The following is a 72,089-nucleotide window of genomic DNA, read 5'->3' on the forward strand; positions in this document are numbered from 1 at the left end:
CATCCAGGGAGCGCACGCACACACACACACACACACACACACACACACACACACACACAGAGGGAATGTGGTGTTTGTTTAATATTGTTTTAGGACTATGAAAATGGACAAAAGGATTAGCCTATGGATTATGAAAACAACAAAATGAAATGTGAAAATGGGAGGAGAAATGACTAGAGACAGTGTTGTTTAACTCACTGACCATGACCCATGAGTTCTTCTTACCTTTGTTCAGTAGAAAAGTCTCCCTCTCTAAACTTTGGAGGAGGACTCATAGACCGGTCACTCTCACAGCTGGATACAGGGGAGGCTGGTCTCTCCTCCTTGATTTGGCTTCAACACAACAGAGACAAACATTACATCTCTCATCTACTCTGAGCTCAGATGGGGAAACATAAGAAGAGTTTATTTCCAAAATGCTATATATCACTTTTCAGAAATGTTGGTAAATTACCTTTAATTGTTTAAAGAAATTCTGAAAGAGATTGGTGTGTTTTTCACGAATCATATCATGGGATTGTTCAATAACAGACTTGTATTTGTTTAAATCTTTCACTTTATGGTTTCATTTCAGAGAGACAAATAATCCGTTTTTTTTGCTAAATGCTATATATCTGCCTCACTCTCAAATGTGACCTAATGACTCAATTCTGTCTTATGTAGCAAAATAAATTTGAAATTGTGTTTTTTACATTGGATTAAAGTAGAGACTCAGAGATAGAAAATGTCACCTTTTTTTAACCAGGTAGGCCAGTTGAGAACAAGTTCTCATTTATAACTGTGACCTGGCCAAGATAAAGCAAAGCAGTGTGAAACAAACAATACCACAGAGTTACACATGGAGTAAACAGACATACAGTCAATAACACAATAGAAAAGTCTATATACAGTGTGTGCAAATGGCTTGAGGAGGTAAGGCAACAAATATGCCATGGTAGCGAAGTAATTACAATTTAGCAAATTAACACTGGAGTGATAGATGTGCAGATGATGATGTGCAAGTAGAAATACTGGTGTGCAAAAGATCAAAAAAGTAAATAAAAACAATATGGGGATGAGGTAGGTTGATTGGATGGGCTATTTACAGATGGGCTGTGTACAGCTGCAGCGATCGGTAAGCTGCCCAGATAGGTGATGCTTAAAGGTAATGAGGTAGATATAAGTCTCCAACTTCAGCGATTTTTGCAATTCGTTCCAGTCATTGGAAGCAGAGAACTGGAAGGAAAGGCGGCCAAAGAGGTGTTGGCTTTGGGGATGACCAGAGATATATACCTGCTGGAGCGCGTGCTACTGTTTGGTGTTGTTATGCTGACCAGTGAGCTGAGATAAGGCGGAGCTTTACCTAGCAAAGACTTATAGATGACCTGGAGCCAGTGGGTCTGGCGACGAATATGTAGCGAGGGCCAGCCAACGAGAGCATACAGGTCACAGTGGTGGGTGGTATATGGGGCTTGATGCCGACTATGCTAAAGCTATTTAGAGTTGTTAAACGGGTGTGAGGAGTGTGTTGATATAACGGTAATATTGTCAAATTTCTGCTTGTAAGAACGATCAGAATTGGTTAAAACAATATGCATTCCATTATATTAGGCAATAATTAAGAGTAGGCAAAGTGGTCGTGTCATGTGAAAATTCTATCAAATGTGTTACATTGCAACGAGTACAGTCAGGGTGCCGTGGAGCCCCTGCAGTACCTCCACAGACCCCGGATTGAGAACCCCTGATTTAGCAGATGCTCTTATCCAGAGAGATTTAAAGTAAGTGCATTCATCTAAAGATATCTAGGTGAGACAATCACATATCACAGTCAAATATACAGAATACGAACATTCCATTCCTGCTAAACAATGGATATATTGCACATCTAAAAATTATGAATTAAAAATCTGAGAACGGTAATATTGAAGGTACCCATAAGCAGCCATTTATGATTAAAAAAACAAATGGCATTTTTGAAAAAAACTCTTAATAATTCTTAAAGAAAATTGTCATCTCACCTCTTGGCTTTGTTGTCATGTTCCCCAGAGAGACTCATTTTAGAGGCAGGTCCCTCCTCTCTCTCCCCAGAGAGACTCATTTTAGAGCACTGACCCCTAAACAGAGATCCAGCATGTTGGTTGTGGTTAACACAGTGACAACTAAACAGAGATCCAGCATGTTGGTTGTGGTTAACACAGTGACAACTAAACAGAGATCCAGCATGTTGGTTGTGGTTAACACAGTGACAACTAAACAGAGATCCAGCATGTTGGTTGTGGTTAACACAGTGACAACTAAACAGAGATCCAGCATGTTGGTTGTGGTCAACACAGTGACAACTAAACAGAGATCCAGCATGTTGGTTGTGGTTAACACAGTAACAACTAAACAGAGATCCAGCATGTTGGTTGTGGTTAACACAGTGACAACTAAACAGAGATCCAGCATGTTGGTTGTGGTTAACACAGTGACAACTAAACAGAGATCCAGCATGTTGGTTGTGGTTAACACAGTGACAACTAAACAGAGATCCAGCATGTTGGTTGTGGTTAACACAGTAACAACTAAACAGAGATCCAGCATGTTGGTTGTGGTTAACACAGTGACAACTAAACAGAGATCCAGCATGTTGGTTGTGGTTAACACAGTGACAACTAAACAGAGATCCAGCATGTTGGTTGTGGTTAACACAGTGACAACTAAACAGAGATCCAGCATGTTGGTTGTGGTTAACACAGTGACAACTAAACAGAGATCCAGCATGTTGGTTGTGGTTAACACAGTAACAACTAAACAGAGATCCAGCATGTTGGTTGTGGTTAACACAGTGACAACTAAACAGAGATCCAACATGTTGGTTGTGGTTAACACAGTGACAACTAAACAGAGATCCAGCATGTTGGTTGTGGTTAACACAGTGACAACTAAACAGAGATCCAGCATGTTGGTTGTGGTTAACACAGTGACAACTAAACAGAGATCCAGCATGTTGGTTGTGGTTAACACAGTGACAACTAAACAGAGATCCAACATGTTGGTTGTGGTCAACACAGTAATTCTTGAATGTCAATTGTTATCATTTAATAATTATCTCTTATAAAACATTTACTTAACAGACATATCGAAACAGTCAGGTGATTTAATGCAATCACATGAATATGTAGTTGTAAAATTTCATCTCCATGGTAACTGTCAATAATAATAAGTCACTGTTTGTTAAGGTAGTTATAGACAGAACAACAACAATAATAATAATAATAATAATAATAATAAGTCTCTGTTTGTTAAGGTAGTTATAGACAGTACAGCAACAATAATAATAATAATAATAATAATAAGTCTCTGTTTGTTAAGGTAGTTATAGACAGAACAACAACAATAACAATAACAATAATAATAATAATAATAATAATAATAAGTCACTGTTTGTTAAGGTAGTTATAGACAGTACAGCAACACAAGGCCATGTCTCACACGTATTTGTATTCACTAACAGTAGACTATTTATTGTCTTTCAATCTGTTCTTTTCTAAACGTATCTGAGAATGTAGACAGAAGGGCTAAAACGGACATGATTGATCCGAGGGGGAAATCATTATATTATGTAAAGTAGGCTAGGTTATAATGTATATTGGCGTTTTGTTAGTGATATGCAGATCAAGGTCTATACCTCGGCTATAGCCTACATATCATAGATGACCAGCCTAAACCTGTTCAGATCAACATAATGTTATAGTCCTACCAGTAGCAGGACAGAGAATGTACTGTATATAACCTACATATCATAGATGACCAGCCTAAACCTGTTCAGATCAACATAATGTTATAGTCCTACCAGTAGCAGGACAGAGAATGTACTGTATATAACCTACATATCATAGAGGACCAGCCTAAACCTGTTCAGATCAACATAATGTTATAGTCCTACCAGTAGCAGGACAGAGAATGTACTGTATATAACCTACATATCATAGATTACCAGTCTAAACCTGTTCAGATCAGTTCACATAATGTTATAGTCCTACCAGTAGCAGGACAGAGAATGTACTGTATATAACCTACATATCATAGATGGCCAGCCTAAACCTGTTCAGATTGACATAATGTTATAGTCCTACCAGTAGCAGGACAGAGAATGTACTGTATATAACCTACATATCATAGATGACCAGTCTAAACCTGTTCAGATCAACATAATGTTATAGTCCTACCAGTAGCAGGACAGAGAATGTACTGTATATAACGTACATATCATAGATGACCAGCCTAAACCTGTTCAGATCAAAATAATGTTATAGTCCTACCAGTAGCAGGACAGAGAATGTACTGTATATAACCTACATATCATAGATGACCAGTCTAAACCTGTTCAGATCAACATAATGTTATAGTCCTACCAGTAGCAGGACAGAGAATGTAGTCTAGGCCTGATATGTTTTTCTACATTTTCAACAGAGACCATCAGGTTGGTCGACATGATAAGCTGTGATGTATTTGTTTTTAGGTGAGGGAGCGCAAAAAAATATGTAAATGACGTCATCATGTCCTCAGTCAAAGTTTGTACCGACAGATGTAGCCTATTGAATAGCCAGCCGATCATTACAACCTACAAACAAACCTATCTCCAACCCTGTTCCTGGAGCACTACCCTCCGGTAGGGTCTCACTCCAACCCTGTTCCTGGAGCACTACCCTCCGGTAGTGTTACACTCCAACCCTGTTCCTGGAGCCCTACCCTCCGGTAGGGTTTCACTCCAACCCTGTTCCTGGAGCGCTACCCTCCAGTAGGGTTTCACTCCAACTCTGTTCCTGGAGCGCTACCCTCCGGTAGGGTTTCACTACAACCCTGTTCCTGGAGCGCTACCCTCCGGTAGGGGTTCACTCCAACCCTGTTCCTGGAGCGCTACCCTCCGGTAGGGTTACACTCCAACCCTGTTCCTGGAGCGCTACCCTCCGGTAGGGTCTCACTCCAACCCTGTTCCTGGAGCGCTACCCTCCGGTAGGGTTACACTACAACCCTGTTCCTGGAGCGTTACCCTCCGGTAGGGTCTCACTCCAACCCTGTTCCTGGAGCGCTACCCTCGGTAGGGTTACACTCCAACCCTGTTCCTGGAGCGCTACCCTCCGGTAGGGTCTCACTCCAACCCTGTTCCTGGAGCGCTACCCTCCGGTAGGGTTACACGCCAACCCTGTTCCTGGAGCGCTACCCTCCGGTAGGGTTACACTCCAACCCTGTTCCTGGAGCACTACCCTCCGGTAGGGTCTCACTCCAACCCTGTTCCTGGAGCGCTGCCCTCCGGTAGGGTTTCACTCCAACCCTGTTCCTGGAGCGCTACCCTCCGGTAGGGTTTCACTACAATCCTGTTCCTGGAGCACTACCCTCCGGTAGGGTTACACTCCAACCCTGTTCCTGGAGCGCTACCCTCCGGTAGGGTCTCACTCCAACCCTGTTCCTGGAGCGCTACCCTTCGGTAGAGCTTCACTCCAACCCTGTTCCTGGAGCGCTACCCTCCGGTAGGGTCTCACTCCAACCCCAGTTGTAACTAACCTGATTTATCTTATAAACCAACTAATTATCTTAATCAGGTGACTAGTTTTGAATAGGAATGAAAACCTACAGGATGGTATCTCTCCAGGAACAGGATCGGAGAGCCCTGTTTTAGAAGATGCATAAAATCCATCCTCCAATTTTTTCTGACTATTCAGCTTCAGCTAACCGTGCTAAAATCTTATTAGAAATCAGTTTTTTTTGTAACAGTAACGTTACCATTTACCTGGTAATTAAACATAATTTTTAGAATTGATCAGAATAATGTTTATTGTATTCTCAAATTGAAAGTGCTCCCTGGCGCTCCTCAGCACTACACCCATGGTGATAAGAGATCATAAATCAAACCTACTCTGGCTATTAAATATCTGACTACAACCTAACTTTATAATAGTGTGTAAGTAGCTTCTAGACTTACCAGTCTGCTCGTCTTTCCTTCAAATCAATACTTTTACCCGACTTCTAATGTTGTCGAGAAATATGCTCCACAGTTTCAACATCCCTTTTGTACGTCAGCCCACAAACTTCCTTTCAACCTCATGAGGAAATGACATAACAGAATTCCTAAACCCAGAGACCAACATCCCGAGTCTACCGGGACCGCTGGGGAAACAGACTGTAGGAAGTACACCCATGCTGTGATTTGGGGTTTGAGAAGTCAGAAGTGAAAAATTCCTCCTTAGTTGTACATTTTCTCTCAATCTAAAGGTAAAACCCAGATTCCAGCCAATGTCTTAAGTATTTGAACATGTTATTACTCCAACTTCGTGAAAGAGACAAACTGACACGTTATTATTTTAGTCAAAAACGACTTTATATCGAAGGAGTGTCTTTGGTTTGACGGCCTGCACATGCGCAGTTCTACATACTTTTGTATATCTTGTGTGTGTGTATATATATATATAAATACACACACACACACGCACACGCACACGCACACGCACACGCACACACACACACTAGATATGCAAAAGTATGTAGACACCCCTTCAAATTAGTGGATTCGACTATTTCAGCCACATCCGTTGCTGACAAGTGTATAAAATCGAGCACACAGCCATGCAATCTCCATAGACAAACATTAGCAGTAGAATGGCCTTACTGAAAAGCTCAGTGACTTTCAACGTGGCACCGTCATAGGATGCCACCTTTCCACAAAGTCAGTTCATCACATTTCTGTCCTGCTAGAGATTCCCTGGTCAACTGTAAATGCAGTTATTGTGAAGTGGAAACATCTTGGAGAAACAACGGCTCAAGCGTGAAGTGGTAGGCCACACAAGCTCACAGAACGGGGCAGCCAAGTGCTGAAGCGCATTTTCTGGAGTAATGAATCACGCTTCACCATCTGGCAGTCCGACTGTCACGTCTGGGATTGGCGGATGCCAGGAGAACACTACCTGCCCCAACGTATACTGCCAACTGTAAAGTTTGGTGGAGGAGGAATAATGGTCTGGGGCTGTTTTTCCATGGTTCGGGCTTGTCTCCTTAGTTCCAGTGAAGGGAAATCGTAACGCTACAACATACAATTACATTCTAGATGATTCTGTGCTGGCAACTGTGGCAACATTTTGGGGAAGGCCCATTCCTATTTCTGATTGACAATGTCCCTGTGCACAAAGCGAGGTCCATAGAGAAATTGTTTGTCGAGATTGGTGTGGAAGAAATTGACTGTCCTTCACAGAGCCCTGACCTCAACCCCGTTGAACACCTTTGGGATGAATTGGAACGTCAACTGCGAGCCAGGCCTAATCCCCCAACATCAGTGCCCGACCTCCCTAATGCTCTTGTGGCTGAATGGAAGCAAGTCCCCGCAGCAATGTTCCAACATCTAGTGGAAAGCCTTCCCAGAAGAGTGGCGGCTGTTATAGTAGCAAAGGGGGGACCAACTCCATATTAATGCCCTTGATTTTGGAATGAGATGGTCGGTGAGCAGGTGTTCACATACATTTGGTCATGTAGTGTATATTTGATGCTGTTTGTAAAAATCATGCCACCATTTTAGTTATAGTTATAACATACTGTAGTCTAAAACCATTTTAGTTACAGTATAACATACTGTAGTCTAAAACCTTTAACTGGTACATTTGGGAACATGACATAATGTCATATTTTCCAAATGGTTTCGTTATCAGAAATGACCAACTTCATGACATGACACTTACTTGGGTGACTTCCTCATGTCTCCTTTTCGTTAAATTCGTAATCTATGCTGGAGATCCCCCTTAACAAAGCCTTGCCTTAGTCTATCCAGTGGACAAGCCTTCTGCCATGCCTGGATATTTTCAGAAAAAAGTACCAACACTTCAAAATTAAATATCACTTGGGATAATCTTCCAAAGACATTGACTTTTATTCAAATAACAGATTGTACCTGTCCAGCTCCAGGTTCCCCAGAAGGACCAGACACCACCATCTCCTCAGACCAGGCTGAAGGACCAGACACCACCATCTCCTCAGACCAGGCTGAAGGACCAGACACCACCATCTCCTCAGACCAGGCTGAAGGACCAGACACCACCATCTCCTCAGACCAGGCTGAAGGACCAGACACCACCATCTCCTCAGACCAGGCTGAAGGACCAGACACCCCCATCTCCTCAGACCAGGCTGAAGGACCAGACACCACCATCTCCTCAGACCAGGCTGAAGGACCAGACACCCCCATCTCCTCAGACCAGGCTGAAGGACCAGACACCACCATCTCCTCAGACCAGGCTGAAGGACCAGACACCACCATCTCCTCAGACCAGGCTGAAGGACCACACACCCCCATCTCCTCAGACCAGGCTGAAGGACCACACACCACCATCTCCTCAGACCAGGCTGAAGGACCACACACCACCATCTCCTCAGACCAGGTATATCAGGCTGAAGGACGAGAACAGTCACAATGCATTTCCAATTACTCATTTTGAGCATCTGTAAATACTAAATTAATACCTTTTCTGCATTTGACATAATACCACTTACGATCGAGTAATCAAATGGAGTGTCTGTGGCAAAATATCATGTGTACTGGAAAGAAAACACATAATGAATAAAACACAATGTTAATTATTCATTATAAATGTATGTTAGTGAAACATATTGTAAAGGGTGCGTGTTGGTGGCAGGGAAGTCAGGCGCAGGAGAACGAACTTGGTATAAACGGAATCATTTAATAAGTGCTCACAAATTCTGAAAACCAACATATACAAAATAAAGGAAGTTGGTACAAAACCCGTCGCACACCAGAGCATAAATGCACCATTACATACAACAAACAATCACCGACAAGGACATGAGGGGAAGCAGAGGGTTAAATACACAACATGTAATTGATGGGATTGGAACCAGGTGTGATGGAAGACAAGACAAAACCAATGGAAAATGAAAAGTGGATCAGTGATGGCTAGAAGGGTGGTGACGTCGACCGCCGAACACCGCCCGAACAAGGAGAGGGACCGACTTCGGCGGAAGTCGTGACAATAATGAATAAACAATGTTAATTACTCATTATAAATGTAGGTTAGTAAAACATAATGTTAATTACTCATTATAAATGTAGGTTAGTAAAACATAATGTTAATTACTCATTATAAATGTATGTTAATAAAACAATGTTAATTACTCATTATAAATGTAGGTTAGTAAAACATAATGTTAATTACTCATAAATGTAGGTTAGTAAAACATAATGTTAATTACTCATTATAAATTTAGGTTAGTAAAACATAATGTTAATTACTCATTATAAATGTAGGTTAGTAAAACATAATGTTAATTACTAATTATAAATGTAGCTTAGTAAAACATAATGTTAATTACTCATTATAAATGTATGTTAATAAAACAATGTTAATTACTCATTATAAATGTAGGTTAGTAAAAAATGATGATACTAGAACAGTGAAATCTGACCATGAGCATGAAGACACCACAATCACTGCTTTATGGTTCCAGGAAGTCCCTGTTTCAAGAGTTAACAGTTGCAGTTACAAAATATGCAACAAAATATTTGAAATCAAATAATAACATTGAATGCAAAAAACACTCAATGCTAAATATTACCTTTAATAAAGTTCAGGTCAGTTGTTTCAGTCCATGTCCCAGTGACAAGCTGTTTCGCCAGTTCACTGAGAAACCAAGAGACCAAAAGTCATGTTATTAAATATAATCATATAAAAACTGTAGCCTCTATGAAGAACACAATGTCCAACACAGATGGGGGCATGGTGGCAGGTAGCCTAGTGTTTAGAGTGTTGGGCCAGTAACCGAAAGGTTGCTAAATTGAATCCCCAAGCAGACAAGGTAAAAATCTGTTGTTATGCCCCTGAACAAGGCAGTTAACCCACTGTTCCTAGGCCGTCATTGTAAATAAGAATTTGTTCTTAACTGACTTGCCTTGTTAAATAAAGGTACAATTATTATTTTTTACATCAACAGAGCATGTGATTCTGCAGAGAGTAGACATCATCTGTAACAAACATGCAGAGAACACTATAAACAAGTTTAATGTCACATGACCAGAAACAATAAATAGATTAGATCCTGCAACCATGGAGAGGTAAATACTAGTCTATTTATGGGAAAAATGCCCTGATTAACTCCTTAGTCTTATCTCAGTTTATGCCCCTGCTACTCCTGATGATTTGTTTTTCAAATCCAATGAGCAAAAAAATATTTTCTTTATCTGGGATGCTAAACCAGACAAAATAAAGCGTGACTATCTATATAATGAATATGATTTGGGTGGGTTGAGATTATTAAATATAAAAGCACTAAACCTCTCTCTAAAAGCTTCACTTATTCAACAGTTTTACTTGAACCCTAAATGGTTCTCCAGTAGATTACTAAGAAAAGCTCATCCAATGTTTAAAAATGGCCTTTTTGCCTTTGTGCAGATTGCCATGTCTCATTTTCAAGTAATTGAGAATTATACTTTTTTCAAAGTATCTCTTTTTCAAACAAGCATTACAGAGCTGGCTACAATTTCAATTTCATCCCCCCTGAAAAGATAAAACAAATATTACACCACTCAAATGTGCTGGTTGATAAAATACCTGTATTTATTGGAAAGATGTTTGAAAAGGGTATTCTGTTTTTAAATTATATTGTAAATTGGAATGGTAGAGTTATGTCCTTCATAGAGATATCAGAATTGTTTGGGAAGGTCTGTTCAATCCAAGATTACAACCAATTGATTACAGCATTACCCCAAAAATGGAGGAGGCAGGTGGCAGCGGGAGGATGTAGGGAACTGGTCTGTCTGACCAATATAAAGGATCAAAACTGGCGGAGGAATAAAAATGGCATAAATAGGAAAGTATACCAGTTTCATTTGAGGAGCAGGATGTTGACAGCTGTGCCATACAGATTGCAAAATAGTTGGGAAGAGATTTTTGATCTACCGATTCCATGGTACAAGGTGTATGAGTTGATATATAAAACGACGCAAGATTCAAGACTTCGTGGTTTGAGCTGAAATTATTATTTAGAATTCTTGCTACCAACAAAATGTTGAATATTTGGGGCATATCATCAAATCAATCATCAAAGCTCTGCAGATTTTGTTGTGAGACTACATATTCAATAGACCATTTATTTTGGTATTGCCCTCACGTAGCCTGTTTCTGGTCTCAGGTTCAGGAATGGCTGAAAATGCATAGCATTGATCTAAAATTGACCCTAGAAATAGTACTGTTAGGAGATCTGGAGAGACCGGGTCAGTCAATTACTAATACTCCTCGTAAAAGTATTTATCTTCAATACGCATTCTGTAGATTATATTCCATAGAAATGGTATGTTTGTAACGGCTGTCTGAAGTAGTAGACCAAGGTGCAGCGTGGAATTTGTTCATCTTTTATTTTAGATGAAAAAGGCACTTCACAAAGAAAAACAGACGACAGCCAAACAGTCCTGTCAGATATCCTAACACACTAAACAGAAAACATCTACCCACAAAACCCAAAGGAAACACATGCTGCCTAAGTATGACTCCCAATCAGCAACAACGATGTACAGCTGTTCCTGATTGGGAGCCATACCCTGCCGAAACAAAGCAATCCCCAACATAGAAATACAGACATAGAATGCCCACCCAAATCACACCCTGACCAAACCTAAATAGAGACATAAAAAGGCTCTCTCAGGTCAGGGCGTGACAATGTTAAACATCACAACATCATTGAAAGATATATGTTGCGTAGAAATCGGAAGAGGCTGGCCTGCAGAGATAGGTGGGATGCGCTGAGGGAAGCTGGGACAAGTGGGAGTGGAGTTGCAGGGTACGGGATAGAATGACGGTTAAAGATAAAAGTATAAAAAATAAAGTCAAAATAAACATAACAAAAAGCCAGTTTGAATGACACTGAGGGGCAGTGTTGTTACAGCTAATGTTGGTTTGTCTGAGGCTGATGCAGGTGTTTGTACACATGTATATACACACACTCTCATTCAAATGCACACATGTGCACATACACAGACACACACACACACATGTAAATAGTGCCATACATGCACAACATATTCAGTTTGCCTTGCTGTTATGATTTTTGTTGTCCTGGATGTCTTTTGTTTTTTGGATGGTTGTTTTCTGTTTTCCTTTGTCTTTCTCTTTTTTCTCTTTTGTTCATTTTGTTGGTTGTTGGTGAATGAGGGGGTGGAGATCTTGGGGTGGGGAATGGAATATATATGGAATATATATATATAGTATTTTCTTTTTCTTTGGGGGGGCTGTGGGTGGGTCTTGGATGGTTGAGGGGCAGCTCTTGGGGAACTGTGGGGGGGATCTTGGAGGGCTGGTGGCCTGGCGGTTGGGAGCTTGGGCCAGTTGCTAATGGATCGCTGGTTCGGGTCCCCGTTTTTGACCCTGTGGGAGATCTGTCAACGTGCCCTTGAGCAGGGCGTTGACCCTGGTTGCCTCTGTGTGTCGCTCTGGATGGGAGTCTGTTAGATGACCAATATGATGTAGTTGTTGAGCGGCTTCACTGCAAGTATATTGTGTTAAAAAAAACTCAATATACTTATGAATATAAAAAAGGTTTAAAAGAATACTGGATCCAATGCAATTCAGGCCTGCTTCTCCACAAAGTCTTCAGACTTTGTTCCTCTGCTGTGTTGATCCTGAAAATCCCACACAGCTGATCTCCACTTCTCCCTGAGCTTTGAAGGCAGCTTGGAGACAATGGTTCTGAGAAGGTCTGGATTATCTCCTCCATGTGCTTAATGTCCTGCACTGGTTAGAGCATTGGGCCAGTAACCGAAAGGTTGGTGGATTGAATCCCCGAGCTGACAAGGTAAACATCTGTCATTCTGCCCCTGAACAAGGCAGTTAACCCACTGTTCCAAGGCCGTCATTGTAAATAAGAATTTGGTCTTTTAACTGACTTGCCTAGTTCACTGACTTGTCTAGTTTAAATAAAGGTTCAATTAAAAAAAATGCTTAGACCTGTCAATTTGATTGATCTGAGTTAACTTATAGCTAGATACCTCAAGATGACAAATGTATAGCTAGCAACTTCTAGATGACCAACTACCTAGAGGGTTAATGGGTTTTGAAAAATGGTTGTTCATAGCTAAATCCTTCCAGTCATGTAATAGAAGCGAACTGGTGCCTTCCTTGAATAGTGAATTTCTGACCCCTACGAATGTTGTGCTTCTTGTCGAGATCATTGGTGCCTTCATAGTACTTTGCCTGGTTGGAAAGATCAAATAACATCTCCTCGAGAGATGCCATTTAAGTGCAAGCTAACGTTACATACAAAATGAAAGCTACAAAAACAATTAGCTAGCTAGCTAATGTTGGCTAAACATAACTGTCTGGCTAGCTGACTAGGCAGGCTGATGTAAGCCTTCTAAAATATTATTAAATAGGAATAAATAATTTAAGCTGTTTTTGGATTTAGATTGCTAGCTAACGTTACTTACATTGAGTTGATTAGATTCAAATCTGGCTGTTTTCCTGCCTTTTGTTATAACTAGCAAAGTGCAAAGAAGTCTTCATTCAGGTTGGGCGTGAGTTTCTGCTTGAATTTGGTTAAAAGGACAGTGAATTTGTTCAAACTTTGAGAACTTGCTACCAAGCTCGTGTGTATCAGACACACATCGTGTTTTCTCTTAGAGACTATTCTGAACTGAAGACATGTGTTACCACACTGCTTAAGCCTATTGGTGATAGTCATATACTCTGTGTAATTCTGTAATGTATAATGTATTTAATGTACAGTACACTGTAATTGTTTGAGTGTCAATTCTTTCATCCAATTAAGTTAAATAGATCAATTGCATTCCTCATTTTACAGAGTAATTATTTGATTGACCAAATGCTCATAATTTAGAAGGTCTATTGGTAGTTGTTATTTACACTATACAGTACACATACTGTAGCATATTCTTGGATGCCACCTTGACATCTCTGATCTGCTTGCCTCAGTTAATTAATGCTAGAACATTGGTTGCCAGGATTAGCTCTTTGTATCTAGTCTCTTAATAATTGCATAATGGTGCAAGTCATAAATGTTCATTATATTCATACTTAGTCGGTGATGCAATGATTCGCTATCTTGCTAGATTCACCAGAGGGCCTGTTGCATTTATTTTTACAGAAAACCACGGCAATATAGGTCTCTCTCAGGAAAAAAGGTGCTCTCTAGAACCTAAAAGGATTCTTCCGCTGTCCCCATAGAAGAACCCTTTTTGATTCCAGGTAGAACCCCTTTTCGGGGCCTCGGAGATCTTTTTTGTGTTCCATTCCACAGATGGTTCTACATGGAACCCAAAAAGGTTGTTACTCGAACAAAAATGGGTTCTTTAAAGGGTTCTCCTATGGGGACTGCCGTATAACCCTTTGGAACCGCTTTTTCCTAAGAGTGTACTCAGCAAGTTTAACTTCTTCAATTTACACCATTTCATTCTCTACTCCAACATCTGCCTGGTATTCAAAATAAAATGCAATATAGCAGCACCACCTTTGAAGGTTTTCGTCAACCTCTGCTCAGACTTAAATAGCAGTGTCCCAAAAACCTCCTCCAGGGGTGAATGTAGCATCATCAAATGGTCCACCACCATCTACCAAACTGCCTTCTCATACAAAGCAATAAAGACATGGAATGGCCTCACCTGTACATGGATCAAGTCAAATCAGACGTGCGCACACTGATTTTGATCTAATAGGCAACAGTGACATTTTTTATGTAACAGAATACACACTAAAAACACATTACATTTCAATCGGTGCAATAATTTAGCTTGGATTACTTTGATTAGATTGGGTTTGTGTCTTTTACAAGTCAAATGTACACTAGCCTACTCCCCAATCGACACAGTAAATAATATTGCCTACGTGCTTTCGACAATACGTTATCAACTCGTGATCAACGAAAAATTATTATTTTCAAAATTAACCTAATTTGACTTATAAACATAGTAGGCCTAAATATTTCCTAACGATATCACAACTTAAATATAGCCTACTTACTCCTCAATACTGACAGTTGTGGCTGCTTTGTGTGATGTATTGTTGTCTCTACCTTCTTGACCTTTGTGCTGTTGATTGTGCCCAATAATGTTTGTACCATGTTTTGTGCTGCTAACATGTTGTGTTGCTACCATGCTGTTGTTATGTTGTGTTGTCATGTGTTGCTGCCTTGCTATGTTATTGTCTTAGGTCTCTCATTATGTAGTGTTGTGTTGTCTCTCTTGTTGTGAAGTGTGTTTTGTCCTATATTTATATTGTATTTATTGAATTTTTTAAATCCCAGGCCCCTGTCCCCACAGGAGCCTTTTGCCTTTTGGTAGGCCGTCATTGTAAATAACACTTTGTTCTTAACTGACTTGCCTAAAATAAAGGTTAAATAATAAATAATAAAAATGTAAATTGGATCAAGGACATCTTGGTAGTTATTTTCATCATCTGGGGCAGACACTTGAAAATCGCTTCTGTCGCTTGTAAAAAAAATGTAATGAATGTCTATCACCGCCAAGCTCTTAAATACCGTGCCAGTCTCTCACTCTATGAACGGTCACCGCTATCCGGATTCCTTGGGACGTGCTTACCCTAAACCCTAAACTAACACTAAACTCAACCAATTTACATTTATACTTGATAGAGGTAGGAACAGCCCAAGGATCCCGAATAGCACCTGTGAACTCTGAAACTCTTATTGCTTGTCTGATGTGGAACTGGTAACACAGTCTGTGATTGGCTAACAACATTTAGATCTGTGTATAGCGAGATAAGATAACATGATACCATGCCATGAGGTGTTGAGGGAAAGACATGTTACCTATAGATTGGACATCATCTTTTCTAGGCCATTAGCGATAACAGGAAATATACAAGCCGTAGGCCGAAAAATGGTACGTTTCTAACATTTATGTTTGAGATTTAATTTATATAAATATAAACTATGCACAATATGAGTTTCATTAACACGCGACGCAGGCGTCCCGCAGACGTTAGTAAGGCGTTGGTGTCATGTCAGGTGGTACGGTTGCCTAGGCTTATATATGTCTCTTATCACCCCCCATTAGTAAGGCGTTGGTGTCATGTCAGGTGGTACGGTTGCCTAGGCTTATATATGTCTCTTATCACCCCCCATACAGGAACGCCGCGAATTCCGGGCTCCAGTTGCACACTATTGTATTCCAACGGCTCGGGTTATCGCACCACACCCACCTAGCTACTAGTCTTCCCTGTGGCTCAGTTGGTAGAGCATGGTGTTTGCAACGCCAGCTTGGTGTTTGCAACGCCAGGGTTGTGGGTTCCATTCCCACGGGCAGCCAGTACGGGGGAGGGGAAACAATAAAAATGCATGAAATGAAATGTATGCAAATGACTAGAATGTAAATGATGGACACCTCGCTACTGTTGGAACTTCTTCTCTTTTTAATGAATTCTTCTTAGTAATTCACACTGAGAAATTATCTGGATAAGAGCGTCTGCCAAATGACTAGAATGTAAATGATGGACACCTCGCTACTGTTGGAACTTCTTCTTCTCTTTTTAATGAATTCTTCTTAGTAATTCACACTGAGAAATTATCCGGCCCTAAATATGCTGGATGTTTGTTTCGTTTTAGTCGTCTAGCAGACGCTCTTATCCAGAGTGACGTACAGTAGTGAATGCATACATTTCATTTCATGCATTTTTTATTTATTTCCCGTACTGGCCACCCATGGGAATGGAACCCACAACCCTGGCGTTGCAAACACCATGCTCTACCAACTGAGCCACAGGGAAGGCCAGTATGTATAACACACCATGCTGGTGTTGTAAACACCATGCTCTACCAACTGAGCCACAGGGAAGGCCAGTATGTATAACACACCATGCTGGTGTTGTAAACACCATGCTCTACCAACTGAGCCACGGGGGAGGCCAGTATGTATAACACACCATGCTGGTGTTGTAAACACCATGCTCTACCAACTGAGCCACAGGGAAGGCCAGTATGTATAACACACCATGCTGGTGTTGTAAACACCATGCTCTACCAACTGAGCCACGGGGGAGGCCAGTATGTATAACACACCATGCTGGCGTTGTACACACCATGCTCTACCAACTGAGCCACAGGGAAGGCCAGTATGTATAACACACCATGCTGGCGTTGTAAACACCATGCTCTACCAACTGAGCCACGGGGAAGCCGATGTGTTTGTTAAGTTTTTTTACTTTAGTGAGCGAGTGCGTGCCGTGGGAAAATGTGACACAACTATAATTTGATCAGGAATTGAAATGTTAATTAGACCTTGAGGTAGAGGAAATGTGAATACTGCCTATGTAAGAGAGCTTTTGGGGAAAGAAATTGCATGGCGACAGTCTGGGGTTGAGAGGAAAGTAGGTGTTGCTGTAACAGGAAATAAGCAGCATCCTATTTGTCAGCAGTTAGGGGAATACTGAGGAAATGTGTTTTGTATACTTTGAAAAACAGTGAATGTTGGAAAAGGAACAGTATTTTCTACCCAGAGAACTAGTATCTGCACACTTAAAATACATCAAATAGAATATAAAAAGCCAAACAATGAGCCATCTGGAACTCTGTACTGTTGGGGCCTTTGTAGAGATTGTTTGCTTACAGTCCTACTGTGCTCTGATACTAAGATAAACATCTGCCAGGATGGGAGGGGTTCTCTTTCCTTTTCATTCTCACTCTAGGATAGGGGTTCTCATTCTCTTTGACTGACTGACTGACTGACTGACTGACTGACTGACTGACTGACTGACTGACTGACTGACTGACTGACTGACTGACTGACTGACTGACTGACTGACTCACTCACTCACTCACTCACTCACTCACTCACTCACTCACTCACTCACTCACTCACTCACTCACTCACTCACTATCTCACTCACTATCTCACTCACTATCTCACTCACTATAACATGTATTTGTATGTTTTATTTAACCTTTGTTTAACTAGGCAAGTCAGTTAAGAACAAATTCTAATTTGCAATGACAACCTACACCAGCCAAACTCGGACGACATGACTGTGACGCCGCAGTAAATGTCCATTACCAGAAAGATAAGGATCTTCTTTCAATAATTACAATATATTATGTTTGTTTTGGAATAACTTCTGAAATAAATCTTTGTTGAACCAAATATTTAGGTGCTACTGACATGGTGGAACAGAAAGTCAAGTGTTATTGACAATTTATCAAACTCGAATGGATTTGAAATACATAAAAGAGTAAAATATATTTGTAACTGTTTTCTAGGTAACAGAAATTGTCTTTAATTTGGTAAGGTTCAGTACACATTTGGCGTTTTAGACATTTGGACTTCTGAAGAATACAAAAATATGTTTTCATGAGTTCAGTCATGTTCCGTAGATTGAGACTTGAGAGAAAGAGATGGGGAGCAATTGCTCCAAAGGGAGGAGAGAGGAGAGGGACATTACCGCTTTCTCCAAAAAGATAAGTTTGTCTTTGGGAAGAAAAAAGGAGTACACTGAAGGGAGGATAGCAGAGGGCAACAGTGGAGAAACGCTCTTTCAACAAAGGTGAGACCAATTTCCCTGAAATGGTTCAAGTCAGTTTTGCCTTGTGTTGTAGTACCAGGTTGAGGGCATAGAGGCCAGTGTTACCTCTATCTCTCTCTGTCTCTCCTAGTCTTCCTGGCCTACAATCCCCAGTCCCCCCAGTCTCCCCAGCCTACAATCCCCAGTCTCCCCAGTCTACAATCCCCAGTCTCCCCAGCCTACAATCCCCAGTCCCCGCAGCCTACAATCCCCAGTCCCCCCAGTCTACAATCCCCAGTCTCCCCAGCCTACAATCCCCAGTCCCCGCAGCCTATAATCCCCAGTCCCCCCGGCCTATAATCCCCAGTCCCCCCGGCCTACAATCCCCAGTGCCTCCCAGGTTGCACAATGCAGTGCCACGCTAAAAGGGTAAGTTGTCAAACGTTTTACTTTGTGCACGTGTGATGTGGTGTGGGTGTAAATTAATAGTTTTTTTGGTTAAACCATCTCTTTTTCCACAGTGAGTTGCGTGGTGGTCTGTCTCCAGTATCCAGAGAGACCCAGAGCGCATCAAGGAACACACACTACCACCACAATATGAAGATAAAGACAAAACAAAGAAGACAAAATACATAATGAATGATAAATACATATACTTAATGCATTATTATGATGCATGACATAGGAGCTAATAGGTTATTTTGCATTGCGTATTATGCAGATGAATGCACATATAATGCATTATGAAGAGGGTATTCATAGGAGGTGTTACCATAGGAGGTGTTACCATAGGAGGTGTTACCATAGCCATAGGAGGTGTTACCATAGGAGGTGTTACCATAGGAGGTGTTACTATAGGAGGTGTTACCATAGGAGGTGTTACCATAGGAGGTGTTACCATAGGAGGTGTTACCATAGTGGGTGTTACCATAGGAGATGTTACCATAGCCATAGGAGGTGTTACCATAGCCATAGGAGGTGTTACCATAGGAGGTGTTACCATAGGAGGTGTTACCATAGGAGATGTTACCATAGCCATAGGAGGTGTTACCATAGGAGGTGTTACCATAGGAGGTGTTACCATAGGAGATGTTACCATAGGAGGTGTTACCATAGGAGGTGTTACCATAGGAGGTGTTACCATAGGAGGTGTTACCATAGGAGATGTTACCATAGGAGGTGTTACCATAGGAGGTGTTACCATAGGAGGTGTTACCATAGGTGGTGTTACCATAGGTGTTACCATAGGAGGTGTTACCATAGGAGATGTTACCATAGGAGGTGTTGCCATAGGAGGTGTTACCATAGGTGGTGTTACCATAGGAGGTGTTACCATAGGAGGTGTTACCATAGCCATAGGAGGTGTTACCATAGGAGGTGTTACCATAGGAGGTGTTACCATAGGAGATGTTACCATAGGAGGTGTTACCATAGGAGGTGTTACCATAGGAGGTGTTACCATAGCCATAGGAGGTGTTACCATAGGAGGTGTTACCGTAGGAGGTGTTACTGTAGGAGGTGTTACCGTAGGAGGTGTTACCATAGGAGGTGTTACCATAGGAGGTGTTACCATAGCCATAGGAGGTGTTACCATAGGAGGTGTTACCATTGGAGGTGTTACCATTGGAGGTGTTACCATTGGAGGTGTTACCATAGGAGGTGTTACCATAGGAGGTGTTACCATAGGAGGTGTTACCATAGGAGGTGTTACCATAGCCATAGGAGGTGTTACCATAGGAGGTGTTACCGTAGGAGGTGTTACCGTAGGAGGTGTTACCGTAGGAGGTGTTACCGTAGGAGGTGTTACCATAGGAGGTGTTACCATAGGAGGTGTTACCATAGGAGGTGTTACTATAGGAGGTGTTACAATAGGAGGTGTTACCATACGCATACGACACAATTAATCTTCTCCTTTCCCCCTTCTGATAACCAAGTAGCGAATCGCATCTCTGCATGTCTGGCAGACATATCAGTGTGGATGACGGATCACCACCTCAAGCTGAACCTCAGCAATACGGAGCTGCTCTTCCTCCCGGGGAAGGACTGCCCGTTCTATGATCTCGCCATCACGGTGGACAACTCCATTGTGTCCTCCTCCCAGAGTGCTAAGAGCCTTGGCGTGACCCTGGACAACACCCTGTCGTTCTCCGCTAACATCAAGGCGGTGACCCGATCCTATAGGTTCATGCTCTACAACATTCGCAGAGTACGACCCTGCCTTACACAGGAAGCGGCGCAGGTCCTAATCCAGGCACTTGTCATCTCCCGTCTGGGTTACTGCAACTCGCTGTTGGCTGGGCTCCCTGCCTGTGTCATTAAACCCCTACAACTCATCCAGAACGCCGCAGCCCGTCTGGTGTTCAACCTTCCCAAGTTCTCTCACGTCACCCCGCTCCTCTGCACACTCCACTGGCTTCCAGTTGAAGCTCACATCTGCTACAAGACCATGGTGCTTGCCTACGGAGCTGTGAGGGGAACGGCACCTCCGTACCTTCAGGCTCTGATCAGTCCCTACACCCAAACAAGGGCACTGCGTTCATCCACCTCTGGCCTGCTGGCCCCCCTACCTCTGCGGAAGCACAGTTCCCGCTCAGCCCAGTCAAAACTGTTCGCTGCTCTGGCACCCCAATGGAGGAACAAGCTCCCTCACGACGCCAGGACAGCGGAGTCAATCACCACCTTCCGGAGACACCTGAAACCCCACCTCTTTAAGGAATACCTGGGATAGGATAAAGTAATCCTTCTAACCCCCCCCCAAAAAAAAGTGATGACGCTGTTCTCAGAGTGACATACAAAGGAATCAAAAGAAAAGGCAGCGCCAGCCATGACTTTGGCATTGGAAGCAATGACAAGTCCTGGTGTATACAGCACAAAATGCATTTTCATCATAATGGCCCTGTTATTAAATTCCCCCCCTTTAGGGACCCCTCCAAGCACAGAATAGGAGTGTATCTGGACTGGCCCGCCAGCACCCTGTCCTTCTACACGGTCTTCTCTGACACATTGACCCACATGTACACATTCCACACCACATTCACTGAGCCCCTCTATCCAGCTTTTGGACTAGCTGGCTGTTACCCTTTGCTCAGTGTCTTTGTGCCAGGTAGAGTAGCCTTCTCCTGGAGGAACACCTGGGTCTCCATGACAACAGTCACACACACACACCCTTCGGTTCCAACACGACCGTGTGACTTGATGGCTTTGACAGTGGTCATGACTTCAGATATGGACATTAATAAATCAGTTGTTGTGAGGAGATGACTTTATTATATTCCCGTGACTGTACATCCATGTTCTGTTATGTTAGTGCAGTTCTGTAAAATGCCTTTGAGTTTGAATAGGATGCATATTATTGTTAAGTGTGATCAAATCATTTGTAAATATTTGTTTGTTAAACATGTGTTGCATCATACAGTAAACACAACACACACGTCTCTGTCTGTGTACAGTAGGCCAGAGTTTCTCAAGAAAAATAAAGCTTTGGTTTAGACACTCATTTAATTTTAGTATTGACTGATATTGGTCAATGTTGGTGGTGAATATTGAAGTGAATTTGGTGGATTGCCAGATAAAGGTATAAACACACAATCTTCTAGACCAGATAGAGGTATAAACACACAACCTTCTAGACCAGATAGAGGTATAAACACACAACCTTCTAGACCAGATAAAGGTATAAACACACAACCTTCTAGACCAGATAGAGGCACAAACACACAACCTTCTAGACCAGATAGAGGTATAAACACACAACCTTCTAGACCAGATAGAGGTATAAACACACAACCTTCTAGACCAGATAAAGGTATAAACACACAACCTTCTAGACCAGATAGAGGTATAAACACACAACCTTCTAGACCAGATAGAGGTATAAACACACAACCTTCTAGACCAGATAGAGGTATAAACACACAACCTTCTAGACCAGATAAAGGTATAAACACACAACCTTCTAGACCAGATAAAGGTATAAACACACAACCGTCTAGACCAGATAGAGGTATAAACACACAACCTTCTAGACCAGATAGAGGTATAAACACACAACCTTCTAGACCAGATAAAGGTATAAACACACAACCTTCTAGACCAGATAAAGGTATAAACACACAACCTTCTAGACCAGATAGAGGTATAAACACACAACCTTCTAGACCAGATAGAGGTATAAACACACAACCTTCTAGACCAGATAGAGGTATAAACACACAACCTTCTCGACCAGATAGAGGTATAAACACACAACCTTCTAGAGCAGATAGAGGTATAAACACACAACCTTCTAGACCAGATAGAGGTATAAACACACAACCTTCTAGACCAGATAAAGGTATAAACACACAACCGTCTAGACCAGATAGAGGTATAACACACAACCTTCTAGACCAGATAGAGGTACAAACACACAACCTTCTAGACCAGATAGAGGTATAAACACACAACCTTCTAGACCAGATAGAGGTACAAACACACAACCTTCTAGACCAGATAGAGGTATAAACACACAACCTTCTAGACCAGATAGAGGTATAAACACACAACCTTCTACACCAGATAGAGGTATAAACACACAACCTTCTAGACCAGATAGAGGTATAAACACACAACCTTCTAGACCAGATAGAGGTATAAACACACAACCTTCTAGACCAGATAAAGGTATAAACACACAACCTTCTATCTAGACCAGATAGAGGTATAAACACACAACCTTCTAGACCAGATAGAGGTATAAACACACAACCTTCTAGACCAGATAGAGGTATAAGCACACAACCTTCTAGACCAGATAAAGGTATAAACACACAACCTTCTAGACCAGATAGAGGTATAAACACACAACCTTCTAGACCAGATAGAGGTATAAACACACAACCTTCTAGACCAGATAGAGGTATAAACACACAACCTTCTAGACCAGATAAAGGTATAAACACACAACCTTCTAGACCAGATAAAGGTATAAACACACAACCTTCTAGACCAGATAAAGGTATAAACACACAACCTTCTAGACCAGATAGAGGTATAAACACACAACCTTCTAGACCAGATACAGGTATAAACACACAAACTTCTAGACCAGATAAAGGTATAAACACACAACCTTCTAGACCAGATAGAGGTACAAACACACAACCTTCTAGACCAGATAGAGGTATAAACACACAACCTTCTAGACCAGAAGGAGGTATAAACACACAACCTTCTAGACCAGATAGAGGTATAAACACACAACCTTCTAGACCAGATAGAGGTATAAACACACAAACTTCTAGACCAGATAAAGGTATAAACACACAACCTTCTAGACCAGATAGAGGTATAAACACACAACCTTCTAGACCAGATAAAGGTATAAACACACAACCTTCTAGACCAGATAAAGGTATAAACACACAACCTTCTAGACCAGATAGAGGTATAAACACACAACCTTCTAGACCAGATAGAGGTATAAACACACAACCTTCTAGACCAGATAAAGCTATAAACACATAACCTTCTAGACCAGATAGAGGTATAAACACACAACCTTCTAGACCAGATAGAGGTATAAACACACAACCTTCTAGACCAGATAGAGGTATAAACACACAAACTTCTGGACCAGATAGAGGTATAAACACACAACCTTAATTCCTATTGATTATTTATATACATGACAGGTTAGGAGCAGAAGCAAGGAGACTGAGTAGAGGGAATATAAATGCATATACAGTCCTCATATGTATTTTGACAATAAAGCTACAATTGTACATTTGGTTCTATACTCCAACATTTTGGATTTGAGATCAAATATTTAATATGAGGAGACAGTATATAATGTCACCTTTTATTTGAAGGTATTTTCATGCATGTCTGTTTCACAGTTTAGAAATGAAAGCACGTTATGTATCTAGTCCCCCTATTTGAAGAAGTCATAAGTATTCTGACCAATTCACTTAGAGCAGTGTTTCCCAACTCCGGTCCCAGAGTATTCTACTCCCAACAGGACACTTTTTGTTGTAGCCCCGGAGGTACTCGAGGACCGGAGTTGGGAAACACTGTCTTGGAGTGTATTGAAGTAGTCAAATCTTTAATATTTAGTCCCATATTCCTTACACGCAATGACTACATGAAGTTGGTGACTCTACAAACTCTACAAAGATGCATTTGCAGTTTGTTTTGGTTGTGTTTTGGATTATGTTTTGCTCCATAGGAGCCTGAAATGTAGCCTGTTAGAAGTAGAGCAAAACAAATGACCTACTGCTTTACCACAGACAACAGTAACACATCGGTTATCACAAAATGAGCACAACGTTTGGTACTCAAAATAGTACAAAACCACAACCACTTATGGTTCAATGCAACTGAGATCTTCTAGACTGAAGACAGACAACAATGACAAGACACATTTCTACAAAAATATGCCATTTATTTATTCATATTTCAAGAAAATAAGTGTAACATTTAGCATTTTTACCAGAAGAAAATACAGTACAAATCCTTTCCAGCAGAGGGACAAAGATAAGTAGAGGAGGTAGCCTAGTGGTTAGAGAGTTGGGCCACTTTTCAGAAGTGAATAGAGTATCTCCCATTTCAGAAATGTCACCTATGTATTTATTTACCTAAGTTATCTTTAGATTGTAAACAAACTTGGAGCTTGACATCACCCTTCGAGAGAGTCACACTAACGATGTACCGGCAAAGTAACTTTCAAACACACACATCTGTATACTATTTGTATGCATTTGGGTGTGTGTGTGTATATATATATATATATGTGTGTACCTAGTACAGAGCACATCCTCATGGAGAGAGCCTTGACAGCGTTGACACTGTCAACAGGCGAGAGAAGCGCTCCTCCAGGGTACTTAAGTGGAAGATCTTCACGACCTAGACAGTCGTGAAGAGGAAAATATTTGGCATGGGCCCTCAGATCCTCAAAAGGTTTTACAGCTGCACCATCGAGAGCATCCTTACGGGTTGCATCACTGCCTGGTATGGCAACTGTTCGGACCTCCGACCGCAAGGCACTACAGAGGGTAGTGCGTACGGCCCAGTACATCACCGGGGCCAAGCTTCCTGCCATCCAGGAACTCTATACCAGGTGGTGTCAGAGGAAGGCCCTAAAAATGGTCAAAGACTCCAGGCACAATAGTGCGAAAAAAAGGTGTGTGTGTGTGTGTGTGTGTGTGGGTGTGTGTGTGTGTGTGTGTGTGTGTGTGTGTGTGTGTGTGTATGTGTGTGTGTGTAGGTAAGTAAAGAAATAAAACAACAGTTCAAAGACATTTGAAAATAAAAGTAGCGAGGCTATATACAGACACCGGTTAGTCAGGCTGATTGAGGTAGTATGTACATGTAGGTATGGTTAAAGTGACTATGCATATATGATGAACAGAGAGTAGCAGTAGCGAGGCTATATACAGACACCTGTTAGTCAGGCTGATTGAGGTAGTATGTACATGTAGATATGGTTAAAGTGACTATGCATATATGATGAACAGAGAGTAGCAGTAGCGTAAAAAGAGGGGTTGGCAGGTGGTGGGACACAATGCAGATAGCCCGGTTAGCCAATGTGTAGGAGCACTGGTTGGTCGGGCCAATTGAGGTAGTATGTGCATGAATGTATGGTTAAAGTGACTATGCATATAAGATGAACAGAGAGTAGCAGCAGCGTAAAAGAGGGGCTGGGGGGTTTACGCTGCTGCTCTCTGTTATTATCTATGCATAGTCACTTTAATAACGTTACCTACATGTACATATTACCTCAATTACGTCGACTAACCGGTGCCCCCGCACATTGACTCTGTACCGGTACCCCCTGTATATAGCCTCCACATTGACTCTGTACCGTAATACCCTGTGTATAGCCTCCACATTGACTCTGTACCGGTACCCCCTGTATATAGCCTCCACATTGACTCTGTACCATAACACCCTGTATATAGCCTCCACATTGACTCTGTACCGTAACACCCTGTATATAGCCTCCACATTGACTCTGTACCGTAACACCCTGTATATAGCCTCCACATTGACTCTGTACCGGTACCCCCTGTATATAGTCTCCACATTGACTCTGTACCGTAATACCCTGTATATAGCCTCCACATTGACTCTGTACCGGTACCCCCCTGTATATAGCCTCTACATGGACTCTGTACTGGTACCCCCTGTATATATCCTCCACATTGACTCTGTACCGGTACCCCCTGTATATAGCCTCCACATTGACTCTGTACCGGTACCCCCTGTATATAGCCTCCACATTGACTCTGTACCGTAATACCCTGTGTATAGCCTCCACATTGACTCTGTATCGGTACCCCCTGTATATAGCCTCCACATTGACTCTGTACCGTAACACCCTGTATATAGCCTCCACATTGACTCTGTACCGTAACACCCTGTATATAGCCTCCACATTGACTCTGTACCGTAACACCCTGTATATAGCCTCCACATTGACTCTGTACTGGTACCCCCCTGTATATAGCCTCTACATGGACTCTGTACTGGTACCCCCTGTATATATCCTCCACATTGACTCTGTACCGGTACCCCCTGTATATAGTCTCCACATTGACTCTGTACCGGTACCCCCTGTATATAGCCTCCACATTGACTCTGTACCGGTACCCCCCTGTATATAGTCTCCACATTGACTCTGTACCGGTACCCCCTGTATATAGCCTCCACATTGACTCTGTACCGGTACCCCCTGTATATAGCCTCCACATTGACTCTGTACCGGTACCCCATTGTATATAGCCTCCACATTGACTCTGTACCGGTAACCCCCTGTATATAGCCTCCACATTGACTCTGTACCGGTACCCCCCTGTATATAGCCTCCACATTGACTCTGTACCGTAACACCCTGTATATAGCCTCCACATTGACTCTGTACCGCTACCCCCCTGTATATAGCCTCCACATTGACTCTGTACCGGTACCCCCTGTATATAGCCTCCACATTGACTCTGTACCGTAATACCCTGTATATAGTCTCCACATTGACTCTGTACCGGTACCCCCTGTATATAGCCTCCACATTGACTCTGTACCGGTACCCCTTGTATATAGCCTCCACATTGACTCTGTACCGGTACCCCCTGTATATAGCCTCCACATTGACTCTGTACCGGTACCCCCTGTATATAGCCTCCACATTGGCTCTGTACCGGTACCCCCTGTATATAGCCTCCACATTGACTCTGTACCGGTACCCCCTGTATATAGCCTCCACATTGACTCTGTACTGGTACCCCCTGTATATAGCCTCCACATTGACTCTGTACCGGTACCCCCTGTATATAGCCTCCACATTGACTCTGTACCGGTACCCTCTGTATATAGCCTCCACATTGACTCTGTACCGTAACACCCTGTATATAGCCTCCACATTGACTCTGTACCGGTACCCCCTGTATATAGCCTCCACATTGACTCTGTACCGGTACCCCCTGTATATAGCCTCCACATTGACTCTGTACCGGTACCCCCTGTATATAGCCTCCACATTGACTCTGTACCGGTACCTCCTGTATATAGCCTCCACATTGACTCTGTACCGGTACCCCCTGTATATAGCCTCCACATTGACTCTGTACCGGTACCCCCTGTATATAGCCTCCACACTGACTCTGTACCGGTACCCCCTGTATATAGCCTCCACATTGACTCTGTACCGGTACCCCCTGTATATAGCCTCCACATTGACTCTGTACCGGTACCCCCTGTATATAGCCTCCACATTGACTCTGTACCGTAACACCCTGTATATAGCCTCCACATTGACTCTGTACCGGTACCCCCTGTATATAGCCTCCACATTGACTCTGTACCGGTACCCCCTGTATATAGCCTCCACATTGACTCTGTACCGGTACCCCCTGTATATAGCCTCCACATTGACTCTGTACCGGTACCTCCTGTATATAGCCTCCACATTGACTCTGTACCGGTACCCCCTGTATATAGCCTCCACATTGACTCTGTACCGGTACCCCCTGTATATAGCCTCCACACTGACTCTGTACCGGTACCCCCTGTATATAGCCTCCACATTGACTCTGTACCGGTACCCCCTGTATAAAGCCTCCACATTGACTCTGTACCGTAACACCCTGTATATAGCCTCCACATTGACTCTGTACCGGTACCCCCTGTATATAGCCTCCACATTGACTCTGTACCGGTACCTCCTGTATATAGCCTCCACATTGACTCTGTACCGGTACCCCCTGTATATAGCCTCCACATTGACTCTGTACCGGTACCCCCTGTATATAGCCTCCACACTGACTCTGTACCGGTACCCCCTGTATATAGCCTCCACATTGACTCTGTACCGGTACCCCCTGTATATAGCCTCCACATTGACTCTGTACCGGTACCCCCTGTATATAGCCTCCACATTGACTCTGTACCGTAACACCCTGTATATAGCCTCCACATTGACTCTGTACCGTAATACCCTGTATATAGCCTCCACATTGACTCTGTACCGGTACCCCCTGTATATAGCCTCCACACTGACTCTGTACCGGTACCCCCTGTATATAGCCTCCACATTGACTCTGTACCGGTACCCCCTGTATATAGCCTCCACATTGACTCTGTACCGGTACCCCCTGTATATAGCCTCCACATTGACTCTGTACCGGTACCCCCTGTATATAGCCTCCACATTGACTCTGTACCGGTACCCCCTGTATATAGCCTCCACATTGACTCTGTACCGGTACCCCCTGTATATAGCCTCCACATTGACTCTGTACCGGTACCCCCTGTATATAGCCTCCACACTGACTCTGTACCGGTACCCCCTGTATATAGTCTCCACATTGACTCTGTACCGGTACCCCCTGTATATAGCCTCCACATTGACTCTGTACCGGTACCCCCTGTATATAGCCTCCACATTGACTCTGTACCGGTACCCCCCTGTATATAGCCTCCACACTGACTCTGTACCGGTACCCCCTGTATATAGCCTCCACACTGACTCTGTACCGGTACCCCTGTATATAGCCTCCACATTGACTCTGTACCGGTACCCCCTGTATAAAGCCTCGCTATTGGTATTTTACTGCTGCTCTTTAATTATTTGTTACTTTTATTTGTTCCTTTTTTTTCTTCTTCTTCTTAAAACTGCATTGTTGGTTCAGGGCTTGTAAGTCAGCATTTCCCTGTAAGGGCTACACCTGTTGTATTCGACGCAGGTGACAAATACCATTTGATTTGATTTGATTTGAGTCATTTCAGTTTTCATCAACAGTCTCGGCTTGGAGGGAGAGACTGTGTCAACACCATGTACAACGAGTGACTGGAGGCCCATCTCTCTAACTTCATGCCTTGGAAAAATCCAGGAGAGCTTCATTATAAAAAAACTCATGCCAACAGTTTTATCTGAGTGCACAAATCAGTATGCCTACCTCCCAAAGTCCAGCAAATCAAATCAAATCTAATGTATTTATAAAGCCCTTCTTACATCAGCTGATGTCTCAAAGTGCTGTACAGTAACCCAGCCTAAAACCCCAAACAGCAAGCAATGCATGTGAAAGAAGCACGGTGGCTAGGAAAAACTCCCTAGAAAGGCCAAAACTTAGGAAGAAACCTAGAGAGGAACCAGGCTATGAGGGGTGGCCAGTCCTCTTCTGGCTGTGCCGAGTGGAGATTATAACAGAACATGGCCAAGATGTTCAAATGTTCATAAATGACCAACATGGTCAAATAATAATAATCACAGTAGTTGTCGAGGGTGCAACAAGTCAGCACCTCAAGAGTAAATGTCAGCACTACTACCGCCCTTGTGAAACACAAACACTCCAATGGTGAGGGTGTTACTTGCTGATATGTCCAAAGCCTTTGATGGAGTAGATCACGCAAAGCTCCTGCAACATCTGTCTGACATTGAACTGTGTCCAAGGTTACTAGCCTGGCTCCACAGCTACACCACAGGTTACTAGCCTGGCTCCACAGCTACACCACAGGAAGAAGGCAGAGGGTGATGGCAAATGGTCAGAGGTCACCTCTGGTGTGCCACAAGGGGGTGTGGTTTCACCATATCTGTTTCTCCTTCACATGTCCACCCGAGAACTTGTCTTCAGTGATACTCTGGACACTGGGCATGCAGACGATGTAGGTCTGTCCCGAGCCATACCATTAACCAGCATCAAAGAGGACACTTCCATGGGCTTGGAGGCAAAGCAACCGGAAGAGTGGGCCACATCCAACAACATGCTCCTGAATGGGAAAAAGTCTGTGGAAATTGGGCTATGTTTTTCTAGAGACCATCCATAACCTGCACCACTAATCCTAGGAGGACAGGAAGTACCCATGGTAACAACTACTAAGTGTCTTGGTTTTCATCAAGACTCTAACCTCAGTGGTAACACCACATCAACCTGCACCACTAATCCTAGGAGGACAGGAAGTACCCGTGGTAACAACTACTAAGTGTCTTGGTTTTCATCAAGACTCTAACCTCAGTGGTAACACCACATCAACCTGCACCACTAATCCTAGGAGGACAGGAAGTACCCGTGGTAACAACTACTAAGTGTCTTGGTTTTCATCAAGACTCTAACCTCAGTGGTAACACCACATCAACCTGCACCACTAATCCTAGGAGGACAGGAAGTACCCGTGGTAACAACTACTAAGTATCTTGGTTTTCATCAAGACTCTAACCTCAGTGGTGACACACGTGAAGCAGTCAGTGAGGAAGGCCTCAAAACGCCTGTGCTTTTTGATTGTTCTTGCCAGAAATGGCCTACCCACTGAAGATGTGGTCACAGTCTATACTACCCTGGTCAGGCCTTGTCTGGAATACGGTGGAGTGCTGTTAGTTGGATGCAGTAAAAAGCAGCAGGTCCAACTAGACAGGGTGCAGAGGAGGGCCTTGAGGAACATCTCCAGAGGTGGAGCAGTCCAACCACAGCTCCCCTCACTGCAGAGCAGGCGAGAGCAGGCTGCAGTGCATCTGGTGAAGGACATGCACACTCTTGACCATCCACTGAATGACCTGCTCCCTCCAACAAGAGGTACCACCAGGCTCCTGAGAAACAGCCACAAACTGTCCTGTATAACTGTCCTGTATAACTGTCCTGTTTAACTGTCCTGTGTAACTGTCCTGTTTAACTGTCCTGTTTAACTGTCCTGTTTAACTGTCCTGTTTAACTGTCCTGTATAACTGTCCTGTATAACTGTCCTGTGTAACTGTCCTGTGTAACTGTCCTGTGTAACTGTCCTGTAACTGTCCTGTATAACTGTCCTGTATAACTGTCCTGTATAACTGTCCTGTATAACTGTCCTGTAACTGTCCTGTAACTGTCCTGTGTAACTGTCCTGTGTAACTGTCCTGTATAACTGTCCTGTAACTGTCCTGTAACTGTCCTGTGTAACTGTCCTGTGTAACTGTCCTGTGTAACTGTCCTGTTTAACTGTCCTGTGTATCTGTCCTGTGTATCTGTCCTGTGTAACTGCCCTGTGTAACTGTCCTTTATAGCTGTCCTGTTTAACTGTCCTGTGTATCTGTCCTGTGTATCTGTCCTGTATAACTGTCCTGTAACTGTCCTGTAACTGTCCTGTGTAACTGTCCTGTGTAACTGTCCTGTGTATCTGTCCTGTGTATCTGTCCTGTGTATCTGTCCTGTGTAACTGTCCTGTGTAACTGTCCTGTGTAACTGTCCTGTAAAACTGTCCTGTACAGCTGTCCTGTATAACAGTCCTGTGTAACTGTCCTGTGTAACTGTCCTGTTTAACTGTCCTGTATAACTGTCCTGTAACGGTCCTGTGTAACTGTCCTGTGTAACTGTCCTGTGTAACTGTCCTGTGTAACTGTCCTGTATAACTGTCCTGTATAACTGTCCTGTGTAACAGTCCTGTTTAACTGTCCTGTAACAGTCCTGTTTAACTGTCCTGTGTAACTGTCTTGTATAACTGTCCTGTATAACTGTCCTGTATAACTGTCCTGTGTAACTGTCCTGTGTAACTATCCTGTGTAACTGTCCTGTAACTGTCCTGTCTAACTGTCGTGTAACTGTCCTGTTTAACTGTCCTGTATAACTGTCCTGTTTAACTGTCCTGTATAACTGTCCTGTATAACTGTCCTGTAACTGTCCTGTGTAACTGTCCTATATAACTGTCCTGTAACTGTCCTGTGTAACTGTCGTGTAACTGTCCTGTATAACTGTCCTGTGTAACTGTCCTGTGTAACTGTCCTGTATAACTGTCCTGTGTAACTGTCCTGTGTAACTGTCCTGTAACTGTCCTGTGTAACTGTCGTGTAACTGTCCTGTGTAACTGTCCTGTGTAACTGTCGTGTAACTGTCGTGTAACTGTCGTGTAACTGTCCTGTATAACTGTCCTGTGTAACTGTCCTGTGTAACTGTCCTGTGTAACTGTCCTGTGTAACTGTCATTTGTAACTGTCCTGTTTAACTGTCCTGTATAACTGTCCTGTATAACTGTCCTGTAACTGTCCTGTGTAACTGTCCTATATAACTGTCCTGTAACTGTCCTGTGTAACTGTCCTGTATAACTGTCCTGTATAACTGTCCTGTATAACTGTCCTGTATAACTGTCCTGTGTAACTGTCCTGTGTAACTGTCCTGTATAACTGTCCTGTATAACTGTCCTGTAACTGTCGTGTAACTGTCGTGTAACTGTCCTGTATAACTGTCCTGTATAACTGTCCTGTGTAACTGTCGTGTAACTGTCGTGTAACTGTCATGTAACTGTCCTGTATAACTGTCCTGTATAACTGTCCTGTGTAACTGTCCTGTATAACTTTCCTGTGTAACTGTCCTGTGTAACTGTCCTGTATAACTGTCCTGTATAACTGTCCTGTATAACTGTCCTGTATAACTGTCCTGTGTAACTGTCCTGTGTAACTGTCCTGTATAACTGTCCTGTATAACTGTCCTGTATAACTGTCCTGTATAACTGCCCTGTATATCTGTCCTGTGTAACTGTCCTGTGTAACTGTCCTGTGTAACTATCCTGTGTAACTGTCCTGTATAGCTGTGCTGTATAATTGCCCGTACGAATTGCCTGCGAAACGCCACTCTAACCACTGCTATCAGACTGTATAATAACTATAACTCTTAAATGGTTCTCGCTAAAATTCTATTTTTTTAAATCACATTTTAATATTTAAATCTACATCATGAAAAATGTCCTGAAATGATTCAAGTGTTCAATACTATATTTATAGTATGTTTATGTATTATGTGTTATTAGTAATGTAAATTCTGCATTTCTTCAGTTTTATCTGTGAGCAAGAATAAAAAAACACCCAAGAACCTTCAGGAAGTGAAGACAGCTGCAGTAAAGGCCTGGCAGAGCATCACCAGGGAAGAAACACAGCATCTGGGGATGTCTAGGGGTTCCAGACTTCAGGAAGTGAAGAGCTGCAGTAAAGGCCTGGCAGAGCATCACCAGGGAGGAAACACATCATCTGGGTATGTCTAGGGGTTCCAGACTTCAGGAAGTGAAGAGCTGCAGTAAAGTCCTGGCAGAGCATCACCAGGGAGGAAACCCAGCATCTAGTGATGTCTAGGGGTTGCAGACTTCAGGAAGTGAAGAGCTGCAGTAAAGGCCTGGCAGAGCATCACCAAGGAGGAAACCCAGCATCTGGGGATGTCTAGGGGTTCCAGACTTCAGGAAGTGAAGAGCTGCAGTAAAGGCCTGGCAGAGCATCACCAGGGAGGAAACCCAGCATCTGGGGATGTCTAGGGGTTCCAGACTTCAGGAAGGGAAGACAGCTGCAGTAAAGTCCTGGCAGTGCATCACCAGGGAGGAAACACAGCATCTGGGGATGTCTAGGGGTTCCAGACTTCAGGAAGTGAAGACAGCTGCAGTAAAGTCCTGGCAGAGCATCACCAGGGAGGAAACACAGCATCTGGGGATGTCTAGGGTTTCCAGACTTCAGAAAGTGAAGAGCTGCAGTAAAGTCCTGGCAGAGCATCACCAGGGAAGAAACACAGCATCTGGGGATGTCTATGGGTTCCAGACTTCAGGAAGTGAAGAGCTGCAGTAAAGTCCTGGCAGAGCATCACCAGGGAAAAAACACAGCATCTGGGGATGTCTAGGGGTTCCAGACTTCAGGAAGTGAAGACAGCTGCAGTAAAGTCCTGGCAGAGCATCACCAGGGAAGAAACAAAGCATCTGGGGATGTCTAGGGGTTCCAGACTTCAGGAAGTCATTGACTGCAAAGAATTTGGAACCACGTATTAAAACTCACAATTTAATTTATTATTATGTCAGTTTGCCCAATTACTTTTGAGCCCCTAAAATTGGGGGGCTACGTATACAAATGGTTGTAATTCCTACACTGTTCATACAATCATTTTGACAAAACCCTTAAATTGAAGATGAAAGTCTACACTTAAAGCACATCTTGATTGTTTCCTTTCAAATCCATTGTGGTGGCGTACAGAGACAAAATGATGCAAACTGTGTCACTGTCCAAATACTCACGGAACTGACCGTACAGGTACAGCTAAAGTGACTAGGCATGGATAATAAACAGAGAGTAACAGCGGCCTAATATTAGGGTGGGAGGAGGGGGCAATGCAAATAGTCCGGGTAGCCATTTGATTAGCTGTTCAGGAGTTTTATGGCTTGGGGGTAGAAGCTGTAACTGTATGAGTACAGTTACGGTATTCAGATCAAATCAGGAAAAGTAAATGCTACATGCACGTTAGGGGTAACCCAAAACATTAGAGTCAGGACAACGACTTTCCATGTATTGAGTTGAATTCACTACTGTTTTTCTTTAGAGAATGACACTGTTGGAGTTTACAGTGTGGGTAAATAAATGAAACTAGTTCTAGTAGGCTAATCTTTTGGACTGTGAACTGTATTACTGTGCTGTATTGTATTATACTGTATCATATGGACTGGAATTACGCACATCATTCAAACCATGATGAAGAGGAAGAGAACGTGATTCTGGTGCAGCACATGCAGCCTACAAGGTTCCAAGTATAGGCTAGCGAATTAGATTTTAATGTTGAAATATAATAGGGCCTATGTGTATAATTAGTAGGCTGACGAATATTTACCTTTCATAATATTTCCCCTAATGTTATTAGCCTACCTCCAATTTCTCTCTCCATTTTTGCTTCATTCCTTCATCACTTTCAATGGTTAAATGAAATAAGTTATGTTGTCCATGTCTTCATCTTTTTAATGACATACTTGAATAATATAGGACTAGAATTAGATGCAGAAGGCTTTCACTTCTCTTCATGAAGATTGAGTGGTTGGTTGTGAATAAATAACTACTATGGCCTACCGCCATCATGCGGTCGCTCTTCTTTCAAACTACCCGTGAGTTCTATTGGCTGCTGTATTTAACATTCAGCAATAAACCTCTTCCAATAGTGTATTGGTATAAGAAATGCAAAAAATTAATAATGTCCAGCAAGCTATTCTAGTCTAGCTGTTCTTGTGTAGGACTCCAAGAGCTAAGGAGCGTTTTATAAGGAGAGAGCCCAGCGGAGCACAGGCGCTTGCGTATTGCGCAAGAGGCAGAGGCTATAAGTTAGTAGCTTATTATGCATAACTCATCATTCATTAGCTAAATATAAGGCTAATACTGCGTTGAATTGATTACCGGAAAGAGGTAGGCTAGGAAATCTATATATAGGGTTATATATCCAGTGGCGATTTTAGCATGTAAATCTTGGTGGGACAAAAAAAATAAAAAGTGGGATGCATGCCAGCAAAGCCACTACAAAACACAACACAACACTAAACAATACATGAATTGCACTATAACGGTGACAAACGGTGCCCACAAACTGTTAGGGCCTACATAAATCTGCCCCAACAGCAGTCCCAACACTGTTACACCTGGCTATCAGCGGGGCCTTGTCTGGCAGCGAAACAGTTCATTCAGCCTCAGTTACTGCCTTTAAAAAAACATATCTGATATGGCTGACTTGCTAAAACAAATGTGGTTTCTAATGACAATTGAGATGTACAAACTATGGCATAAGGGGACGGCAAGCGGATAAGAGGCAATCCGTAATTTCAATTAAGACATTAATGAGCGAGCTATGACGGACATAGTCAATAAAACTATTTGTCCAGCACTTTTGAAACGTGCAGCAACAGAATTCAGAACATGGGACATTCTTACAGTGTTCTCCCTGTACACCAAGTCAGAACCAGAGGATAAATAAAGGGGGCATATAAGCAGACAATGAAAGCTATTACAATATTCAATGATTACATTTCTCTAAAACAGGTTATAGGCTACATGTGCACCACCAAGTCAGAACAGTAGGCGAAATTAAGAGGGGTAAATAGACCAAAGTATTAGGGTGAGGCACATGGGCTACTAACATCTTACTACACAACATACACTTAGTATTACTTTCTTAGCTAGAGTATACATATCTCCCTGGCATATTACATCATTTAGGCAGCAGCATACAATACATTTTTGGACTCAACTTGCTGTGCTGTGCTCACTTGAACAGGAAGGTGGTGTGGCGGTCCTTTGTGGGCAAATTTCATCATCCAAGTCTGACATTCTCTGGATTAATGGTGCTTTCAAAACAACTGGGAACTCAAAAAAAAACAAGGTCGAATCATGATGACATCATTTATCTTGGGGTGGCAGGTAGCCTAGTTGTTAGAGCGTTGGGCCAGTAATTGAAAGGTTTCTAGATTGAATCCCCGAGCTGACAAGGTAAAAATCTGTTGTTCTGCCCCTGAACAAGGCAGTTAACTCACTGTTCCTAGGCTGTCATTGTAAATAAGAATTTGTTCTTAACTGACTTGCCTAGTAAATAATAAAAAACATCTTCAGGTCGTAGCTCTAGGAAGAAGCCGGATTTACAATTCCGAGTTGGATGACCATTCAAAATGTATTTTCCCAATCGGAGCTTGTTTATTCCCAACTTCCCAATTGTCTTGAACTCACTGAAGTCAAGTTTTCGTAGTTCTGAGTTAACAGTTGTTTTGAGTGCGGCACAAATCATGCTTTATTGACAGCATGGCCAATGTTGAATGTTTATCATTTTAAACTTGGAAAACAGCCCCTTAATCCCAGATTTGGGACCACACAGCCACTCCACTGAATAGCAGGCTAGTGATTGCTTTGCAATGCTTGCAGTTAGCCACTGTCACGGATTCCTTCCAAACCACTCATTGTTGAATTTGCGAATTCCAAATTGTTGTGTAATGTTTATGTCCAATGGCCGATGAGCCATTATCTATATTTTCTCTTCATTATTTCTCTTCATATGACAATGATTAAAAAGGATTTGCCAGTATACTGTCGACTTGGTTCATGATGATAACTGCTAGCTAAGATTTTGAAAGTATGATGTTAACATGATCAGTCCAGTCAAAGCTACTGTAGATATAACGTGATTTGACGTCATTTTATCTTTGGCCAATGACCTTGAGCCTTCTTGGATGGGAACATCTAATATCACTCTATGGCAGCACCCAAGGGGCTCGAATTTTGTAGCTCTACCCTTAGACTTGGTGTTGACATAGTGTCCGCATGAGTGACAGAACACTGAGCCAATCCCGGCACAACGCTCTGTATTTTCTGCTGGCTTGCCCCACCACCACAGAAGGCACTGAGCTAGGCTGAAGCACCTGCATTTTGGAGCTGCCTTTCTCAAGAAAGCAAAAAAGAGACCATGTTTGTATGCAGCTTTATAAATTCAATGATATATATTTTTTGTTATTGTTTGCAAATTGATATGTGACACACAGGTTAATGCCAAAATAACATCTTAGTTTTTTATTTTAAAGCAAGGTAGGTGCTACAGTCTTCAGAGGTGGGTAGAGATCTTTGAGAGGGGAAACTGACAGTTGGCCGCAGAGTGAGGGACTAATTATGCTGCAGATGACTGTTAGGAACTTTTAATGTGATTAGCCAATTAGTATGTTAGAACTTGGAACTCTCTTGGAGCAGATGGCACAGATCTCAACACCACAAATGTACTCTTACTTCTTGGAACTTCTTTTTTAGTTTGTCAGTTAAAAACAAATTCACCAAAAGAGGTTGACATCCCATAGTGTATAGAGTGTGACCATCTTCAGTATCAATTCATTTATGATAGAATTATGATTCAGCATCCTGATGTGTGACCCTCGGCTGCATAGTAAACCTGACGTCCCAAGAATGCACATGCCGAGTCAAGATGACCCGATAATGCAATATCTGTGTCACGTCCTGACCAATATTTAGGTATTATTTGTATTATATTTGGTCAGGACGTGGCAGAGGTATATTTGTTTTGTATTGTGGGGTTTTGTGTGTGGTGTAGTGGGGTGTGTCAGTTTTGGTATAGGTTTGTTTTTCTATGTGTAGTTTTGGGTGCTGGACTTTCATTTGGAGGCAGGTGTTTCTAGTTGCCTCTGATTGGGAGTCCTATAAGTAGGTGTGTGTTTGTTTGGTAGGTTGTGGGTAGTTGTATTTTGCACTGTGTTTATTCTGCCTGTAAAACTGTCACTAGTCTTTATTCGTTTTCTTGTTTTTCTCCGTGTTCTCTTTATTCAATGAAATAATAAGATGAGCGTTCACATCCAGGCTGCGTTTTGGTCTGTACAACCCAACGAACTCTGTGACAATCTGTGTCTTATTTAGACTAACTGACTTTCTAAAATATTATCCATTTTGTAGAACATAATTAATTTCAGTGATGATTTGGACCTTTCAATAATTATTTTCTTGTTTGAAATGTTTTTATTCTCTCTTCAACAGTTTGATACACATTTCAGTGATAACATATTATGAAAATGCATAACGACTATTGAAAATATTAGCATATTTTCCTTAGAATCAAAGTTTCAAATTCACTGCACTCAGGCCTTGTTCAGATTCATAGTAAGAATATTAACTTTAATTAGGTCTATTATGTTTATTATTCTTTTAAATTCTTGTTATATTCTATACTCTACATAACTGAGATAACCTCAGGCAAGGCTATGTACTACATGCTCATGCTTCTTCATAGTATACTAATTTGTTATGTGTATCCTCATTTACTATTTTAAGCCTGACTGGATCTTTTACTCCTACCCATGTTATTGGCATCTATTATTTTGCTTCCATCCTTATTGTCTCTAGTTTAATCAGGTTTGATGTGGGACTAATTAGTCCCAGAGGAGGGATTTATGTGGGAGACTGCTGAGGGAAAGAAATAGAAATACATTAGCTAGCGAAAGAGGAGACTGGCAGCTGACCCTGAGTGGAGATAACAGGTGGCCATACATCCCCAAGTAGGAACCACGCAACGGCCAGGCAAGCTGTATGTATGGCCATGACTAAATATATGCCAAGCGTAAGCATGCAAAGCATGCCTTATTTTCATATCCATATGAGGAGAATCTAGCCACCAAAATGTTAGAGCTAAAAGCAGATGAGGGCGTTATCCATTGGGTTGAAAGAAAATGGTGGCAGAACGCATGGTTTTACTTCATTTACATAAAGGGTGGACCTATGTATTGTATGTGCATAAAAGCAGAGCCGGGGCCTAAGGAAGGGAGTCGTTGTTCCGCGGACCGGCTCAGCTTTACTACTCTGTATTAAAGTCTATATTAAATTTACAAGTTCTTGTAAGAAGTGTTATTCTTAAGACAATTTTCCACCACACTAGCAGGCTGGTTAAGTTAGCATTAGCCTAGCTAACTTCTCTGACCATGCGGTCACTGACCTACTCTCCTGCTGCTAAAGAAGAGAACATCACAGTAAAACAAGAAGTAGAGGGTGAGGCCGTTACTGTGAAAGAAGAAAAAGACACGTTCAGAGTGAAAGAGGAGGAGGATGTTACAGTAAAAGAAGAGGAGGATGCAGTTTATGGAGTGAAAGAGGAAGAGGGGGAGATGACTGTTACATCGATAAAGGAGGAGGAAGAAACTGGATATCTAGGCCCTGTTTCCCAAACGCATCTTAAGGCATCCAATGGTTCTAATGGTGAACTTAGCCATAAGATGGTTTTGAGAAACTGTTCCCTGGTTAACACTAGTAAGTACTGTCTTAAATACAGAGGCACAAACTCTGCAGTTGTTGAACTGATGTTTGGTGTTAAAGGGGAAATATACAATTTCTACATCCATATTTGGACTTTTAAATAATTTATTTATAGCCATTGACTCTTGAAGAATATAACACATGCCTCATGAGCTTAGTTCAACTGTTGTACCCCATCAGATCCCCAAATAAGCTTTTTTTACTCCAATGTTTAGAAATGTAAATCAACACTGTATAGCCTCAACATGGTTAAAACTGTAAAGTTGATATCATGGATGGTCAGTCATTGCATCCATAGGTCTGTCTATGCATTTTAAAAGTAGTTACATTTCTCCAACCCCATAATCATCTTATTACCAAAACAGTGGTGGAATGACAGATTTGTTATTGTTTGAACTGCAGATTACTGGGTTGTGTGGGTTTTTTAAACAGCAACAAAATGGCTGCCCAGAGGCTTGGTTTGGTAACCAGCTGAGGGATGGCGGAAGGAGAAGTGTAACCACTCTCAAATTCATAGAGAAAGCTATTGTAGCAACCGTAACTCAACACCTAGCTACCCCGTCAAGAAGTTCAGACATCTTGCCATAACAGTTATAAGGTGTTGGCTTGACAGTCACTGGACCCAGGTTTGAGTTCAGCTCAGGGCTTCCCCCTGAATTCACTACACTATGAATACAAGGACTGGCCATCCATGAGGTCAAAATTATTGTTTTAAACAGATTTTGAGGCTATATAGTATATTCTATAATTGCCTGTGAAGATTTCCTGTGGTGGCAAATTATTAGAGCTGTTGATAAGTCATTGTATAATATTCATCCATTTTTTTTAATGCCATTACATTAAAGGCAAAACATACCTAGATTAAATTACATTCATGAATTGGTTTGAAACCTTTGTTTTAAAACCTTCTCAAAGTTGGTGCCTTGATGGATTTGTAAAAAATGGTTTGTCATGAAACACCATTTTTTCATAGAATGTCATAGAACACTTTTTATTTATTTAAATGTAACCTTTATTTAACTAGGCAAGTCACTTAAGAACAAATTCTTATTTACAATGACTGCCTACCCCAGACAACGCTGGGCCAATTGTGCACCACCCTATGGGACTCCCAATCACAGCCGGTTGTGATACAGCCTGGATTTGAACCAGGGTGTCTAGTGATGCCTCAAGCACTGAGATGCAGTGTCCGCTGCGCCACTCTGGAGCCCCAAAGTCATGTTCTAGTGCTGTCCCCAACTAAAATACATCTTGGTCAACCAAGAGTCATCTGTTATTTCTACCAATCGCCCCATGTGTTTTTATAAAATCAACTGTATGTACTGAACTGGTCTGACGCTTTAAGCATTCTGTTTGATTAAATAATTAAGACACACAAATGACTGGAGGGAGCCAGAGATCAAGATAACCTAACCAGAAGAGAGAGAAATTCTGTAGTTTCCGGTAATGGGCTACACCAGCGGTTGGCAACCTTTTCCATTTGGAGTGCCAATTTCTCTGACCATTTCTACCAATCTGTGTGCCAGTTATGATTTTCATATGCACATTTTTGTGGAACAGTTTCATTTAATTTATAATAGTATCTCAATATCATAGAATGTAGATTAATCACAGACAATCTAAATGAAAATTATACAAATCTAAAAGTAACTTTTGCCATTGCCATTGCCAACTATGTAAAAAAAAATAGCCTACATAAAGCCAACAAATAAAAGTTAAATAAATAATAAAAATATTGCATTCTGCATTTACATTTTAGTCATTTAGCAGACGCTCTTATCCAGAGCGACTTACAGTAGTGAATGCATACATTTCATACATTTTTTTCTCCGTACCGGTCCCCCGTGGGAATCGAACCCACAACCCTGGCGTTGCAAACACCATGCTCTACCAACTGAGCTACACGGGACTAAAAGGTAAAAAATAAATATCCTAAAAATCACATTGGCTGCACATGGCCTGTCTACAACGAACTTGAAACATAGCAACTGGGTCGGCCCGAAACTTGCAACATTGTATAAAATATTCTGGGCCCTCAGTTTCCCGGAACCAGTGAGTTCTGGACAGACACAGCTGTAGGATATTTGTTAAAGGGATAAGAAGTAATCAGGTATTTTATGACATTTCCACAGGATCAGAGAATTACATTTTTCCCTTTTATGCTGAGTGGTTATTGAAAGGACGAGAGCTGGAAATATTTTACAAAAATACTTTATTCGCAATTGATTTTGATTAGACTTTGTTTACTTGCTGTTTGAGGTGAAGAAAAAATTACTTTGAGAAGCTCCACAACTCATTAGTGGTGGTGCGTTAAGACAATCAGAAATACTATCAGACATCCCCAAATGGGCACATTTATAGGCCTAGAATACAGTATATACATATGAGATGAGTAATGTAGGGTATGTAAACATTATTAAAGTGACTGGTGATACCTTTGATTAAGTCCATTTATGAAAGTGGTCAGAGATTGAGTATGTTGGCAGCAGCCACTCAATGTTAGTGATGGCTGTTTAACAGTCTGATGGCCTTGAGATAGAAGCTGTTTTTCAGTCTTTCGGTCCCAGCTTTGATGCACCTGTACTGACCTCACCTTCTGGATGATAGCGGGGTGAACAGGCAGTGGCTCGGGTGGTTGTTATCCTTGATGATCTTTTTGGCCTTCCTGTGACATCGGGTGGTGTAGGTGTCCTGGAGGGCAGGTAGTTTGCCCCCATTGATGCGTTGAGTAGACCGCACTACCCTCTGGAGAGACTTGCGGTTGTGGGCGGAGCAGTTGCCATACCAGGCGGTGATACAGCCTGACAGGATACTCTCGATTGTGCATCTGTAAAAGTTTGAGTATTTTCGGTGACAAGCCACATTTCTTCAACTTCCTGAGGTTGAAGAGGCACTGTTGCACCTATTTCACCATGCTGTCTGTGTGGGTGGACCATTTCAGTTTGTCCGTGATGTGTACGCCGAGGAACTTAAAACGTTCCACCTTCTCCACTACTGTCCCGTCGATGTAGATAGGGGGGTGCTCCCTCTGCTGTTTCCTGAAGTCCACGATCATCTCCTTTGTTTTGTTGATGTTGATTGAGAGGTTATTTTCCTGACTCCACACTCCGAGGGCCCTCCCCTCTTCCCTGTAGGCCGTCTCGTTGTTGTTGGTAATCAAGCCGACTACTGTAGTGTCGCCTGCAGTTGGAAGCGTGCTTGGCCACCCAGTCATGGGTGAACAGGGAGTACAGGAGAGGGCTGATAACGCACCCTTGCGGGGCCCCAGTGTTAAGGATCAGTGGGGTGGAGATATTATTTCCTACCTTTACCGCCTGGAGGTGACCCGTCATAATATCCAGGACCCAGTTGCACAGGGCGAGGTCTCGAGCTTAATGACGAGTTTGGAGGGTATTATGGTGTTAAATGCTGAGCTGTAGTCAATGAACAGCATTCTTACATAGGTGTTCCTTTTGTCCAGATGGGAGAGGGCAGTGTGATGGCGATTGCATTGTGGCCCTATTGGGGCAGTAAGCAAATTGAAGTGGGTCTAGGGTATCAGGTAGCAGTAAGCTAATTGGAGTGGGTCTAGGGTATCGGGTAGCAGTAAGCTAATTGGAGTGGGTCTAGGGTGTCGTGTAGCGGTAAGCTAGTTGAAGTGGGTCGAGGGTGTCGGGTAGCGGTAAGCTAATTGAAGTGGGTCGAGGGTGTCGGGTAGCGGTAAGCTAGTTGAAGTGGGTCGAGGGTGTCGGGTAGCGGTAAGCTAATTGAAGTGGGTCGAGGGTGTCGGGTAGCGGTAAGCTAATTGAAGTGGGTCTAGGGTGTCGGGTAGCGGTAAGCTAATTGAAGTGGGTCTAGGGTATCGGGTAGCGGTAAGCTAATTGAAGTGGGTCTAGGGTATCAGGTAGCGGTAAGCTAATTGAAGTGGGTCGAGGGTGTCGGGTAGCGGTAAGCTAATTGAAGTGGGTCGAGGGTGTCGGGTAGCGGTAAGCTAATTGAAGTGGGTCGGGTGTCGGGTAGCGGTAAGATAATTGAAGTGGGTCGAGGGTATCGGGTAGCGGTAAGCTAATTGAAGTGGGTCGAGGGTGTCGGGTAGCGGTAAGCTAATTGAAGTGGGTCGAGGGTGTCGGGTAGCGGTAAGCTAGTTGAAGTGGGTCGAGGGTGTCGGGTAGCGGTATGCTAATTGAAGTGGGTCGAGGGTGTCGGGTAGCGGTAAGCTAATTGAAGTGGGTCGAGGGTGTCGGGTAGCGGTAAGCTAATTGAAGTGGGTCGAGGGTGTCGGGTAGCGGTAAGCTAATTGAAGTGGGTCGAGGGTGTCGGGTAGCGGTAAGCTAATTGAAGTGGGTCTAGGGTATCAGGTAGCAGTAAGCTAATTGAAGTGGGTCGAGGGTATCAGGTAGCAGTAAGCTAATTGGAGTGGGTCGAGGGTATCAGGTAGCGGTAAGCTAATTGAAGTGGGTCGAGGGTGTCGGGTAGCGGTAAGCTAATTGAAGTGGGTCTAGGGTATCAGGTAGCGGTAAGCTAATTGAAGTGGGTCGAGGGTGTCGGGTAGCGGTAAGCTAATTGAAGTGGGTCTAGGGTATCGGGTAGCAGTAAGCTAATTGGAGTGGGTCTAGGGTATCGGGTAGCGGTAAGCTAATTGAAGTTGGTCTAGGGTATCGGGTAGCGGTAAGCTAATTGAAGTGGGTCGAGGGTGTCGGGTAGCGGTAAGCTAATTGAAGTGGTTCGAGGGTGTCGGGTAGCGGTAAGCTAATTGAAGTGGGTCGAGGGTATCGGGTAGCGGTAAGCTAATTGAAGTGGGTCGAGGGTATCGGGTAGCGGTAAGCTAATTGAAGTGGGTCGAGGGTATCGGGTAGCGGTAAGCTAATTGAAGTGGGTCTAGGGTATCAGGTAGCAGTAAGCTAATTGAAGTGGGTCGAGGGTATCAGGTAGCAGTAAGCTAATTGAAGTGGGTCTAGGGTATCAGGTAGCAGTAAGCTAATTGGAGTGGGTCGAGGGTATCGGGTAGCAGTAAGCTAATTGAAGTGGGTCGAGGGTATCGGGTAGCGGTAAGCTAATTGAAGTGGGTCGAGGGTATCAGGTAGCAGTAAGCTAATTGGAGTGGGTCGAGGGTGTCGGGTAGCGGTAAGCTAATTGAAGTGGGTCTAGGGTATCAGGTAGCGGTAAGCTAATTGAAGTGGGTCTAGGGTATCGGGTAGCGGTAAGCTAATTGAAGTGGGTCGAGGGTGTCGGGTAGCGGTAAGCTAATTGAAGTGGGTCTAGGGTATCTGGTAGCGGTAAGCTAATTGAAGTGGGTCGAGGGTGTCGGGTAGCGGTAAGCTAGTTGAAGTGGGTCGAGGGTGTCGGGTAGCGGTAAGCTAATTGAAGTGGGTCGAGGGTGTCGGGTAGCGGTAAGCTAATTGAAGTGGGTCGAGGGTATCGGGTAGCGGTAAGCTAATTGAAGTGGGTCGAGGGTGTCGGGTAGCGGTAAGCTAATTGAAGTGGGTCGAGGGTATCGGGTTGCGGTAAGCTAATTGAAGTGGGTCGAGGGTATCGGGTAGCGGTAAGCTAGTTGAAGTGGGTCGAGGGTGTCGGGTAGCGGTAAGCTAATTGAAGTGGGTCGAGGGTATCGGGTAGCGGTAAGCTAATTGAAGTGGGTCTAGGGTATCAGGTAGCGGTAAGCTAATTGAAGTGGGTCTAGGGTATCGGGTAGCGGTAAGCTAAATGAAGTGGGTCGAGGGTATCGGGTAGCAGTAAGCTAATTGAAGTGGGTCGAGGGTATCGGGTAGCGGTAAGCTAGTTGAAGTGGGTCGAGGGTGTCGGGTAGCGGTAAGCTAATTGAAGTGGGTCGAGGGTATCGGGTAGCGGTAAGCTAATTGAAGTGGGTCGAGGGTGTCGGGTAGCGGTAAGCTAATTGAAGTGGGTCGAGGGTGTCGGGTAGCGGTAAGCTAATTGAAGTGGGTCGAGGGTATCAGGTAGCAGTAAGCTAATTGAAGTGGGTCGAGGGTATCGGGTAGCGGTAAGCTAATTGAAGTGGGTCGAGGGTATCGGGTAGCGGTAAGCTAATTGAAGTGGGTCTAGGGTATCAGGTAGCAGTAAGCTAATTGAAGTGGGTCTAGGGTATCAGGTAGCAGTAAGCTAATTGAAGTGGGTCTAGGGTGTCGGGTAGCGGTAAGCTAATTGAAGTGGGTCGAGGGTATCAGGTAGCAGTAAGCTAATTGAAGTGGGTCTAGGGTATCAGGTAGCAGTAAGCTAATTGAAGTGGGTCTAGGGTGTCGGGTAGCGGTAAGCTAATTGAAGTGGGTCGAGGGTGTCGGGTAGCGGTAAGCTAATTGAAGTGGGTCTAGGGTATCGGGTAGCGGTAAGCTAATTGAAGTGGGTCGAGGGTATCGGGTAGCGGTAAGCTAATTGAAGTGGGTCTAGGGTATCGGGTAGCAGTAAGCTAATTGAAGTGGGTCTAGGGTATCAGGTAGCAGTAAGCTAATTGAAGTGGGTCGAGGGTATCAGGTAGCAGTAAGCTAATTGAAGTGGGTCGAGGGTATCAGGTAGCAGTAAGCTAATTGAAGTGGGTCTAGGGTGTCGGGTAGCGGTAAGCTAATTGAAGTGGGTCGAGGGTAGCGGGTAGCGGTAAGCTAATTGAAGTGGGTCGAGGGTATCAGGTAGGGTGGAGGTGATATGATTCTTGACTAGTTTCTCAAAGCACTTCATGATGACAGTGAGTGAAATGGGGTGATAGTCATTTAGTTCAGTTACCTTAGCTTAGTAATTCCCTGTAGCTCAGTTGGTAGAGCATGGTGTTTGCAGCGCCAGGGTTGTGGGTTCGATTCCCACGGGGGGCCAGCACAGAAAAAAATATGTATGAAATGTATGCACTCACTACTGTAAGTCGCTCTGGATAAGAGTGTCTGCTAAATGACTAAAATGTAAATGTAAAATGTTAGTTCAGTTACCTTAGCTTTCTTGGGAACAGGAACAATGGTAGCCATCTTGAAGCATGTGGGGACAGCAGACTGGGATAAGGATTGATTGAATGTGTCTGTAAACACACCAGCCAGTAGGTCTGCGAATGCTCTGAGGACGCGGCGAGGGATGCCGTCTGGGCCGTCAGCCTTGTGAGGGTTAACATGTTTAAATGTTTTACTCACGTCGGCCATGGAAGGAGAGCCCACAGTCTTTGGTAGCGGGCCGTGTCGGTGGCACTGTATTGTCCTCAAAGCGAGCAAAGAAGTTGTTTAATTTATCTGGTAGCAATTTCGTCCACCTTGTTGTCTAGAGATTGGACATTGGCGAGTAATTTGATCGGAAGTGGTGGATGTTGTGCTCTCCTTCTGAGTCTGACCAGTAGGCCGCTCAGTCTGCCTCTCCTGTGATGATGATGATGATGATGATGATGATAAAAATAATAATAATACATAAAACAAAAAATAACAGTCATTTTAACTTTACAGACAACACCCAAATGGATACTGTCATTAACGCTGTTCTTAAATAATTACACATAATTCTTAATACTGTAGCTGTTTAGTTACAGTCACATGTTCAACTATCATCAGCTGATCCAGGAAATCATTTTCTGAATGCCAGTCAAATGGCAAACAATACGACATGGTATTTTTATATATATATATATATATATATATATATATATATGTGGTATCATGATATTTGTTGTTAGGTGAAGTTATGGGTCCTACAGTAGGTCTATGTTATTGTTAGGTGAAGTTATGGGCCAATTTGGCAAACACTTAGTGTACAAACCCTCATTGTCAGGCTGATGGAAAAGCAAAGGAGCATTTTACTGTTTGAAGTGTTTTAAAAAAGGTATAAAGCAGTTGATTTGCGATGATGACACAAAAATTATATTAAGCATGACATTCAAGCGAGCCTTACAATTATAATCCAAAGTAGTGTGAAATGTACTCATAAGCAACCTGTAAATGGAGGTTACTCCCCTGAGTTTTCCCCCATTCACATTCAGAATACATTGTGAAAAACAAACATCTTTACTCACCATTTTTTCTCCAGGCAGATATAGTACATCCATAACTAGTGGTTTCCTCATTACCAGATATACTACATCCATAACTAGTGGTTTCCTCATTACCAGATATACTACATCCATAACTAGTGGTTTCCTCATTACCAGATATACTACATCCATAACTAGTGGTTTCCTCATTACCAGATATACTACATCCATAACTAGTGGTTTCCTCATTACCAGATATACTACATCCATAACTAGTGGTTTCCTCATTACCAGATATACTACATCCATAACTAGTGGTTTCCTCATTACCAGATATACTACATCCATAACTAGCGGTTTCCTCATTAGTGGGGAGGTGTTTCTGCAATCAGATTGCGTGTGCATCGCCCTCGTGCCGCAATTTTATTAAACACAGAAAGGGGCCTATATTGGAGACCAGACGTCGTCTGGCACACTGCTTAGGATTTCAGCAACTTTAACTTATTTCTAGCCTACAATCATCGATTTCACTACTAATGTGAAAACAAGACAAAATATGACTATTCTTGCTCATTTTAAGACATTTGTCCAACAATTTTAACATGACATTACAGACGTCAATTGTTGTACAACATCATGGCTATGCTGTTGGCATCACCTTTTACAGTGGATTACTGCTGTTGTGGGCCTTTAATAATCTGTCTGACTTTGTTGTTCACACAGGAGAGAGACGTGACTATCGTGGATCCTCTGGGGATCCTCAACAACCTCGTGATGCTGAAGAGGCAGAGAAGAGTCTCTCCAGATCAAAACACCTCAAGAAACACCTGCAGAGATCCACAGGGAAGAGAACTCACTGCTGCTCTGACTGTGGGAAGAGATTCACCTCTTCATCAGGCATTAAAATTCATCAGAGAATCCACACAGGAGAGAAATCTTTTAGCTGTGGTCAATGTGGGAAGAGTTTTACTTGGTCAACCAGCCTCATATCACACCAGAGAATCCACACAGGAGAGAAATCTTTTAGCTGTGGTCAATGTGGGAAGAGTTTTACTTGGTCAACCAGCCTCATATCACACCAGAGAATACACACAGGAGAGAAACCTTATAGCTGTGATCAATGTGGGAAGAGTTTTACTTCATCGAGCCATCTGACTCAACACCAGAGAACACACACAGGAGAGAAATCTTATAGCTGTGATCAGTGTGACAAGAGATTCTCCGGTAAAAGACATCTGATCAAACATCAGAAAATACATTAATGAGTTGTTTCATGATATCAATGATATAATGTCACAATGTAGAATGTTTAAACATTGTAGTAGGAGTATTTTAATAGTGTCACAATGTAGAACCCTAAACGTTTGCCCCTTGTTCTATTGATTTCAACATGATATGGATATTAGCCTCAGGGGGAAAATCCAGGCTCTGAAATGAAAGAGTACTATTTATGAGATTTAATAAAAAGTGAAAAAAGAGTTGTTACACTTACCATGTTGGTTACGCATTGAATCAAAATGTATCTGGCTGTTTTCTACAAATTGTCCTCTAACCAGGGATGTACACATTATTCCCAGATTCCGTGTGATTTTTGAGCTGTTAGTTTTAATAGGACGTGCAACCTCATCTCCCTCCTCTCGGCACAATTGATTTCAACATGATATCGATGAGTTATGACAAATAAGTGTTGTGTTCCTTTGTTTAGGGACCCCTAAATTTAAATGCATCACTCCAAAATGTAGCTGACTGTCTTCTGCAGGTTGTCCTCTAACCAGTGAGGTAAAAGATATCTCCCATTTCCATATGTTTTTTATTTTGTTGTGTTAGTTTCAAGAGCAGGTTCAACCTGATTTCCCCCCAAATGCATATAAGATTTGTGTTTTTCGCTTAGCTAGTGCGTTGCTATGGATCTTTATTTATTTTGACTGCATGTTTTTCCGTATCGGAGATGAGTTTTGTTTGGGCTCGTTCCAAGGGGACGAGAGTTCTAGAAGCTAGTGAGTTTTAGGAAGATGAGAGTTCTAGAAGCTAGTGAGTTTTAGGAAGATGAGAGTTCTAGAAGCTAGTGGGATTTAGAAAGAGGGGAGTTCTAGAAGCTAGTGGGATTTAGAAAGACGAGTGTTCTAGAAGCTAGTGAGTTTTAGGAAGATGAGAGTTCTAGAAGCTAGTGGGATTTAGAAAGAGGGGAGTTCTAGAAGCTAGTGGGATTTAGGATTCTATAGAAAGAAAAAGGAGAAACAAATAATACTATTGTATATTATTATTTAGAAATACGTGGTTTTTTCTTGTTTTTAATTGTTGACAGCCAGTAGACACCATGTTTATATTGGTGAAGGTGAATCATTGTAGTTGATTACAATGTGAAATGGAAGTTGTTTTCTGTTGGTGATGAGCAAACTTTTCCAACAAAAATATAGGATATATTTGTTGTCTTAAGGTGTTACAGGCTTTGGTTTTTCCATTTATGTTTTGAGGTTGGACTTTAGCACGTCTAGCCCGTTAGCACGTCTAGCCCGTTAGCACGTCTAGCTCGTTAGCACGTCTAGCTCGTTAGCCCGTCTAGCTCGTTAGCGCGTCTAGCTCGTTAGCACGTCTAGCTCGTTAGCACGTCTAGCCCGTTAGCACGTCTAGCCCGTTAGCCCGTCTAGCTCATTAGCGCGTCTAGCTCGTTAGCACGTCTAGCCCGTTAGCACGTCTAGCTCGTTAGCCCGTCTAGCTCGTTAGCGCGTCTAGCTCGTTAGCACGTCTAGCTCGTTAGCACGTCTTGCCCGTTAGCACGTAGGACGCACTGATTGGTGTCACCTCGTTAGTCAGTATGTGTTACACCTGTGCTGGCTTGTCCATCTCGTTAGTGGGAAGGTGTTTCACCTGAGCTGGTCCAGGTTCTATTTAAGAGTGTCTGGCCCAGTGCTCCAGTTGTCTTGATACATGTGGCGAGTCAACACCTTTAGTTGCTCCACCTTTTTTGTTTGCTTCCTGTCTTTAAGTTTGGTGTGGGTTTTTCTTTTGTTTTCCTCTTCTTGGGCAGATTTAGTGGGTCTCATGGTGGGTGTCTTTTAGGTCCCAGTTGTTGTTACTAGTCAACTTTCAGTGGACACCCCCATAGTGTCTTTCAGAGCCCCTCCTAAAAAACAAGCTTATATTTTGGGTTGGATGTTGCATCCAATTAATATTTTAATCAATGGATTTTCCTTAGAATGCTAATTCGTCTTTCAGTTGTTAATCTTATGTTTGTTGTGTAAATATTTCTGTTTATTTTCATTTTTTTATTCATTTTTTTCCTGTGAAACCATTGTGTTGCATCCATGTCTGAAATGTGCTGTATAAATAAAGCTTGATTTGATTTCAACAAATTAACCCAATGACTGACCAATCAACAGACTCCTGGTCCCTCTTAGTATGAAACCAGTATCAATCCCACTTTTCCAGCCTGCTGAAGGCATGGTGGAGTGGTAAACACCACCCCCGGCTCTACCAGGGGCTTGAGGTGGTCTCCCACAGCTCTGCTTATGTCATGTTCTGTGGCCTTGCTGTTCCATTTATTGACTGTCCCTGCAACACAGAAACACATTTAGTTATATTATATATAACACTCAAAGTAATGGATATGGAGCATCTATGGCCTCAGTTACACCTGGCACTTAAATGTGACTTCTGTCATCCGATCACTCCAAGCTGCATTAGGTTCAGATCTACCAGGATGGGCCTTTGACATCGTCTGGATGCAGTCAGGCCACCAAATATGCATCAGCAATGTAAAGAGATGGGGTGAATGAGTGGGGAAAGGTACATTTGACACAAATTACCTTCATGTCTGAGGGGAAATTAACTTTCATACAGCCAAAAGGGGTGAGAAATTACACCAATATCAGTGGACAATTTGCACTAATGTAAATAAACATAGATGATGGAACATATTCCCTTTAGCTGACGTGATGAACCACTAAGGGGACATAAATATTTACCATCTAAACCATGTGTGACCTCTCACCTCTCTGGCTGTAGAAGTGTTCTTCCTAACCAGTCCCTCAACAGCTCTCTGACTGAGCTCCACCCTCACTGGGTCTTCAGAGGAGAGGAAGGCTGAGGAGGGATGGAAGGATGAATGGACCAGTCAATAAAGTGTAGAGCTGCTGTCTATGCTGTCTGACAAAATCACTATTTTAGTAGTTTATTAAAGTAAATTAGGCTTTATGACTGCTGAATACCAACTGTCAATAACTTAGATCATGTATTTTCAGGTAGAGATACATCCTTGGGACGTCCCTAGCCCATTGAAGTTGACATTTAAAATGGTTAAGGTAGGGGTTAAGGTTAGGGTTTAGGGTAGAGATGTCCCAAGGATCCCAGATAGCATTGACCATCATACATTCTTCTGACAAGACAAGTAGGCATTATGGATTATGGTCATTGTAGTTAATTAGGACACGGTTGATTGGCTATCAGACAAGGTTCATTACACTGCTAGCTGGTAGGACTGCTTTGCTGGATTATACTATAGCTGAGATCCCAATACCCATGTAAACATAGCTTACTGACAGATCAATGAGGTTAGATCCCAATACCCATGTAGACATAGCTTACTGACAGATCAATGAGGTTAGATCCCAATACCCATGTAGACATAGCTTACTGACAGATCAAGGAGGTCAGATCCCAATACACATGTAAACATAGCTTACTGACAGATCAATGAGGTCAGATCCCAATACCCATGTAGACATAGCTTACTGACAGATCAATGAGGTCAGATCCCAATACCCATGTAGACATAGCTTACTGACAGATCAATGAGGTCAGATCCCAATACCCATGTATTGCGAACAGGTTGATTTTAGCGGTAGTTGTTTCGATAGTGAAGTACTTTACAGTTATTTTGACTGTGGTGGTTATTGGAGTCGTGGTTTCCTGGAAGAAACCGTTGTTGTGAATCATCTTTCAACGCTCCAATATCTGATAATGACCAAACTTGTAGAGGCTATTTGGGAATTAAACTTTTATTAACCTGAAAGCGTTGCTTCATAGTATTACCATCTGTTGTGTTGGTAGAATGTGGAAAGACCCACCTCATTGGTTAATATTCACTGTAGTATTAGCATCTGTTGGGTTGGTAGAATGTGGAAAGACCCACCTCATTGGTTAATATTCACTGTAATAGAAACATCTGTTAGGTTGGTAGAATGTGGAAAGACCCACCTCATTGGTTAATATTCACTTTAGTAGAAACGCCTGTTGGGTTGGTAGAATGTGGAAGTAGGTTATTATTACTTATTACAAATCTGCAGTTGTCTGATTATTATATTATTATTTAATGAAATAAATGTAAAAATGCACTTTTTGTCTGGAAATAAAAACAACATTTATCTGCGTTTCTCTCCAGTCAACAGACGGAGATGTGCGTCTTTCAGGCGATGCTTTCAGCGTGACGTATAATCTAGTGGACGGAACACTTCTTCAACAACATCTAGTCAGACACCTCGGTAGCTTCCTAGCCGAATCATTCAAGCTGTTCAGACTGCTTCGGTGTATATTTGTCACTGTATTTTAAACATAATTCTGTCTTATAACTATTTTCTCCATTTAATGTCATATTTCCGTTTAGTCAGGTAACGGTAGCTGGCTTGATAAATTAGCCTATCACTAGGCTAGTCGCTAACTAGCTAGGTTAGCTGGCTAACATCCCCGACCATGAGTTCACTAAGCTACTCTCCTGCTAAAGAAGAGGAGGTCTGCTGGACGGAGAAAGACACTCTAGTGAAAGTGGACGAGGAAGAGGGTCTGTGGCTGAACGTGGTCGTGAAAGAGGAAGAGGAGGATGTCACAATACAAAAAGAAGTTGAGGCTGAGGCTGTTACATTGAAAGAAGAAAATAAAGATGATGCTTTTTTTGGAGTGAAGGAAGGAGAGAGAACTGTCATATTGAAGGAGGAGGAGGAGGAGGAGACAGAAGATCTGAACACCAGTAAGTCCTGTCTTGAAAAGAGTTGTTGAACTGATGCGTGGTTTTAAAACGGCATTCTACTGAAGTTCTGAGCTTAAATGCCGTTTTTTAATGTAGGAATTGATAAAGCTACACTGTAAGTTGTGAATACCATCAACAAGCTGGCCAACAACAAAACTTTAATAATGGATTTGCAGCAAAATCACAACTTAGATGTCTCACAGAATGGACTAGCCCTCATTCAATACTGCAATTACATTGTATTAAACTGGAGTGCAATTCCTAGGCCAATATTAACTGCAGTCAAGTGAGCAGACAGTCGCAAAACGCGGTCAGCCCATCTGCTCTTAAGTTTCTTCCTGAAATCGCGTACACAAATTGACTTTACGGAATCACATATTTTTTCTGGTAGGGAAACTGAGTTGGATGGACTCTCATGCACAGATAGTCGAGACATGGCTACAAATCATTCCAAGAAAACCGTTTGACGCACACTTTTAATTTTCGCGTTCTCAAAAAGGACTTTGATATCGTTGCTAGAGTGAGTCTGCAGTAGTCTAACATGGTGCTGTTTAGCAAATGTTGACTTCTTAAAGCAAGTTGTTTACAGTCATGACATACACTATCTATACAAAAGTATGTGGACACCCCTTCAAATTAGTGGATTCGGCTATTTCAGCCACACCTGTTGCCGACAGGTGTATAAAATCGAGCACACAGCCATGTAATCTCCATAGACAAACATTGGCAGTAGAATGGCCTTACTGAAGCGCTCAGTGACTTTCAACGTGGCACCGTCATAGGATGCCATCATTCCAATAAGTCCGTTTGTTGAATTTCTGCCTTGCTAGAGCTTCCCCAATCAACTGTAAGTGCTGTTATTGTGAAGTGGTAACATCTAGGAGCAACAACCGCTCAGTGGTGGGCCACACAAGCTCATAGAACGGGACCGCCATGTGCTGAAGCGCGTAACGAGTACAAATCGTCTGTCCTCGGTTTCAACACTCACTACCGGGTTCCAAACTGCCTCTGGAAGCAACGTCATCACAATAACTTTTTGTCAGGATCTAAATGAAATGGGTTACCATGGCAGCCACATACAAGCCTAAGATCACCATGCGCAATGCCAAGTGTCAGCTGGAGTGGTGTAAACGCTACAGTATACAATGACATTCTAGACGATTCTGTGCTTCCAACTTTGTGGCAACAATTTGGGGAAGACCCTTTCCTGTTTCAGCATGACAATGCCCCTGTGCTCAAAGCGAGGTCCATAAAGAAATGGTTTGTCGAGATCGGTGTAGAAGAACTTGACTGGCCTGCACAGAGCCCCGACCTCAACCCATCGGACACCTTTGGGATGGATTGGTACGCCAACTGCGAGCCAGGCCTAATCGCCCAACATCAGTGCCCGACCTCACTAATGCGCTTGTGGCTGAATGGAAGCACAGCAATGTTCCAACATTTAGTGGAAAGCCTTCCCAGAAGAGTGGAGGCTGTTATACCAGCAAAGGGGGGACCAACTCCATTTTAATGACCATGATTTTGGAATAAGTTGTTCGACAAGCAGGTGTCCACATATTTTTGGTCATGTAGTGTATCTACTGTAGTCCAAAGTTGCTCTATAGCTCTGTCACCGAAATAAATGTATTTCCTGTTGCCAAGTAATTTCCGGTTTCTATACCTTTAGTTTTCCTTGTGGACCAATTTATGGGTGAATCCTGAAAGCTATAGATGGATTGTTCCAGAACGTTGTGTTTTTAGGAATTCATATTGATTCTTGTTGAAATGTTCAATTTTCTTCCACATTGTTCTAGTGTTCTTAAGTATGATGCTGTTAATGTTCTATATTTTATCCTTTGAAAATAGATACGTACAATTATTCTGTGGATGAGCGAGTGCATCTTCAATCTGTACCCATTGTTCCTCTTTAGTGCATTTAACTATACAGTACCAGTCAAAAGTTTGGACACAACTACTCATTCAAGGGTTTTTCTTTATTTTTACTATTTTCTACATTGTAGAATAATAGTGAAGACATCAAAACTATGAAATAACACATATGGAATCATGTAGTAACCAAAAAAGTGTTAAACAAATCAAAATATATTTTAGGTTCTTCAAAGTAGCCATCCTTTGCCTTGATGACAGCTTTGCACACTCTTGGCATTCTCTCAACCAGCTTCAGCTGGAATGATTTTCCAACAGTCTTGAAGAAGTTCCCACATATGCTGAGCACTTGTTAGCTGCTTTTCCTTCACTCTGTGGTCCAACTCATCACAAACCACCTCAATTGGGTTGAGGTCGGGTGGTTGTGGAGGCCAGGTCAACTGATGCAGCACTCCACCACTCTCCATGTTCAAATAGCCATTACACAGCCTGGAGGTGTGTTTTGGGTCATTGTCCTGTTGAAAAACAAATGATAGTTCCACTAAGCACAAACCAGGTGGGATGGCGTATCGCTGCAGAATGTTGTGGTAGCCATGCTGGTTAAGTGTGCCTCGAAATCTAAATAAATCACAGACAGTGTCACCAGCAAAGCACCCCCACACCATCACATCTCCTCCATGTTTCACGGTGGGAACCGCACACGCGGAGATCATCCGTTCACATACTCTGCGTCTCACAAAGACACGGCGGTTAGAATCAAAGATCTCAAATTTGGACTCACAGACTAAAGGACAAATTTCCTTGGTCTAATGTCCATTTCTTGTGTTTCTTGGCCCAGGAAAGTCTCTTCTTATTATTGGTGTCCTTTAGTAGTGGTTTCTTTGCAGCAATTCGACCATGAAGGCCTGATTCACACAGTCTCCTCTGAACAGTTGATGTTGAGATGTGTCTGATACTTGAACTCTGTGAAGCATATATGTGGGATGCAATCTGAGGCGCAGTTAACTCTAATGAACTTATCCTCTGCAGCAGAGGTAACTCTGGGTCTTCCTTTCCTGTGGCAGTCCTCATGAGGGCCAGTTTCATCATAACGCTTGATGGTTTTTGCGACTGCACTTGAAGAAACTTTAAAAGTTCTTGACACTTTCCGGATTGACTGACCTTCATGTCTTAATGTAATGATGGACTGTCATTTCTCTTTGCTTATTTGAGCTGTTTGTGCCGTAATATGGACTTGGTCTTTCACCAAATAGGGCTATCTTCTGTATACCACCCCTACCTTGTCACAACACAACTGATTGGCTCAAACGCATTAAGAAATATTCTAGTGTTATAGTGTTCTAAAACTTTTCTAGTGTTCTAAAACTTTTGACCGGTAGTGTATATTAAAGGAGATCTAGACTGTAGATCATCAGTTATTAGGTCTGCTATCATGTTATATATATTTATATATTAAAGGAGATCTAGACTGTAGATCATCAGTTATTAGGTCTGCTATCATGTTATATATATTAAAGGAGATCTAGACTGTAGATCATCAGTTATTAGGTCTGCTATCATGTTATATATATTTATATATTAAAGGAGATCTAGACTGTAGATCATCAGTTATTAGGTCTGCTATCATGTTATATATATGTATATATTAAAGGAGATCTAGGCTGTAGATCATCAGTTATTCTTTATTTTTCCTATTGTCATTATTTAGTTTTTTCCATGTTAATTGTATGTCCTGAGATTTTAGAGGATTCTGAAAATATTTTTAGCAGGGGGGCATTGAGTTTTCAATATTGGTCATGCACTGTATATCAGTAAATTTAGTTTATACTCATGTTTAAAAATACTGACACCTGTTATGTGCAAACAGCATGGGGGAGAAGGGACATCCCTGTCTTGTTCCCATTTCTAAAGCAATTTAATCAGATAATGATTGTAAGTTGCTTTGGATATAAGTGTCTGTTAATTGCCATATATTATGATAAGTAAAGAAAATAAACCTGGCAAATGTCTCGCAGCTCTCAGAAAAGGAATACATGCTAAACCAGTTATGATTTCACAAGATAGAAAAGCAGTAATTAGAAACAACAATGTGATTTAATTACAATTTTAAAAGCTTCTATGAACTTTTATATAAATAAGAATAAAACAACAGTTGAACGGATCCCCCCCCCGCTCTCAGAATGTTTACTTTGTTCTGATAATTCGACATCTTAAGGGTATTTAGCGTTTTTCTGCTTAACGCCGGTTCAGTGGCATTGGGCATCTTTGACTATTGTTATCTACATTGCTCCAGATCCTCCGGTGATACAGCCACGCCAAGCTCCTCCAATATCAGCTTGATAATGGAACTGGAAAGGTCTCCTTTTTTACCTCATTTTCCGGTAGGGACAATATTCTCATCTTTTGTCTCAATCTGTTTTCTAGCTGATCCAGTTCATCTTCTAAAGTTTGCACCTTTGTTTCCAGATGGGGTATTGTGATGCCAATTTTGTTGTCTTGTTTGTCCATGCACCCGTCCTGCACATCTGACAGATTCGACTTTCCTTTCTAACAAATGCACCCTTTTAACAACAGATTGCTACAGTTTGTTTATTTTGGTGTTGTAGCATTGAGAGTATTTTAGCTATGCTTTCCTGGATATCCTTTAGCTGTTTGTTGCTCTCATTTGCATCTCCAAGTTGTTCTTTGTCTTTTCCTCTGAGGGAATCCATGGCTTGTTGGGTTCGAGTCTCAGCGTCGCTTTACTCACAGATTGGTTCACTGTTGTATGTAACTGACCTCTCACTCTCCCCCGGTTGCTTGGAGAAAGATTAATCTATCAGTTTTAAAGGCTTCGTTTAAACTATGTTGTCTGGCTTCTACATGTAATCACAGTTTTGATGTTCATGCGCCTCTTTACTGAACCAAGTTTATTTTTAAGGATGAAAGGTTTTAGGATGAAAATTTGTCTCAGGTTGAGGATCTGATTGTGATTTAAAAATGTAATAAAAATGTATGCACTCTACTATAAGTCGCTCTGGATAAGAGTGTCTGCTAAATGACTAAAATGTAAATGTAAAAAATGATTTAAAACCTAACAGAAAGACAGTGTTATCAGTTTTGATCTCTCTGTTAAACTAAATACCCTCTTTGTCTTTGGCAGGAGAGAGACCAAACTCAGAGGAACCAGAGGCAGAGGCGTCCAAAACAGCAAGACGACACCACTGCTCCCAGTGTGGAAAAGTTTTTTCCCGTTTAGCATCCCTGAAAAGACATAAATGAATACATACAGGAGAGAAGCCTTACTACTGCTCCCAATGTGGAAAGAGTTTTACCCAGTTAGGAACCCTGAACATACATAAGAGAATACACTCTGGAGCGAAGCCTCACCAATGCACCAAGTGTGGAGAGGGTTTTTCCCATTTAAGGTTCCTGAAAATACACGAAAGAATACATACAGGAGAGAAGCCTTTCCACTGCTCCCACTGTGTAAAGTGTTATATCAAGTTAGGGAACCTAAAAGAGCATGAGAGGAAACACACAGGAGAAAAGCCTTTCCAATGTTCCCAGTGTGGAAAGCGTTTTACCTATTCACGGAACCTAAAAGGGCATGAGAGAATACACACAGGAGAGGAGAGGACTTACTATTACTGCTCTCAGTGTGGAAAGCGTTTTAGTTGGTTAAAGGACCTAAAACGGCATGAGAGAACACACACTGGAGAGACCCCTTACCAATGCTCTCAGATTGGAAAGGCTTTCTCTCGTTTAGCGTCCCTGAAGATACACAAAAGAATACATACAGGAGAGAAGCCTTACCACTGCTCCCAATGTGGAAGGAGTTTTACCCAGTTAGGAAGCCTGAGCATAAGATAATCCACTCTGGAGCGAAGCCTTACCATTGCGCCGAGTGTGGAACCATTTTTTCTCATTTAGGTTCCTTGAAATTACATGAAAGAATACATACGGGAGAGAAGCCTTACCACTGCTCCCACTGTGGAAAGCGTTTTACCAGGTTAGGGCACCTAAAAGAACATGAGAGGACGCACACAGGAGAAAAACCTTTCCAATGTTCCCAGTGTGGAAAGAGTTTTACCCATTCACAGACCCTCAAAGGGCATGAGAGAATACACACAAGACAGGAGAGGACTTACTATTACTGCTCCCAGTGTGGAAAGAGTTTTAGTTGTTTAAAGTACCTGAAAAGGCACGAGAGAACACACACTGGAGAGACCCCTTACCACTGCTCCCAGTGTGGAAAGAGTTTTACCCAGTTTGGGAGCCTGAACAAACATAAGAGAATACACTCTGGAGAGAAGCCCTAGCGGTATACAATAAAGACTGTATACCTGGGTATTTGGAAATAGCCACCACGGGATGGTTTTTCAATACATTATAATATTTGTAGCCACTTCAGTAAATACCTGTAGTCAACTTGTGCAATACATTAGGAGATAAAGCAGATGGCGATCTTCATTTCACCTGTCACTGTCACGCCCTGACCAGGTGAACTCTGCTATTTTGGTCAGGGTGTGGCATTTCTATGCTTTATTTTCTATGTTTTGGTTATAGCCTTTCTTTGTGTTTTATTTCTATGTTGGGCTCGGGGGTGATTTCCCAATCAGACAGCTGTCGCTTGTGAAGTCTGATTGGGAATCACATTTAAGTTCCTTTTCCCCCACGATGTTTGTGGGTTGTTGTCTCGTTATTTGAGCACGTAACGTATTGGCAGTTTTTCCTTGATTTTGTGTACATGTTTAATTCTAGTGTGTTAAATAAACATGTATTCGCTCCCAGCTGCGTTTTGGTCCGCTTCCTCGTCTCCCGACGACAATCGTTACAGAACAACCCACCGAACCAGGACCAAGCAGCGGGAGGAAAAGGAGCGCGAGAGATGGGCTCGCGAGGGAAAGGAGTTCTGGACCTGGGAGGAGATCATGTCGGGGAGAGGACCCTGGCGGACGGACTCCCAGGTCGAGGAGGAAAAGCCAGCCGGTAGACGGAGTCGCAGGCGGCGGTCGAGGAGGCCCGGAAAACAGCCCCAAGAAAATTTTTTGGGGGGGCTAATGGGGTGGTCCGGAAGGGCAGAGGAAGAGCCCAGACCACTGCTCTCGTGGGGGATGACGGCGGAGGAAGAGAAGGAGATGAGGCGTTTGATTGAGGACCTGCAGGGGGAAGATCTGGAGGAGGAGCCATGGTATGCTGAGTTGCGCGCTGTGTCGCCAGTGCGCCCGCACAGCCCGGTGCGTCCGGTGGACATGCCCAGCACATGCCGTGCTAGGATGGGCATCCAGCCAGGACGAGTGGCTAAACCGGCTCCACGCTTCAGGTCACCAGTGCGTGTTCACAGTCCTGTCTGGCCCGTTCCTGTTCCCCGCACCAAGCCCACGGTGCGTGTCCCCAGTCCTGTCCGGCCCGTCCCTGCTCCCCGCACCAAGCCATGGTATGCAGAGTTGCGCGCTGTGTCGCCAGTGCGCCCGCACAGCCCAGTGCGTCCGGTGGACATGCCCAGCACATGCCGTGCTAGGATGGGCATCCAGCCAGGACGAGTGGCTAAACCGGCTCCACGCTTCAGGTCACCAGTACGTGTTCACAGTCCTGTCTGGCCCGTCCCTGCTCCCCGCACCAGGTTAGTGGTGCGTGTCCCCAGTCCTGTACGGCCCGTCCCTGCTCCCCGCACCAGGTTAGTGGTGCGTGTCCCCAGTCCTGTCCGGCCCGTCCCTGCTCCCCGCACCAGGTTAGTGGTGCGTGTCCCCAGTCCTGTCCGGCCCGTCCCTGCTCCCCGCACCAGGTTAGTGGTGCGTGTCCCCAGTCCGGTCCGGCCCGTCCCTGCTCCCCGCACCAAGTCAGTGGTGCGTGTCCCCAGTCCGGTCCGGCCCGTCCCTGCTCCCCGCACCAGGTTAGTGGTGCGTGTCCCCAGTCCTGTCCGGCCCGTCCCTGCTCCCCGCACCAGGTTAGTGGTGCGTGTCCCCAGTCCTGTCCAGCCCATCCCTGTTTCCCCGCACCAAGCCCACGGTGCGTGTCCACAGTCCTGTCCGGCCCATCCCTGTTCCCCTCACCAAGCCCACGGTGCGTGTCCACAGTCCTGTCCGGCCCGTCCCTGTTCCCCGCACCAAGCCCACGGTGCGTGTCCACAGTCCTGTCCGGCCCGTCCCTGTTCCCCGCACCAAGCCCACGGTGCGTGTCCACAGTCCTGTCCGGCCCGTCCCTGTTCCCCGCACCAAGCCCACGGTGCGTGTCCACAGTCCTGTCCGGCCCGTCCCTGTTCCCCGCACCAAGCCCACGGTGCGTGTCCACAGTCCGGCACGGCCCGTGTCTGGTCCACCGGTGCCCAATCATGTTCCGGTCGACGGCTCCGCTCCGGAGCCTGAGCATGCCGCTCCACAGTGGTCCAGTCCGGGCCAGAGGGGCAGGGCTAGGGTGGAGGCAGGGGGAGAAACACGCCCGGGGCCAGAGCCTCCACCGAGGGTGAGGCGCACACCCGGGTCCCCCCCCTAATAGACTTTAGTTTGGTGCGCCGGGAGTACGCACCGTTGGAGGGGGGGTACTGTCACGCCCTGACCAGGTGAACTCTGCTATTTTGGTCAGGGTGTGGCATTTCTATGCTTTATTTTCTATGTTTTGGTTATAGCCTTTCTTTGTGTTTTATTTCTATGTTGGGCTCGGGGGTGATTTCCCAATCAGACAGCTGTCGCTTGTGAAGTCTGATTGGGAATCACATTTAAGTTCCTTTTCCCCCACGATGTTTGTGGGTTGTTGTCTCGTTATTTGAGCACGTAACGTATTGGCAGTTTTTCCTTGATTTTGTGTACATGTTTAATTCTAGTGTGTTAAATAAACATGTATTCGCTCCCAGCTGCGTTTTGGTCCGCTTCCTCGTCTCCCGACGACAATCGTTACAGTCACATTATTTTACATTATGAAGCTAACCGTAGTTCCCCAGAACAGTTGAACCAGTCATGTGTTTGTTTGTAAATAACAACAGAAAGCGAGAGCAGCTGAGTTCAGATGTGTATTGACCGGGGTCACGTTATATAATGAAAGTCATCAGTGTTTTTTTGGTTCAATAGCGTGATCACTTAAGTGTCACTAAAGCTTTACCTTCACAGAAAATACATTAGTGCAACACATTTGTCCAGAAAATAGCTTAATTTTCAACAGATGACAAACAGAAATTCAACGCTATTTGGCTGGCAGCCACACAAGTAAATGAGTTTACAATGAAAATCAAGGTCTTTTTTTTTTTAAACGATGCATGGCCATCATCATATTTCTAAACGTTTTATAATAGAAAGAATGTAGCCAGCTACCGTTCCTAATGTTTTGTTTTAAAGTGAATCTGTCATTTTAGCTGATAAAAGTAGTTTACAGGAGAACAGCACCAAGTAGCTCCACAATGTCTGATGCAGAAATCACAATAACAAGCATCTTAGCTCTACAGGTACAAAACGCAGACAGATTTTTCTGATGAGTTTTACATATTTATCCTGCATGAAAAACTCATAATTCTGCATAAACGCCAAGTTTAACTTGCTAGTTATCTCAGTAGGTGGCTGAATTGGTAAGGAGACGGGGCATCATATAGTGTTAACTTTCTGCCCTGTTTGAAAAGGTCAAAGCACTTTGAATTAGTTATTTGTACAGCTGCCACTGCTATCTTGATCTTCTTGTGTTATTTTAAATGTCTGTACTCGGCCTGTCTGCTCTTCCCTCCTCATCTCCAAGCGGAGCAGGCAGGCCTGTTGCCCTTGCGACTCCAGAATCCAAACAGACACAGCTTGTACACATGCTGCTCCAGAGCCAGTACTGTTCTTCCTTCCTACGTGTGTGTATGTATATGTGTGTATGTATGTATGTATGTATGTGTATATATATATATATATATATATGTGTGTGTGTGTGTGTGTGTGTGTGTGTGTGTGTGTGTGTGTGTGTGTGTGTGTGTGTGTGTGTGTGTGTGTGTGTGTGTGTGTGTGTGTGTATATATGTGTATATGTGTGTATATATATGTGTATATATATGTGTATATATATATGTGTATATATATGTGTATATATATGTGTATATACACAGTGCATTCAGAAAGTATTCAAATTCCTTTTTCCACATGTTGTTACGTTACAGCCTTATTCTAAAATGGATTAAGTCATTTTTTTAACTCCTCAATCTACACACAATACCCCATAATGACATCACAATACCACATAATGACATCACAATACCCCATAATGACATCACAATACCCCATAATGACAAGGCAATAACAGGTTTAGTAAACTTTTGCAAATGTATTAAAAACAGAAACCTTATTTACATAAGTATTCAGACCCTTTACTATGAGACTTGAAATTGAGCTCAGTTGAATCCTGTTTCCATTGATTGTCCTTGAGATGTTTCTACAACTTGATTTGGAGTCCACTTGTTTTAAATTCAATTGATTGGACATGATTTGGAAAGGCACACACCTGTCTATATAAGGTCCCACAGTTGACAGTGCATGTCCGAGCAAAAACCAAGCCATGAAGTCAAAGGAATTATCCGTAGGTTTCCAAGACAGGATCTGGGGAAGGGTACCAAAACATTTCTGCAGCATTGATGGTCCCCAAGAACACGGTGGCCTCCATCATTCTTAAATGGAAGAACTTTGGATCCACCAAGACTCTTCCTAGAGCTGGTCGTCTGGCCAAACTGAGCAATCGGGGGAGAAGGGCCTTGGTCAGGGAGGTGACCAAGAAGTCACCTCCCTGAGTTCCTCTGTGTAGATAGGAGAACCTTCCAGAAGGGCAAACCAATCAGGCCTTTATGGTAGAGTGGCCAGATGGAAGCCACTCCTTAGTAAAAGGCACATGACAGCCCGCTAGGAGTTTGCCAAAAGGCACCTAAAGGACTCTGACCATGAGAAACAAGATTCCCTGGTCTGATGGAACCAAGGTTGAACTCTTTGGCCTGAATGCCAAGCGTAACGTCTAGAGGAAACCAGGCACCATCCCGACGGTGAAGCATGGTGGTGGCAGCATCATGCTGTGGGGATGTTTTTCAGAGGCAGGGACTGGGAGACTTGTCAAGATCGAGGGAAAGATGAACGGAGAAAAGTACAGAGAGATCATTGATGAAAACCTGCTCCAGAGTGCTCAGGACCTCAGACTGGGGCGAAGGTTCCCCTTCAACAGGACAATGATCCTAAACGCAGAGCCAAGACAACGCAGGAGTGGCTTCGGGACAAGTCTCAATGTCCTTGAGTGGCCTAGCCACAGCCTGGACTGAAACCTGATCGAACATCTCTGGAGAGACCTTAAAATAGCTGTGCAGCAAAGCTCCCCATCCAACCTGACAGAGCTTGAGAGGATCTGCAGAGAAGAATGGGAGAAACTCCCAAAATACAGGTGTGCCAAGCTTGTTGTGTCATACCCAAGAAGACTGGAGGGTGTAATTGCTGCCAAATGTGCTTAAACAAAGTAATGAGTAAAGGGTCTGAATACTTATGTAAATGTCGTATTTCCATTTTTTTTTTTTTATACATTTGCAAAAATTTCTAAAAGCCAGTTTTTGCTTTTTCATTATGGGGTATTGTGTGTAGATTGAAGAGGAAAAAAACTATTTTCATCAATTTTAGAATAACGTAACAAAATGTGTAAAAAGTCAAGGGGTCTGAATACTTTCCGAAGGCATTGTATGGTATGAGCATTTCTTGAGTCTAAACTTGAAACCTCTTGAATTTAGTCGTTTTGTTTCATTTAGATAATTAGTATTCATCAAGCTAAATTAATATGAAAATGTGATTGCGTTGTTGACATGAAACATTCACTACATCCTGACTGTTCCCATATTAAAAAAATCACTACATCCTGACTGTTCCCATATTAAAACATTCACTACATCCTGACTGTTCCCATATTAAAACATTCACTACATCATGACTGTTCCCATATTAAAACATTCACTACATCATGACTGTTCCCATATTAAAACATTCACTACATCATGACTGTTCCCATATTATAACATTCACTACATCATGACTGTTCCCATATTAAAACATTCACTACATCCTGACTGTTCCCATCAGTATTATTAAACATTCACTACATCATGACTGTTCCCATATTAAAACATTCACTACATCATGACTGTTCCCATATTAAAACATTCACTACATCATGACTGTTCCCATCAGTATTATTAAAACATTCACTACATCATGGCTGTTCCCATCAGTATTATTAAAACATTCACTACATCATGACTGTTATGTGATTTTCTTTCAAGGAAAAGGACATTTCTAAGTGACCCCAAACTTTTGAACGGTAGTTTACATCTACATGATGTATTGTTACACCATGTGGGAGCAGTATAGACCTAGTCTGTTCATTATATACATTTACATGATGTATTGTTACACCATGTAGCAGCAGTATATACCTAGTCTGTTCATTATATACATCTACATGATGTATTGTTACACCATGTAGCAGCAGTATAGACATAGTCTGTTCATTATATACATCTACATGATGTATTGTTACAACATGTAGGAGCAGTATAGACCTAGTCTGTTCATTATATACATCTATATGATGTATTGGTACACCAAAATAAAGGGAAATTACATCATTTTATACTAATACAATTGCTCAGAGAGAAATATTTAGTTTAACATGTAATTCTCAAAATGTAGGGGTCTGAATTATTGCCACCCATGTTTTCAATACTCCAGCACTCTCCCCTTGGGAGGATAACGACACTGAAATGTTTTATGAGATTAGAGAACACATTGGGTGGGATCTTAGACCATTCCTCCAAACAGAATCTGTCCAGGTCCTTGATTTATTTTGTCTGCGCTTGTGGACTGCCCTGTTCAATTCAAACCACAGGTTTTCAATGGAGTTCAAGTCCGAAGACTGAGATGGCCAATGAAAATGTTGATTTTTGTGCCCAATTAACCATTTCTTTGTGGATGTTGATGTGTCTTGCTGGAAGATCCACTTATGGCTAAGTTTCAGCCTCCTAGCAGAGAGGTAACTAGGTTTTGGGCTAAAATATCCTGGTAATGGGTAAAGTTAATTTATTTATTTTATACAGTAATTTTTGCTAATCTTTATCAAGGGTATCAATAACTAGGTGCTTATTTTGATATCTAGTTATTTGACTGAATCTGAAATACAGATGTGGAGTAGATGTAGAGTTTGTTTTAAATTCTCATAAAAAAATCTGAACTAATCAAACAATACTTCTTGCTCTTTGTACGTGTTGATATAATATTCATATTTAATGAAGAGAAAAAAACGTTTCCCTAAACTGCTTTATAATATTATAATTCAATGAAGAAGAAAAATAGTTTTCCGTCCTCAACTGCGTTTCCTCCCTCCAGACAGCAGATGGCGATATGTGTCTTTCAGGCGATGTTTCTAGTGTGACGTATAATCTAGTGGACGGAACGCTTCTTCAACAACTGCAGCCACCTCGGTAGCTCGCTAGCCAACAAAGTCGGAACATTCAAGTTCTTTAGACAATTTCGTGGTTCATTTACCACTTTGCTTTAAACATACTTATGTGGAAATAACTAGCTACCCCATTTAATTGAATATTTACGTTGTAAGTCAACTAGCTGGCTGGTTAAGTTAGCACTAGGCTAGTCGCTAATGCTAACTAGCTGTTATCCCCGACCATGAGTTCACTAAGCTACTCTCCTCCTGCTAAAGAAGCGGAGGTCTGCTGGACGGAGAAAGAAGCTCTCGTGAAAGAGGAGGAGAAAGAGGGAGTGTTGCTGAAAGTTGTCGTGAAAGAGGAAGAGGAGGATGTCACACTACAAAGACAAGTAGAGGGTGAGGCTGTTACAGTGAAAGAAGAAGAGAAAGACGCCTTCAGAGTGAAAGAGGAGGAGGATGTTACTGTGAATAAAAAGGAGGAAGATGCAGTTTTTGGAGTGGAGGATGAAGTGAAAGAAGATGAAGACGTTTTTGGAATGAAGGATGAAGAGGGGGAGATTACTGTCACATTAGAGGAGGACGAAGAAGAGAAGACTGGAGAACTGATGAACACCAGTAAATACTATCTTATAAAACAGGGACATTGATCTGATTAACACCAGTGAATACTATCTAATAAAACAGGGACATTGATCTGATTAACACCAGTAAATACAGTGAGTACTATCTAATAAAACAGGGACATTGATCTGATTAACACCAGTAAATACAGTGAGTACTATCTTATAAAACAGGGACATTGATCTGATTAACACCAGTAAATACAGTGAGTACTATCTTATAAAACAGGGGCATTGATCTGATTAACACCAGTAAATACAGTGAGTACTATCTAATAAAACAGGGACATTGATCTGATTAACACCAGTAAATACAGTGAGTACTATCTAATAAAACAGGAACATTGATCTGATTAACACCAGTAAATACAGTGAGTACTATCTAATAAAACAGGAACATTGATCTTTTATTTTATTTATTTTTTATTTCACCTTTATTTAACCAGTCTGTTGGGTCCATACTGTGTTGATTAACATTTGGTTCTGGTCCCTGAGTAGAGGGTCAGGAAACCCTGTTCTGATGGGTCTGTTGGGTCCATACTGTGTTGATTAACGTTGGGTTCGTTCGACATGGCGGCCAACTTTTTTATTTTTTAAAGTTGAGTCAACTGACTGATCACCTTGCATCGTGTGTATAACTGCTTGATATTATTTGTACATCAGTCAGTCGCAATTTACCCATGATACATCAGTTTTGATGCTCTCAAACACGGCCGTTCATCCAGACATAAATCTATCATTGTAGAACATCTGACATGTAGAAGAAGGAATCCCATTCGAAGGCTGTATTTATCAAGCGTCTCAGTAGGAAGGCTGGTCTCAGATCAGTTTTAGATGTATAGGTGGGATCTGTTCCTAGGTCAGAGCTCCTACTCTTATCAAGCGTCTCACTAGGAAGGCTGGTCTCGGATCAGTTTTAGATGGACAGGTGGGATCTGTTCCTAGGTCAGCGCTCCTACTCTTATCAAGCGTCTCAGTAGGAAGGCAGGTCTCAGATCAGTTTTAGATGGACAGGTGGGATCTGTTCCTAGGTCAGAGCTCCTACTCTGATGAGACTTTATATTTATTTCACCTTTTATTTAACCAGGTAGGCTAGTTGAGAACAAGTCCTTTAATTAACCAGGTTGGCTAGTTGAGAACAAGTCCTTTATTTAACCAGGTAGGCCAGTTGAGAACAAGTCATTTATTTAACCAGGTAGGCTAGTTGAGAACAAGTCCTTTATTTTAACCAGGTAGGCAAGTTGAGAACAAGTTCTCATTTACAATTGCGACCTGGCCAAGATAAAGCAAAGCAGTTCGACAACATACAACAACACAGAGTTACACATGGAGTAAAACAAACATACAGTAGAAAAAGAAGTCTATATACAATGTGAGCAAATGAGGTGAGAATAGGGAGGTAAGGCAAAAAAGGCCATGGTGGTGAAGTAAATACAATATAGCAAGTAAAACACTGGAATGGTAGATTTGTAGTGGAAGAAAGTGCAAAGTAGAAATAGAAATAAGGTGGTGCAAAGTAGCAAAATAAATAAATTAATACAGTAGGGGAAGCGGTAGTTGTTTGGGCTAAATTATAGATGGGCTATGTACAGGTGCAGTGATCTGTGAGCTGCTCTGACAGCTGGTGCTTAACCTGTTGGGGATAGGGGGCAGTATTTTCACGGCCGGATAAAAAAACGTATAGATAGAAAACACCCTAAAGTTTCTAAAACTGTTTGAATGGTGTCTGTGAGTATAACAGAACTCATTTGGCAGGCCAAAACCTGAGAAGATTCCTTACAGGAAGCGCTCTCTCTGACTATTTCTTGGCCTTCTTGATCATCTCTAACCAAAACAGGGGATCTCTGGCATAACGTGACATTTTCTAACGCTCCCATAGGCTCTCAGAAGGCGCCAGAACGGTGAATGGTGACTTTGCAGGCCATGGCTGAAAAACAGTAGCGCATTTGGATAGTGGTCGATCTGAGAACAATGAGACTGGGGGCGCGTGCACGAGGCGACCCCATGTTTTTATTTTTTCGTCTTTGAACGAAAACAGGGTTTCCCGGTCGGAATAGTATCGCTTTTTTACGAGAAAAATCGCATAAAAATTTATTTTAACCTGTTATGGATAGGGGGCAGTATTTTCACGTCCGGATAAAAAAACGTACCCGATTTAATCTGATTATTACTCCTGCCCAGAAACTAGAATATGCATATAATTATTAGCTTTGGATAGAAAAAGGCACTCAGAAGGCGGCAAAAAGCTGAATGGTGGCTTTGCAGGCCCTGGCTGAAAAACATTAGCGCATTTTGATAGTGGTCGATCAGAGAACAGAGACTGGAGGCGCGTGCACAAGGCGACCCCATGTTTTTATTCTTTCGTCTTTGAACGAAAACAACGACTCCCGGTCGGAATATTATCGCTTTTTTACGAGAAAAATCGCATAAAAATTGATTTTAAACAGCGGTTGACATGCTTCGAAGTACGGTAATGGAATATTTTGACATTTTTTTGTCACGAAACGCGTCGGGCGCGTCACCCTTCGTCACCCTTCGGATAGTGTCTTGAACGCACGAACAAAACAGAGGATATTAAAGGAGTTCTGTATCTATAATTCTTAAAATAATTGTTATGTTTTTTGTGAACGTTTATCGTGAGTAATTTAGTAAATTCACCGGAAGTTTGCGGTGGGTATGCTAGTTCTGAACGTCACATGCTAATGTAAAAAGCTGTTTTTTGATATAAATATGAACTTGATTGAACAAAACATGCATGTATTGTATAACATAATGTCCTAGGTGTGTCATCTGATGAAGATCATCAAAGGTTAGTGCCGCATTTAGCTGTGGTTTGGGTTTATGTGACATTATATGCTAGCTTGAAAAATGGGTGTCTGATTATTTCTGGCTGGGTACTCTGCTGACATAATCTAATGTTTTGCTTTCGTTGTAAAGCATTTTTGAAATCGGACAGTGTGGTTAGATTAACGAGAGTCTTGTCTTTAAATTGGTGTAAAATAGTCATATGTTTGAGAAATTGAAGTAATAGCATTTCTAAGGTATTTGAATAACGCGCCACGGGATTCCACTGGCTGTTGAGTAGGTGGGACGATTTCCTCCCACATACCCTAGAGAGGTTAACGGGATTGGTTGGACAACAACCAGTGAGATAGCACGGCGCGAAATTCCCCACATTTTTTTCTCAAAATTTAAATTCAAGTATTATACGGCATTTTAAAGATACTCTGCTCGTTAATCCAACCACATTGTCCGATTTCAAAAAGGCTTTACGGTGAAAGCAAAACATTAGATTATTGTAGGATAGCACCTTAGCAAAAAAAAAAGCCATTTTCCAAGCACGGATAGCCATCACAAAACCAGATATACAGCTAAAATTAAGCACTAACCTTTGACAATCTTCATCAGATGACACTCCTAGGACATCATGTTAGACAATACATGCATTTTTTGTTCGATCAAGTTCCTATGTATATCCAAAAACCCAATTTTTACATTGGTGCATGACGTTCAGAAAATGTTTTCTCCCAATAACTACCGGTGAATGGGCACATTAATTTACAGAAGAACTCATAAACGTTGACAAAATGTATAACAATTTTGTGGGGGTGCTTTGCTGCAGGAGGGACTGGTGCACTTCACAAAATAGATGGCATCATGAGTGAGGAAAATCATGTGGATATATTGAAGCAACATCTCAAGACATCAGTCAGGAAGTTAAATCTTGGTCGAAAATGATTCATCCAGATGGACAATGACCCCAAGCATACTTCCAAAGTTGAGGCAAAATGGCTTAAGGACAACAAAGTCAAGGTATTGGAGTGGCCATCA

At 42.6% G+C, this 72,089-nt stretch overlaps 2 long non-coding RNA genes across 2 annotated transcripts; one reads left to right on the plus strand and one right to left on the minus strand.

Annotated features, from left to right (window-relative positions):
- Positions 1–7,711: 7,711 nt before the first annotated feature.
- Positions 7,712–7,975, minus strand: LOC115191158 (uncharacterized). The gene is made up of 2 exons (XR_003877551.1): positions 7,898–7,975; positions 7,712–7,798 (listed from the first exon to the last, which is right to left on the minus strand). It is a non-coding gene; the product is annotated as an uncharacterized LOC115191158 (long non-coding RNA).
- Positions 7,976–18,828: 10,853 nt separating this feature from the next.
- Positions 18,829–19,091, plus strand: LOC115191152 (uncharacterized). Its single transcript, XR_003877547.1, has 2 exons — positions 18,829–18,905; positions 18,998–19,091. It is a non-coding gene; the product is annotated as an uncharacterized LOC115191152 (long non-coding RNA).
- The last annotated feature ends 52,998 nt before the right edge of the window (positions 19,092–72,089 follow it).

This window comes from Salmo trutta, unplaced genomic scaffold (assembly GCF_901001165.1).
Source record: "Salmo trutta unplaced genomic scaffold, fSalTru1.1, whole genome shotgun sequence".
NCBI classification, from domain to species: Eukaryota; Metazoa; Chordata; class Actinopteri; order Salmoniformes; family Salmonidae; genus Salmo; species Salmo trutta.